Here is a 72,089-nt window from a genome sequence, read left to right as displayed (position 1 = left end):
TCAGTCTAATTCGAAAAGCTCCCTGCAAATAGGCAATTTCAATCTCTGCAGGAACCATCTGTCCTCTGCAGGAACATCTTTCTGGATAAAATGGAGCAATAGTGGGTGGGCAAAGAGAAAATAAGATGGATGAATTCAGGACCTTTTGGCTCTAGCGATTATCTACAACCATCTTCAGCTTTGCTAGCGGTTTGCACAAGGAAATGTAGCCTGTGACTGAAATGACACTACATACTGGCAAAAGAACAAGGCATTAGAAGAAGACAAAAGGGATGTTCCTCTTAGTTTTTCATTTGTTTTTCAGGTTTTTTAAAAGTGTTGGTAAAGCATTCCCCACTCCCTCCCCAGTCTTGACAGCCAAGTTGGGAAGCAAGATTTCGTTCATCCAGTAGTTTCAGTTATGGTCCTCCTAGGAACCAAAGGTGATTTGACCTGGAAACAGCCTGATGAGGTGTATGGGATTACTCAGCACATCTATGTGTACATTATGTGGTGTATACAAACAGCAGCAGCAGGCTGTTTCAACATCACTCTTCCAAGTGAGTTTATTATTTTTTTTAATGGCAAGTTATGTTGTGATGAAGCATATCCTGCCTCACACTTTTCTCAGATGCCAGCAAAATGGGCCTTTTAAATCCCACCGCTTGGCATCAATATGTGACATGGTGGCGGAGACATTCTCACTCAGGACCAGGAGCCTATGGTGATTCCTTCCTTATCTGATCCCACTGCTGCCACCAATATGTGACGGCTTGGCAACTACCTCACCACCTTCCACCACTATCTAAAGTGTCCTAAATAATAGAAGGTCTTTTTGCCTTTGTTAGCATTTTACTTGAGAACACCTTGTCTCTCACCAGGAACGACATCCGTCAAACTTCCTTCATCGAGTGTATTTACTTGACCCTGAAGGCCAGGGACAGTCTAGGGATTTTGTTGGTGTATCGGCCACCCCGTGCGCTAACAGACTCCCTTAACGAGCTGACACAGTTGGTCTCGGAGCTGATGCTGGAGACACCCAGGCTACTTGTCCTGGGTGACTTCAACATCCCCTTCGTGGCCAACTATATTCCACCCGGTGCGGCTCAGGAATTCATGGATACCATGGCGGCCATGGGCCTGTCCCAACTGGTCTCGGGACCGACGCATTTTGCGGGTAATACACTCGATCTGGTCTTTTGCATGGATGCGGAAAATCCGTGGGCGGAAATAACCAATATTTCCACCCTGTCATGGACGGATCATTTCCTGGTGGAGGCGAAAATCAAGGCTTCTACCCAGATCCCCCCCGGGGGTGGCGGACCTATTAGAATGGTCCACCCTCGAAGGCTGATGGAACCCAAAAGGTTCCAGGAAGCCTTAGAGGGCCACATGGTTGGAAATGACGGCGACTCTGTTGATGCCCTGACTGGTATCTGGGATACCGGTCTTTCCAGGGCTATACACAGTATTGCTCCCAAGCGCCCTCTCAGGCCTGCTTCCAAACGAAAGCCCTGGTACACGGAAGATCTCCGGGCGAGGAAGCGGGTCCTGCGACGGCTAGAGCACCGCTGGCGGAAACACCTACACTTAGCCGACAAGGCTCTCCTAGACCGCCTTTTGGAGGACTACGGAGAGGCGATACTAGCAGCTAAGAATTTGTTCTATGGTGCTCGTGTTGCGTCCGCGGAGTCGCGTCCAGCAGAGTTGTTCAGGGTGGTCAGGGAGCTAACTCAGCTCCCTCCCGCCCCGAACCAGATCCTTGAACCTTCTAAGGCCTGCTGCGACCAATTTAACAACTTCTTCACGGATAAAACCTCTCGGATAAGCGAAGGTCTTAACGCCGGCATTAGGGCAGAACCTGGAGTAGAGGTATCCAGAGCCTCCGTGGACTCTATTAAACTGGATCAGTTTGAGTCCGTCAGTACCGATGATGTGGACAAGATGATGTGGACAAGACAACCTGCTCTCTCGATCCCTGTCCCTCATGGCTAGCGGCTCAGGGGGGACCGGTGGTAACTTCATTGTTACACCGGATTATAAATACATCTTTGAGGGACGGGCAATTTCCATCAAGCTTAAAATTGGCCATAGTAAGACCGCTGCTTAAAAAGCCCTCCCTCGACCCCCTGATGCATAATAATTATCGGCCAGTTTCGCTACTGCCATTTTTGGGGAAGGTGATCGAGAGGGCGGTTGCAATCCAGCTTCAATCGATCTTGGATGAAACGGATTATCTGGACCCATTTCAAACCGGCTTTCGGGCGGGTTACGGGGTTGAGACGGCCATGGTCGCCTTGGTCGATGATCTCCGTCTGGGCATTGACAGGGGAAGCGTGTCCCTGCTGGTGCTCTTGGACATCTCAGCGGCTTTCGATACCATTGACCATGGTATCCTTCTGGAGCGCCTAACGGAGGTGGGAATCGGGGGCACTGCACTCCAGTGGTTCCGATCCTACCTCTCTGGGAGGTTCCAGATGGTGCAGCTGGGAGACGTGTGCTCCGATAAGAGGGCCCTTACATCAGGGGTCCCTCAAGGAGCCATTCTGTCTCCCATGCTTTTCAACATTTACATGAAACCGCTGGGAGAGATCATCCGGAGACATGGGGCACGGGGTTATCAGTACGCTGATGACACCCAAATAGTCTTCTCTATGTCTCTGACTGATGCAGTGACTGGGGATGGCATCTCTCCTCTCGTGGCCTGTCTGGAGTCGGTAATGGGCTGGATGAGGGAAAACCAACTCAGTCTGAATCCAGAGAAAACGGAGGTGCTCGTGATAGGTTCTCCTGGCCCGGGGATGGTGGTGATTCCACCTGTCCTGAACGGGGTCACGCTCCCTGTGAAGGACTCGGTACATAGTCTGGGGGTGCTCCTTGATTCGTCGCTACACCTTACATCACAGGTGGATGCGATGGTTAGGAGCACCTGTTATCAGCTTCGGCTGATACGCCAGCTGCGTCTCTACCTGGGCCAGAGGGACCTTGAAACGGTAGTACATGCTCTGGTAACCTCTCGCTTGGATTTCTGCAACGCGCTCTACATGGGGCAACCCTTGTACCATACCCGGAAGCTACAATTAGTGCAGAATATGGCAGCCCAACTGGTTACTGGCATACCCAGAGCCAGTCATATAACACCAGTGCTTAAAGACTTGCACTGGCTGCCTATTCGCTTCCGGGCGCAATACAAGGTGTTGGTTATTACCTATAAAGCCCTAAATGGCTTGGGCCCAGGATACCTCGAGGACCGCCTCTCCCCATACAATCCGCCCCGCACTCTCAGAACATCTGGGCAGCAGCTATTGAGGGTTCCAGGGGCCAGATTAGTCTCTACCTCTAAGAGGACTTTTACCATCTCGGCCCCTACCCTCTGGAATTCCCTGCCCACTGAGCTCCGCTCGGCCACCTCCCTGGCCCAGTTCAAAAAGGGGCTGAAGACCTTTTTATTTAAACAAGCTTTCCCTGACGCAAGCCCCGACTAATTTCCCCCTCTCGTCTACGTCAGCAGTGGCAAGCTGGCTGGAATGGTTTTAATGAATATGTTGTATGTATATGGTTTTTTATGAATGCTGTACACCACCCTGGTTTTATAGAAGGGCGGTATATAAATAAAATTATTATTATTATTATTATTATTATTATTATTACTTATATTTGGTAGTGTGGGTGGTGATGTCTGTAAGCACACTTCAGGCAACTACTTGTTGAAACAAAGGAACAAATTTCATTTACAAGCAAGGTTGAATACAGTATCTTTCTTGTAGGATGTTATTTAAGCCTGCTAGGATGTATAACTTGTTTCAGTAGTTACAAAGTTTAGCACTTTCTTTCTCTTGACTTTATAAACATTCCCTTATAGACTCAGCTCCCACAGAAACTTTATCTAGCCTCTGTATCTCTTAACCTGTATCTCTCTCTATTTATATCTGCTCCTGGGAGCTGCCCCCACCTTTTCTAGCATCCCTCCTTTTGGCTGTTCTCAACAGCTTAAACTACTTGTGTTCTCCATATATGTCTAAGGGAAAGATACTTAAACCTTGTTCCAGGCATTTGGTGGGTTTGCAGTATAACATATGTTTTACAAATTGGCCTTTCAATTGGTGCAAGATCCCACAAAAAGGATCCAGTGTTGAATTATTATTGCAATCACATAGAACTTATTCCATGAAAGAGAATGGAAATGTCAGCATTACTGTTGGTACAGAATGAGTCTTCCTTATCCAACATGTTTGGGACCAAAAATGTTTTGGATTTTGGATTTTTTCAGATTTTTTCAGATTTGCATGTAGGTTATGAGATCTCTTGGAGATGAGATACAAATCTAAATATGAAATTCTTTCATGTTTTATATACACCTTATACACATAGCCTGAACATAATTTTACACACAATATTTTAATAACTTTATGCATGAAGTTTGTTTACACTGAACCATCAGTTAGTGAAAGTGTTACTATCTCAGCCACCCTTATGGATAGTTTTGGATTTTGTAGGTTTATGGAATTTGGAATTCCAGATAAAAAAGAGTCAGCCTATATGGAGAATTACTCCACCAGATCACCTTTCAAATAGTTTCCCTCATCACAAACCTAATATAACAGTGAAGCCTGAATAGTTAGGAGCATATTCCCTGGCAGTAGTGCAAAGTTTGTGCAAACTTAGCTACTACCCCTTTCACTTCCCAGGCAGTGCCTTTGGACTAAGCAGCTGCCAGTCCCTACTCATCAGAAGTAGTTTATTTCAGTATTATCACATTTCTGTGAAAGATGTGAAACCTCTTTTTTTTCCCAGCACCAAACACCACTAAAAATGAGCCAAGGGTAATAGCTCAAAGAAAAACTTGATAAGGGAACTAGATACCATTTGAAAATTTTAGCAATACCCTTATTCAAAAGCCCTGCACTTCTTTAAAGAAGAAATACTAAAATGATTTCACTGACCTACAGATCATTTAAAGTCATATTTAAAGGGCAACAGCAGATGAATTTGAGATCCTTCCTAAAGGTATTGCCACAATATGGACTTTGGAAATAGTTTTATTCTGTAAAAGATAAAAGAAATGTGTAAAAAAAAGTGCATTACTATCTGAAAACTAGTTTTGTATTTATGGAAGTGCAGAGACCATCTGCTTGTTCTGAAAAACACCTGGAATACTTCTAAGCACAGTAATATTAATAATCATTGAACAACATATGATATATATTTACCACACAATATAATCCATCACCTTTACATTCAAATAATGTACCATCTCTGCCTAAAGCCAAAAAAAAAAAAAGCATTTATAATCTAAATGTTCAGGTAAAGGGTTGCTGAGAGTCCATGGCCTTTAATGTTCACCCCATATGTACAGAGTTGTTTTTAATTAAATCTGGATTTCTTCAAGTACTCCAGCATTTTCTTGTGTCACGTGCAGCCTCCCCGAATGGTCTGTAGTTATTGATTATTGTGTCGCTGCTCATTCACAAGACATAACTTATTGCAAACCTGCTTTCTTTCTCCTCTTTAAGGCATGCTCATAAACAGACTTTCTGTGATTGATGTGTTTTATGTATCACATAGTTTTCTTAACTTTCATATTACATTTAAATCTACCATTGGCTGCAAGCCATAGATATCTTAATCCACCTCCAGATGAATTTTAAAACCAGGGCTCATGCTCACCCTCTCTCTCTCTCTCTTTCTGTCTCTCTCTCTCTCTTTGTGCATCACAAACATCCTGGAATGGTCACTAAATCTGGTGCCATGTTCTTGAAACCATGAGTTCTCTTTTTTGAACACAGGTCACACTAATTATCCCTCACCCCTTAAATGTGGCCAATAGGTGTTGACTTGCTTGACAGTGACTTGCCTGACAATGGAGACATCTTCTGATTCTACAGACTGGTTGTGCTGACCCACAACTCAAACTGTCATCTTTGAAACGCAACCCTTTCCATTTCTCCTGTATATGTCAAAGGGAGCTATTCACCTCATTAGAAACAGTAACTATATCCCATTACACTAAGAGACTTTTCACCATAAAGCATAATTATTCATAACTGATGACTTGTAATAACATCATCCAGAACAATGCAGCAGAGCATGGAGCATAAAATATTGAATGTGTCCTGCATTCCTATGCCCCTCTGAGCCACCAGTGCTTTTGTTGCTGCTTTGCAGTAGAAAGGTGTTCTATGATGATGGTGTGTGTGTGTGTGGATGCGCCTTTCTTCCACAGCTGAAAGACAGGTTGGTTTTGGGAGACATGCAAAAGGGAAGAATTGTTTTATGTGCTGGGCTGCAACATTGTTCCTGCTTGCCATCACTTTCTGCACAACCTGACCAAGTCAATTTCCTGCCTCAGATCAATTTTCATGTAATTGTATCCCACAGTCCCATTGCTTTTGGCCTGGCTAGGCTGGGTTTGGGTGGGGGGAACCATTTTCATCTGCTGCCTGAAACTTTTGCATTTTTCATATTGCCCATTTTTGAAAATGGAGAGAGAAAGAAGGGGAGGAAGAAAGATCTGTCCAATAGTTTACTATACACCCCTAAAAGTACATTATTCCATATCCTTAATTCTGTGCAGTTAAACCATAAGAAAGATGAATGCTGGCCTGCCTAGAAAACAGAATTACAATGCAGGAGAATGCCGAAAGCATTTTCAGCTGTCTCTGGCTTTCCAATTCAATGTTATTGAATACTGCCATGCTTTGGGTACACTATGATGACTAATTAATGCACTGTTCTAAGTATCTAGAGTCTAGACAAAACTCCTAACCCACAAGAACTTTTCTTATCCCACCTCACCACCTGTAATGGCTGGCATTACAGTATGTTATAAAGGCACAGGTCCAGCTCACACCTGTGTAACTCATCTTTTTGGTTGTTACAAAAGTTGGAATTTTCTGCAGACCATGCAATGGTCAAAACTCTCTGTTTGGCTGCAGCAGCATCCTCCCAACACAATAATTTAGTGGTTGATAGACAGTAAACGGTTCCTATAGCTGAATGCACAGCAAGGAAATCATTTCCAGTATCTCAAGAGGAGTCCCAGAGAAAGTCAGTCAATATGTGCAGTGGCCTGTACTGTAGCCACTCACTCACAAACCACAAGGTTGCGCGTTCAATCCCAGCCAAGGGAGCCCAAGCTTAACTCAGGCTTGGATCCTTCCAAGGTCGCTAAAATGAGTACCCAGATTGTTGGGGGCAATTAGCTTACACTTTGTAAACCACTTAGGGAGTGCTTAAGTGCACTCATAAGCGGTATAGAAATGTACTTGCTATTGCTATGCGTCCAGCCTTAGGAATATAACAAGACATTTTTCTACCCACATTAACTCACCCTCCACCCTCCACCAGCCAATAAATGTCCATGAATGGCTGCCGCAGCTTAAAAAAGGGCTTGCGGGTGTGGGGAAGGCATGTCATTGTTCTGCCTGGTGGAATTTTATAATACCTCTCCTGATTCAGGATCTTGGTCACTCATTTTAAACAAACAAACAAACAGCTTCATTTATATACTGCTTCATACTGAACTAACAGTGTCTAAGTGTTTTAAGCATTTGAAGGAGATGAACAACCTTAAGAAAGTGGCTACCAACTACTTCATGCTCTTCCCAGTGGCTGCTCTTAGAGGTGACATTTAGCCCAGAAGCAAAATCCTTGTTTTATACACAGACAGTCCTGGTTCTCCTGCTTGTTCACTGCTATAGGATCCCTCTCAGCACAGCATTCTATACTGTGCAAATCTACAGTGCTAAATGAATGAATGAATGAATGAATGAATGAATGAATGAATGATACTTTGACTTGCAACCCATCTACGGCAGTCCTGCCCCTTCTAGTGACAATATGCAATACTAGACTAAATGAGCATTTTCAACTTACGAGTCCCACTCAGCTACAAGACTCCCTGGGTTGCCTTGAGCAAGTCTCCCTCTATCCTACTTTCTAGAATACACCAAAGGACTATTGTGAAGATGCAGGAAAGAATCATAAATGCAATAATTGAAAGGACCAAAATCTGATAAATTGATCAGCAGTCTGAATCTGTATATGGCAGTTTTGCATCTTTAACTTACAGAAATAGTTGCTTGCCTAAAATGTAAATCTCAATCACCAATTATAACCACATAGATGCATATTTGCAAACCTGGAATAATGCATTAAATATCAACAAATGTTGCTATGAATGGTGCAGTATCCTAGATATGTTTTCCCAGGATAAAAGAGGGAACACACCACAGTTTCATGCAATAACCGTGCATAAAGATATTCCATTGAACTTAAAGAAACATTCCAGTATGCCTGTTCTGTGCAGAATGGAGACACCCATTCACCCACACTCTATTATCATTATTATTAGTTATTATTATTATTATACTTTATTTATATGGTGCTGTAGATTTAATAACTGATGAAAGCTGCCATGTTGTGGATCAGTTTTGTCCTCAAGGAGTTACAATTCTGATGAAATCAGTGGTCACCAGGAAATTAATGTTTTGTTTTCTAGCCGTGTGAAACCCAATTTGAGTTTATGATTTGCCTTTGTTGCATTAAATCTTAGACAATATCTTGACATAGTAGATCCAACTGAACTGAAATCTAAAATTTAGCTTTGGAGATATTCATAGTGCAAATAATACACTCATCTAAGTGGAATACTGTCATACATTTAGTATAGGTTTAGTATCTCTTGTATGGAATTCGTTAATCCACACTGCTCCAGAATCCAAAACTTTTTCATGGAGGGCTGACAGTGTGCCACTTTTGCTTTCTGATGGTTCAGTGTACACAAACTTTGTTTCATGCATAAAACTATTTAAAATATGTATAAAAGTACCTTCAAGCTATGTCTCTAAGGTATATACAAAACAAATGAATTTTGTGATTAGATATGGTTCCCATCCACAAGATACCCCATTATGCATATGTAAATATTCCAAAATAAAAAACATCCAAAATACTTCTGGTTGTAAGCATTTCAGATAAGGGAGACTCAACCTGTAATGATGACCTGGACTAGTGCTGTATTTTACAGATCTAGACATTAACATCCCAGTCCAGGATTTATTAACAAAGTTATACTGTATTTTAGCTGTAATAAATTATCACTGATTCTTCTTACAGATTGAAAAGTTCTCTGGATATCATAATTACAACACAAAGCACAGTATATTATTGTAGCACAGGAACAGGGAGTATATATGTTTTTGAACCCATATCTTGAACTTTTTTAATATAGATATATATTTTCAATAACACAGATACAAAGAAGAGAAACAGATGTACTAATCAAAAATATTGTCACTGGGGATGGCTCATTGATTATACACAACCTGTTTTCTGGAAAAGTAACATTGAAGACTACAAAGGATTTTTTTTTTTAGGTCTACACAAGCACAATAAATAACTATAATAAAAAAGGTATTTCACAAAGCCCCAACTTTATTTCTCAGGAGTTTAAATGATGCAATATGCCAAGGCTTTTTTTTTTTGTGTGGTCTCCAAGGGGCCTGGAGAAGGTTGTGGCCTCTTAGGGACTATATGTTGTCAATCCTGGATTTATTTACATTGTCCTTAAAAAAACAAAATTTGTTCTTAATTTTTAACAAGAATGACACTGAGATGGCTGGGATTTGTGTATCTGATATAAAAGAGTTATGCTTCCATTGCAGATGTACATTCTAAAAGTATCTTGCAGCATGCAGTTGTCTTTTAAGACCCAGATGTAAGCTCTTAGTTTTCCATGTTAGAATAAACATACGTTGAGTGGTTGAAAAGCTGTGCAACACAGTCTACACTTGCTGTCCATATTTATTATGGACTGTTGCTTCCCTAGTGGTTGAATGATTTGCTTCAGAGATCATAATGGATTATTTAGACTGGATTATACAGTGAAAAGGCTACACCTAAAGTGTTCGAGGTAATGCTTTGGATGCAGGGAATCTTGAGCTCATTTCCAGGAAGAACTGGAAAGACCATTTGAAACCCTGCAGAGCCACTGTAGGGATCAACAGCCAAACCCAGTCTAGAAAGCAACTTTCTATATTCTTATGTTAAATGTTCAGCATAATAGCTGCCCAGCCAAATCACGTGAGCCTGTGCTAGTTTGTTTCCTAACCTGAATGAAATAAATCATATATACCACAGCCTCAAATAACTTTAGCTTGAACCGTGTGGATGTTAAGGAAAATGCAACATGGGATATACAGTGAATGAAATAAAACATGTATGTGAGAGTCAGGGTGACTCAGCAGAAGCAATTAGGAGCCACACAGGTGTAAAAGGTAATGTAATTAGCAAGTCCTAAATGCCAAGGACAGAAATGTAAAGTGGATAATTGAACACACCTGAGAATTGTTAAGTGGTCAAGGCTGAGATGATGAAATCATTAATTGTGGGTTGAACCAAGAGAACCAATGAGAGTGGATGTACACGCCCACTGGGTGGAAACAGACAACAGTGGGTGGTATTTTGCAATGACTATAATAATGGCTATGAATCCCAATGTATTTTGTGGGTAGTAGTAGTGGAGGAGTGTTGGATAGTTTTGGAGCTGTATATAGTAGAATAAAGTAGATTTTTTATATAAGACTACTGAGTTGTCTGGTGTCTTGAGTGAAGATACAAGAGCCAGCTGGATCCTGAAGAAGTGGGAAGACTTCTGTGGAAGCAAGAGTGAGAAGGCTTGGAGAGTTTGTCAGGGTCTTCAGCCTATTCTCTGTAACTCTGCTGCTTTAGAGCAAAGCTTTAACCACTGACCAAAACTGGTCAGCGCCGGTGCGTAACAAGGTGGTGAGTTCGAGCCAGAGGTGAAGAGCTACAACTCCCATCATCCCTGACAGTGGAGACTCACATTTGTACAGATGCTGATTACTGATGACAGAGTAATTTGGAAGTCTCTGTTCCTTGGGTCACCCTGCTGAAGTCTGACTTGACAGCAGTTAACAACTACTATAAATGACATACACAAAGATACATAACATCAGAGGAAGAACTGCACAGAAGACCCAAATCCTGTGTTCAGAGCTTAGCATTACTGGAATAGCAGTTACATTGTTTATTTGACTAGAAATAGCTCTAGGAACCAATGGTTTGAAGCGTGATATGAACATTTATAGGAGACACAAAGGGAATTGCACAAAATTGTACTGAACTGTTAAGAAAACACAGGACTGAACTACTGAAAAGAAGAATTTTGTCCTTAATAATGCACAATTCTACCCTAAGAGATATATCCAGGGATAGCCATGTTGACCATTGAACAAAATATGACCAACTCCCAAAAACATATTGTGGTTTAAAACACACTGCAGTGACTCCTTTATTCGTCAAACCAAAAGGTACAAAATACATTACACGTGCTTTCAAAGCTCACAGTGTTCTTCATCAAGCATGGATGCTAAGCCGTTTCAGGAGACAAAAATATGTCAATGGAGGATCACAGAGCCACATCTTTCTTGACTTTAAGATGGTGGGCAAAGGAGGCTGAATGCAGGTAAAGGCTACACCCCTTGATGATTATGAGCCATTTGGGACACAAAAGCCAGGAAAAGCAGTAAACATCGTTTTTAATTGTTCTGTGTTTTTAGACTGTAAGCCACTTTGAGTCCCAATTTTTTGGGGGGGAGAAGTGGGATAGGCAATTTCCACCCTAAGATACAAAGAATGCAGTCTTACAGATGTATAATTCAGAATTGAGAGTCAGCATGGTATAGTGGTTTGACCATTGGACTATGACTCCAGTCAAGGGTTCAAATCCCTGCTAGGCCATGGAAACCCATTGGGTGACCTTGGGCAAGTCACACTTTCTCAGCCTCAGAGGAAGACAAAGGCAACCCCCCTGTGAACAACCTCATGATAAGCCTTATGGTCACTATAAGATGAGAATGACTTGAAGGTACACAACAAAGGACATCCACAACTATTTACACCATGATTACACTTTAACTGCAAGCACAACATTCTATAGAATCAGTTTAGGGCATTTAAAATTCACAGCTACAGAGCTTATCTAGTGCCTCACCAAACTACAAAGGCTAGGTTTCCATAGAATGCCATCATAGCAGATAAAACGGAATCATAGATCTCAAACACACTGCAGAAATAATCCAGTTTGAGACCTTTTTAATTGCCCTCGCTCAATGCTAGGGAATTCCAGGAACTATAGTTTTGTGAGACATTTAACCTTTTCTTTCAGCGAGCTCTGGTGTCTCAATAAACTACAATTCCCAGGATTCCCTAGCAGTGAGCCAGGGCAGTTAAAGCGGTCTCAAACTGGATTATTTCTGCAGTGTGTTTTGGACCATAGTGGTATAATTCTATACCATGAAAAGGCCCAATGCCTCACTGTATTCCAGACTGATAAATACAAACATTTATGCTTGATGCGCTACCTACCTATTGCATGAATATGCCATTAGAAAGAGAAAATCTGTACATAACTGCATAACTTTCTCTGAGTCGTTTGAGTTCAATAGTCTCAGTTCACATATCTGCCATCTATGGATAACTTTGCTGCTGTATCTGCATACAATAGGAGTGTATGGGTCAATATAACCATATGACAGAGTGTTACTGAAGCATTAATGTGAAGGAAACAATAGTTTAGTGGAGAAGTGGGAGTAGATTACTACAGGGGAATCAAAGAAGTTTACAAAATGATACGTGATGTGAAAGAACTCAGAAGAATGAATTACTCCTCCTTGGCTTCAGAAGGATAGAAGAATCGAAGATCATCCAATGAAGCACAATAGCAAATAGTTCAGGCTAGGCAGATGGAAGTACTACTTGTCCAACATAGTAATAAAAAGCACTACAGTGACAAAAAGCATAGCAAACAATAAAAGTCACTGCTTCAAGAACTTGCTGTCGTGATCACCCATTTAGCTTTAAAAGGAGATTACATAAATTTGGAAAAGAAATCTCACCAGCTCCTAGTCATGATAGTTAGATTCAACCCCAGGCTTCAGTGCCAATTTAGAGATATGAACTATTGACTTCAGAGATCCACCTTTTAGGCCCCAGTGAGCAATGGAACTCACTGGATCACCTTAGACCAAGTGCCCTTAGCCTAACTTGCTTCTCACAGTTGTTGTGCTGATAAATGCAAAGTGGAGGAGAGTCACACACACCATCTTGAGGTTGTTAGAGGAAGAGAAAGGTAAATCTAGTCTTGTAATGGGAGGAGCATGGTGAATCACACATGCAGTAGTGTTCTATGTTTGGCCTTCCAGATGAAATGGATCACAACTATTGGTCACAATGGATGGAGATGAAAATGAGTTGCAGATTGAAACACCTGCAGGACAGAAAGCTGAAGAAGATTGACAGCCAACACATTAGTGAATCCTATTTGTTATATCAAGCAGGATTTTTTTTTAATGTCACACATATTCTTTGACATGGTACCTTTAATGTGTTGTGCTCCAATAGGAAAGACTTGCCTTGACGCAGCTCTCGCTGGAAGAACCCACCCAGAAAGACAGCTTGTTCCCCTTGCCTTCAGCAAAATGAGTGCCACACATGCAGTTCGAATTACCCTTCTAATGATATTTTGTAAGCTAATGGTTTTTTTGGCTGACCTGATGACTCGAATTCAAAGGCTCCAAATGTTGGCTGTGCAGATTTGATACAAAAGCTCATGCCTTTAAAGGCAACATTTTAATTTAAACCAGAAAAAAATACATTTCAGTCTTTGCTTTACATGCACGCCTCTCTTCCTTGTTCAAAGTTGATCTGGTAACAGAGTTTATCTGTAGGAGGGCTGGTGCATGAAGGGCTCTCCTCACCCACCCACTCACTTCCCTCCTCACTCACAGGGACAGTTGGAAAAATAATAATATTGGTGTGGGTTGCAAGCACAGCTGTTACAAGAAAGAGTTGTTGGAGGGTGTGTGGCTATAATGTTTTCCACTGAGACATTATAGGAAGATTTTAGGGTAGTTGTTTGTGTGTGTGTGTGTGTTTTTTTTAAACCACAGAATAGTTGTTGCTGACATGAGAAGAACTCTGCTAGAGGAGCAAGGAAGTGTCCAGGAAGAGGCCAAGAAAGCATCAGGTTGCCTCAGAACTCTGCGGTTTTTATACAGGGCATCTATAGAAAATGAGTAAGAATTTTAATTAAATATGTACGTTTAGATAAATATTAAATATGTTAGGCAGGGCAGTGGATTTTCTTTTTTCTTCTTCTTTATTTGACAGTTAAATTGTGGTTTTGTTAATTATTTGACCGTTGTTTTCTGGGTAGGCATTCAGCACCTCTCCTTTCCAAGATTCAATATAAGAAACAAACATATTATGGACAAGGGCAGGTAATCTTATAATGTTAATCACAGTTGAGGTAGGGGAACTGCTTAGGTCAACATGAGTTAACACTACACAAGCATGCACAATTTCCTCTGAAGTCTGATGCATAGAGCAAAATATGCAACTATCCTAAAGTTATAGAGCAAATTTGTAGGTATTAGAGCAGATTCAAACAATTTCCAGTTGGTATTCCTGATAGTAAGAGCTGAGAGTGGTGGAGTTTCCTCCTTTGGAGGTTTTTAAACAGAAGCTGGATGGCCATTTGTCAGGGGTGTGTGTTTTGACTGTAAGTTCCTGCATGGCAGGGGGATTGTACTGGATGGCCCTTGTGGTCTCTTTCAACTTTATGATTTTGTAAATCCTTTTCTGTTATAGAACTAGCTTAAGATCCTAGAATCTCTAACTTTTAAACATGGCTCCACTTCAGTGAGAAGAAAGACAGAAAAAAGTTGGTATATATCTTCCATACAATTACCTCACCAGATCTGAAAGAACTTAACTTTATAACTTTTTTAAAAAACTTACGGCGGGATACAGACAGGCAAAAAGGGGTGTATTCATGACGTCATGAAGGTAGAGCCTTCAGACGGGCCTTACCTGAATGCCGCCATGAACACGCCCTCCGCACGCCCCAAGCGGGAAGAGGCGGCATTAAAAAGGTGCTGCTTTTCTCCGCTTCTTTTCCATTTGATGCGCAGCTGCGCAGCTCCGTCTGTAAGCTGCTGCACCGGTACGCCAGAATTGCTACGCCGCTAATTTAAGTTGCCCATTTAAAAGCTCCGTATCTGCTGCGTCGCATAATGAGTCGGGGTCCTGGAACATGCGCAGTTTGCAGTCAGGCTTTAATTGCAGCGTCAGCTGCCATGCAGGTGTGGAAGCTGCAGCACAGCTGCAGCGCATTTTAAGGCTCGTAACCCTAACCCTAACCCTAACCCTAACGCTAGAGCAACATGTACGCATGCGCTGCTTGGAAAGTTTGGACTTTAAAGTGAACCCCTACACACATTCCTGTGCCATTTTCACCTAACAATAAAAAACGCTAAAACTGTAAATATTTACATATATACAAGGGAGGTGATGGGGGATGGCAGGGGGACAGTGGTGGCAGCAGAGACAGCTGTAGCTGTGCATTGCAGATTCAGCAGGAGCGCGGGGACCAAAGGAGAGGAGGCATCTATGATGCTGGTGACACTGGCAAAGTGCAAGCGGACAAGGATGCCAACACCAGCTGATCACCAGCTGGCAGGAGACCACCATTGTTCTTGGGCAGAGCGGGGGGAAAAGTTTTAAAGGGGCTTGGGCACTTTAAATGTGCCCATAGGCTTTCTGCCGCCGCTGCTTAGCGCTGCAGCTGCGCACCCGCCAGCCGGCAAAGGAAAAAAAAAAAGCCCCGTTTTTGGCCGCCCGTGAGGAAGCTGCCTCTCTCTTTGCAGCGTCCTCCGAGGCGGCAGTTTGAAAACTCCGGGTCTGAAACGGCCCCAGGTGAGGCGTCTTCACTGCCCCCGTGTGGAAGCCCCATCTCCTGAGCCACGCCCCCAGGGCGGGTGGTCTGGAGGCTCCGTATTCAGCAGAATACACCTCCAAGACGTCTTCCCCTGCCCGTCTGTATCCCGACTACCTTTCTTTTTAGTAAGGAAGGTATGAATAGAAAGTGCATGTGTGCTGAGGTTTTGCTTTTTTTTTTTTTTAGTACAGAAACCTCTTACCTATTGTGTAACTAGGTATGAGCAGAACCAAAGAGAGATATCATACTCAGTTAGCTGATGTATTTATTTCAATTATGGGTATGCACTTCTAATACACTTTGGAAAATTGAGTCACAGCACGGGTGAATGTACAGCAATAGTTTTTAATATGTTATGTCAGTTTTCACCATAGGGGTTTGGATGAGCCTAGAGACCACCCTCCTGTTATAATTCCAGTTTTTGTAAACCCCCGCAAGACGTCCTTTACCATGGAGCTTGGCTCTGCCTATCATATAAAGCAGCCAAGTTCATGTATGCAAGCAACTTCCCACGCTTATATTATTGTTTCATTCTGGCAAATCTGGAGGTGTATAGCGTGAGAGCACTGCTAATGCACCCTATGGGAAGTTGTGTTTTTTCTCCCCTGACTACTCATTTGGCCTAAACTATGACCAAGTGTGACATGCATGTAACAGCAAGTAAGATTAGTTGATGCTGGCTGGCCAGGAACCAGAACAAACCCTGTATTTAAACATACGGGGGCAACAGACTAAAGTTGACTTTTACATGTGAAAGTTAGTGATTGATCCACCCTTAATTGTTGCATATCTGTAGACAATGGCAAGGTGAAAGGAAATGATATGAAATGAACACAGAACAGTTTCAAAACACGGGAGAGAGTTTTGTAAGATTTCTTGCTCTCAAGACTTCAGCTTCTAAAATACAACTCATTTGCAATACTTAAGGCTACTTACAACCCCAAACTCTATTATGTCATCTGTAATCATTAGAAACAGACATCATTCCCTAAGTCTGCAAATCATTTTCTTTGAATGTGTGGTCTCCATGTACTTTTCCTACTTTTTAATACAAAACCCTCATTGATAGGACTTTGGAAAACACTATATATTTGTTATATACAGTTTCAACAGTGAATCATCTGAATGTTAAAAAAAAAAAAGAGGGAGGGAGAAGAAATAAATACTTTAGATATTTCCAACATTGTTCATCCTACATGCACTTTGTTTTTAAAGCTGTACACCTCTTGAGTCAGGATTGAGTCAGCATGCCTTCACTTCTGATTCAGCTCATAAGATACTGCATGACTGATGCAAAGACATTAAATATGCTATCAAGAAATCCTGGTTTTTTCCCTTTTGCCCCACTTTATTGCAACAGAATTCGATTGAATAAGGATCAAATTTGATTCCCAGTGGGAACCAAGGTTGTATTACCCGATTTGCGATTCGCTTTAAATTGTAGTGGGAATGACCCCGAAGACACACAACATATATTTAGATCACAACCATATGGTGAAATCTCATGGAAGACATCAGCTGTTCTAGAATGGTTTCTAAAGACGATACTTTCCACAGGCTTCACAGGAAATGTGTGGTATTGCAGATATTACATTTATTTTTAACATCCATGACACTCAATCTACATTTCCAGGAACAAGTGTCCAGTAGTCATTGCCAGAACAGAACTTAACCTGACTATTGGGAGAAATCTGTTCATTGGCATTTTTGTCTCCCAAATACCACTAAGCAGTCCAGGTCAGTTCTATAAGAACATGTGGTCAGCATTTAGAAGGAAACTTTAAATTCTGGGATATGACAAATGCCAGCTGTCAGCACAAGATGAGTACAGCTGTAAGGAATAACAATCACATCCCTGTAAGGAGATACATTAACTGAATTTTCCAGTGCTGCACTGTATCAAAAGCAAAAGGAGGAGTCTGGGTCTACAGAAGGCCCCAACATACTGATCTATAAACCAGCCCAATAACTGAAGATAAGTCTTGTATAAAAATGCTCCTATGTCTCTGTCTTTATGTTCATTTGTTTATAGAACACCTTTCAGGACACACTCTAAAGTTTATCCACCAGACAGAAAATGTCTGTTTCTAACATAAGATTTGTACATGAAGGGAGAATTAAATATGGGAAATCCTCATGCAGATGATGAAGTGTCTGCAGTGATTACTTAACTCCCTATGATCCCCTGACATTTGGTCTTGGGTCTGAGATGTAGCCATTTGCAATGCACTCCTCTATGTATCTACTGATCACAAATTTACAATGCAGCCCCATGTGTGTCTGTTCATTGTGTCCACTCAGTTCAACAGAGTTGGTACCTAGGTAAATATAACACCATAGCTTTTAACATCATCCAGGTAGCTATGCTTGGAGGGGACAAGTAGCTACAAGACCTTGTAACACATGAGATTATTGCACTGCCCTTTCCCATCCTTTCCTCCCAAGCTAGGTGCATGATGCAAACTTTAGTACATAGATTTTATTTCACACCTCTGTGCCCAGGCAGGAGGCATCTCATACCCACACATTTTGGAAGAATGGGATTTTCCTGTTCTGTGCAAGATGCAGGAGAAATCTGGACCAGGTACGGAATGCCATGATTAGGTACAGGATGCCTCCTATCTGGACACAGAGGTGTGCAATAAAATCCTTGTACTAAAGTTTACATCCTGTGCCTAGTTCAGGAGGAAAGGATGGGAAAGGGCGGTGCAATAATCTCCATAGAAAAATTCAAGAGATTCATGTTAGCATCCCAATTGGTCTTCTAGTCAGGGACTTAAATGAAAGCCTGTAGTTTATTCAGAGGGTATTATAAATAGATGTCACGGGGGGGGGGGGGGTACATGAAAAATACATACATAATAGTATACACCTTATATAACAAAGCCTCTGGCAAAGAAGCTCCTCTTTACAAAGTCTATTTATGCCCACCAACCCCCCTTTCCTGTTTGTCTGCTTGTCTAGCTGGAAGATTGTTGTTGTTAGCATCAGTATTTGCAGGATGGTGAAAGAGGGCTGCAGAAACACAGCCTTTCAGTATCCAGTTGAAGCAGTGTGTCTGCAGTAAACAATGTAATAAAGCTTGAGCTTGGAAAGAAAGGGATTCTACTCTAGCCAACCCTTGTGCATATGCCTGCCTATAAAAGGCAACTAATCTATACCTGCCTCCAAAACCCTATAAGGAGTATGTAGAAACAACAAAAGAGAGAGAGAAAAGGGGTAAGCAGATAAGTGTATTTAACCAGCTAGCCTCTGCATGCCACTCAAATAGAAATCATAAGAAAGCTGAAGCTTGGTGAAAGAAAGAAAAATATCTCAATGCATTATGGGAAAAGTCTTCAAGTGGTTTCCAGAAGGTTCAAAATGTTTTTGTTTACTTATCCAAGGCCTACCTGTCCTGTTTGTTTTTGGTTTTTCATTTCAGGCAAATATATTGTTAGTTCTGAATAAAATGTTTGCTGACATATTTAATTGCCCTTCATTTTTTTTTTATCCCAATCACCATATTATTTCTGCCTGTGTTACCAAATTTTCTGGAATAATGATATGCCCAGAAGCACTTCTACTTTGTTAAGATATAACTATACCTATACGCGAACTTTGTGAGATGCTTTTAGAAAGCAGAGTGCTCATTAAATCCACAAGTCCTGACTGTGGCTTTCCCCACTTTGGTGAAAACAATAAAATAATTGGTAAGGGTGGTGGTGGTCACTACAAACAGTTTGGGGATCAGCCAGGCTCCCACTGTAACCAGAAGGGAAATGAAGAGGGAGCAGCGAATATTAATCTCCTAATGCAAGCCTCATAACAATGTACTTTATCATCAAGTTATAATGATGCATATTGCTGAATATCTTCCTTGTCAAACTGGCAAAATTTCTGCCTATTAATCACAAGAATCTCAAGTGATTCAGATGTATGTGTAACTAAACTCATAAGAGAGATCTGTAAGGGCCTTGCTACTTTACTCGGTCTCTCCACCGTCACTTATTAATTCCACCACCAAATACATTTTATAGTCACAGAACACCCTGTTATTTTATCCCTGGAAAAATGGTGCTGTCAGTCACAGAAAATCAATTTCTTGCTTTTATGGTTGCTCAGTACAATCCTGTAAGCACCATTTGTAATGGAAAATAAGATAAATTGAATAAATAAAACTCAGTGTGCCTGGGAACATAGCTTGGAATATTAACTTTTAAAAAATAATTTGCTCAAGTTATCATTACAAAACTCCTGAAAGTTAGTAGACACTCTTACACCATAAATTTATTCCTTAATTCTTTTTATCTCTCTATTTCTCCAAAGTAAGATAAAAAAATTTTTTTTACTGCTGATACTTACTGATATTTTTTATTATTCAGCAGCACAAGCCAACACCTGAACCATGTATTATTTCTCCTCCACTATTTACTGGTGCAACACCCTCATGACTATGAAAGTTACTAGAAGGTTAACTGCTCCACAGAAAGGTATGATGCTATCCTTCAATGAATTACAATTGTTACACAATATACTTACACTTTAGCTATTGGAGACACCATTTAATTAAAAATAACTAGTTATTTTAACCAGTTAGTGACAGATTCTGGGAATTCCATTAGAACATAAATATTATACTGTTGTAGGGAGACATGAAGGTTATGATGTATTATATGGATTATGAATGGTGTATGTGTTTGTTTGTCTGTTTGTATTGTATTGCTGTAATGTAATTTAATAATTGATTTTTAAAAAACATAAATATTATACTGTTGGTGGTTAGTAGAATAGTTTCTTTCCTCAATATACTGTAACTAAAAACAAAAGTTTGGCTTTCCAGCTGAAAACCCTACACCTATAGCACTCAGGTGCTACTTATTAAAGAACATGAGTGAAATAAGCTGGTCTCCTTCTCCATATCCATTACATGAACAAGGCACTTTTAAAGGAGCCCTGAAAAGCAACAGCAAGATTATCAGTTTTAAAAAATCAAGCTGATAGACCTAGTGAGATGACATACAAAGATTTGTATACTGCAGTAACCATACTATGTGTACATATATTTGATTGTGTATCATCTTGATATTTTTATTTTAAGAAAAAAGAACCCCATAGAAAGAAATCCTATTTAAATGGACTATCTTATGGTTGTTGTTAATGGTTGTTGTGTGACTTCAATTTGTTTCTGACACAGGGTTTTCTTAGCAAGATCTGTACAAAATAGGAGTTGTCTTCTGTCTCCCTCTGAGGCTGAGAGAGTGTGACTTGCCCAAGGTCATTAGGTGGGGCTTTGAGCCCTGGTCTCCCAGAGTCCTAGTCCAACATTCAAACCACTACACTACACTGGATTGTTACAATACTATAAAATCAACCAGTTCACAAGGCACGTTCAAAAATAAATGTAACACATGCATGCAACAACATTTTTCTCATAAAACCTAAAGAAAATATCCTTTTCAGAAGTCATTTTAGAACAGCCAGTATTTCCATGGGAATTTACCATATAATTATGGTCTGAATACAAGCTGAATGTCTTGATTTGCTACCACGAAAAGGCAGAAATTACTTAATTTTAAGACCTATATTTTCTGTAAAATGTAAGAACCCAATACTACCTTTGGCCTATCCCAGAGTTGCAAGCCAATAGCACACTCCCACTCATGTTCCCCAGAAATTGGTATTAAAGGACATACTGTCGCAAAGACATGAGGTCATACATCTCATTCACAATTAGTAGTAACTGATGCCTTACACACACACTGGGGATTATTATTTAAGAACTCACCAAAAATGAGCATTGTTTTTGAAAAACCTGGAAAATATTACAATACTCAGACTGTGTGCAGACAAATTATGTGGATGAGCAGAAGCACTTTTCCCCCTTAGTACTACCATGGTATCTTGACCCAGCATCAGAAGCCTGTCAATTTTACAAGCATGAGGTAGAAAGAGAGACAAGCTACACTATAGAAGTAGCACTTTTTTGGGCAGTAATTGCAACAACATTTTCTAATAAACAAAGAGGAGCTTTATGAATACAGTGTTATCTTTTCAGTTACTAAAAAATAATACAAAAAAGAAAACCACTAACTTCAAAAGTTCTGCAAGCTGTCTATGAGATGGAAAAGTGTATTTGCTTACTGAAGTATGTCTTTTTAAGCTGACTTATGGCATAGTCATGAATTTCACAGAGTTTTCTTAGACAATAAATACTCAAAGGTGGTTTATTATTACCTTCTCCTGAGTATGGCCTTCAGATCCAGTAATTGCTTACAGTCTCCTATCCAAGTACTAACCAGGCCAGAGCTGCTTAGCTTCTGTGATCAGAGGGGATCTGGTGCCTTCAGGGTATTTAGGCAATTTGCCCAGTGGACACTAATAGCCAACTATGCCATTCAAACCAGCTTGCACAACCATCTAGTAAAGCAATACCATCCAGGCTTCCAAAAATTTGTTTCAGATTTTAAAGATCAAGTATAATACATTTCCAAAATACACCAGAAACTATGGCTGCACACAAAACAAACCTGAGTACTTTCAAGTTGGATGTAGGTTTATGGAAGCCTCAGCATTCAACAATTACTCAATTACTTAAGATGTACTATTGTGTACCATGGATAAACTGGTTTGGGAGTTTGTATGTTTGTTTTTTGAAAACTGACTATTAGAATGAAAAATAAAAATCCTTCCTCAGATTTTTATAAACAATATATGGAATATTAAATCCTGTAAACATTAGCCTTGACCAGTGGGTTAAAGAAAGTCTCCATCAATCATAGGAGTTTATATGATTTAATTTAATAGGCATATGAATAAAAACAATAATTCTGAAGCAAGAAGTATACTTCATTTTTTTTAGACAATGCATATCCATTAAAGTAAGGATCTTTTAAAAGGGCAAGTTTTTATTTTTCAGTGATTTTGAAACTCCTAACAAGGTTAGTTTCCAGACAAGTATTTAGCATGCTTTTCAATAAACCTGGCTTTGCAGTACCACTGGGGATGACAGTTTCAAATATAATCTTTGGGTTTAAGGCAATGAGACACAGTACTGAGATGACAAGAAGAACTACAGATTCTTAGGGTCAGCCATCGCATATGCAGCAAGTTTTATGATAAATCAAACCCTTTTTTCATTCCTGATTCACTAGCCATTAGCCTCCGTGTGTATCTCTGTGTGTAAATTGCTGCGGTGCCCTTCCTTCATCATCTATTGCTGTCCAGAGAGATGTGAATGTTGGTATGTGTATATATCCATGAAACCATTCTATAGCAAAGAAAGATATGCATCTGTTCAGGCTTCTGTGCTCAAGCTTTGCGGCACCAAGGTTTAAATTTAAAATAAATTTAAAATAAAATATTACATAACACATGTAATATATAATGGGAAAAGCCGAGCTTGTAGGAAACTAGAGTTCTTTTAAATAGCTCCAATAACCTGTTTTCCAGTCTTATAATGTGTGTCCTTGATGTTTCAACATCATTTATTGTTAAACAATTCCATGTCAGATGTCATAATCGTGAGTTCAGAGGTGGCTGCCAAACCATTTAACATTTATGTCAGTGCAGTGCTCTTTCCTTATAACTTCAGCTAGTAAAATCAGCTGGCCTTTGTTAACACCATAGTTATACCACTAACACAAGAACGTGTTTGTTTGGCATGCTACAACAGAAGGTTTTATTTATGTCATCTGGAGAAAGTTGGCAAAGGACGTTTTGCCAGTTCATGGGCATAAGCTTCAAAGTATAGGCGGCATGTAACTCAAATACAAGTAATACTTTAATAACAATAACTTACAGATACAAACTAATGATGAACTACAATTTCACAAAGAATTGTAAACATTTTGCACAATTGTCAGTCTTGTCTTTCAGGCAAAGTGCTCTTTCGATGATAAATAAATTAACAAACACATAGCTAGAATGGACTACTTCCAGACAATACAAAAAAAAGGTGTTCCTTTTTAATAAGTCTTGTAAACATATTTATGGAGAAAGCCATAAAAGTGTCTTGCAGGCCAACTATACTTACATACCTGGGCAACAAAATTGTCTTCAAAATGCTTTGGATGCTATTTAAGATTAAACTGATTTTCAATGACAGAATATAATAGGTGACTCAAGGGTACCTCCTTAGTCTCATGTCCCTGAAAGAAATGAATTAGCTGTGACTTATTGGCAGCTGTGTCATTGAATGGGGTAACAGAGGCTGGAGTCCAAGAGCAGAAGGTGAATGAGCTACAAAAATAGAAAGATTTGCTGGTCAGCCTGGCTGGAAGTAGAAAAATATTACTTGTGAATAAAAATCCAATTGCACTGATAGGGCTGGGACACCAGCAAGTGGCTCCCATGTCACCAACATCTGCAAGAGTCCTTTTTCTAAAACAACAAGGTTTTACAGCCTAGCCAGTACATGTTGTTCCCATATAAACACTTGCATATGTACAACTCTGCAAGCTGAGATGAAGGCATTTTATTACAGATATAGTTGATGTCCCATTTGCTACAATCCACAATTACAAAACCATTTTTGTGATCAAATGAAGCCCTTTAAAGCCTGCTTTGAAAGACGAAAGCTATTCAAGTCAGAGGTAATGACCACTGGTAATATTAGAACTGGGACTCCCATTTTGATCTGGAATAAGTGGCATAATTTGACATTGTCTTTCTTTTATTTGTGTAAAGGGGCAAGCTTGTGTGATGTGTGTTTTAAGTGCTATACAAATAATAACTTAAAAGTAGTACTGCATTTCTAATGTTCCTTTAAAACAATTCAGTTAGAATATGAACATTTAAAAATGTGGAGAGATACAACATGGTGAATAAATAGTGATTTAGCTGAAACATTAAGTCATTTCCTAGGGAGGAATGCTGATCAGATCCTCTGCTGCAATTAAGAATTCTAACTACTGGCAAATTCAAAGTTATGCCCAAATATGTTATAACCCAAGATGGTTAAGATTAATTTATGGAAGAATACTATCCTGCTTTGTCCTAGAAATGAAAGCATGCCCCCAGAAAGTGATTATCTCTTCATAGCCATAAATATTTATGAATACCCAAAAGGAATATACAGTAGGCCCTCTGTATCCAGGGTTTTTGCATCCAGGGATTCAATTGTCCATGGCTTGAAAATATTTTTTTTAATCCAAAAAGCAAATCTTGATTTTGCAATTTTATATAAGGGACACCATTTTACTGCATCACTGTATATAATGGAACTTGAGCATGCATGGATTTTGGTGTCCACAGGAGATCCAGGAACCAAACTGTAGCAGATACCAAGGGTCCACTGTAAATTCATAGTAGTAGTCAAATAAAGTTCTGTTGTCATCAGTGATATGTGTTAATGGCCATGAGGGCAGCAGTTTCACTATCTGTCTAGCTCTAATGGTAAGCCCTCATACATGCAAGCTGATAAGTCACATTTTCTTCCAGCAACCTGTGCACAACTCATGTTTACATCTAGCTGTTAGGGCAGCAAATTTATCTTCTACTGAGGATCCAGGATGAAAATAATAATAATAATGTACATTTATCAGAAAATTCTAAAACATAAACGGATGTGTGGAAATTTAATCTGGAATATTCTGAATCTAGAATTAAGATGAGGGCAGAGAATATTTCTCACACTAAGGAATCCAGGGTCCATTTCCCATGCCAGTCTGGTGACAAAGGAATGGTGGATCCACACTGGAAAAGCAATGATAGTGTACCTGTCATTCCAAATCTGTCTTCAGTGCTGGCATGGGTTCTTATATGTGATCACATTCCTCCCACAGAGATCCTCCACTGCCAAAGAAACACCATAAACTGCCACATAGGATAAGGGATAACAACTTCACACTTCCATAAGTGAGTCAGTAAGAAAATAATAATCTAGGGGGAAATACTGTATGTAAAGATTTTGCTGGCTTTTTGAGCTAGTAGCAGAAATCGCCATCAGTCTCAAGCATCTCTTTGCAACAGAGGTCTATAGACCTTTTTATAAACACCCCACTCCCCACAAAATTTAGGCTTTCTCAAGGACATCTTTTGGACACAAAATAAGTGTGTTGTTAGCTTCCCATGGGTTGCTTGGTGTCCCACCCTGAGCTAAAAGATGCATTTCACATTTTCTTCTCAAGTCCATAAAGTAGTTATAGCAAGCTACTGTACCTACCATCCATGTAACTATGCAGAGCAGTTAACATTGTCCCATCTTGGGGTACGTATGCTGAATATGCCATCTCTTCTAACATGGGTGGAGAAAGCCTGGAAGGCTGGACTGTTGTAACAGGAGTAGTAGATGAATGATTGGGGCTAACATGTTTCTTGTGGCGTGCTCTGCAGTTTTGAAACCACACCTGGAAAGTGGGAAGACACAAAACATGCCAGTTGCACTCATCATCAGACATTTTAATTTAATTTGACATGTTAAACAAACAATAGCTTTAGTGTGAGTTTACTAATGTTTTATGTGCTTTCATTGATGCCACGTAGACTTAAGTTAACTAGATGTACATGAAAAGGAGGAAGGGGGTAGGAGAAAAAAAGGAAGTGGTAACATCTTTAAGACGAACTGGTTTTTATTTTAGCATAAGATTACATAGATATAAACCCATGTCTTCAAATGTAGTACAAAGTGATGTTAAGGTTTCATGTATAAAGTATATGGACATGGACATGGACAATTGTAAAATCAAAAACAGGGAGATTTCTCTGTAAACATTTGGTCTTTATGTTTGCTATGGGCCATTATCACTCACATTGCTCCTGGAACATGTGAGGCAACCTTAAATTATGTTCCAGCAATGTAAAAGTATTTGAGGGAAGACGTTAGTTGTGGAATTCCCTCCTGAAAAATAACCAATGTTTTTGACTGCTCCAAGATTTTATGCAAGATCTGTTTCTAGCTAAAGAATATTATGGAGTAAGAAAACTGTCAGGAGTTTTATCAGCTGAAGAGCTTTGCTCACAGTACTTGTGAAGTAACTGTAGTACAGTTACCTGTATCACACGCCTGCTCAAGCCTGTTCTTTCTGCCAGTTTTTGAAGTGTTTGTGCATCTGGGTTGTTGTCCTGAGCAAACTGTGCTTGCATTACCTGGAAAATGCAAGAAGTATACATATATTTTTTTAAATTTTAAAATGGTGCTAGCAAAGACTGCATAACTATCAAGATGCGGTCATGCTTCAACCATCAGTAACAGTTTTAAGGTATTTCAAGCAATATGGTCACAGACCAGCATAGTGCATTTTTCCACATAAAAGAACTGCATTTAATTGCAATGAAACAGGCTTAGCCTACTTAATGACCAGATGTCTAGGCCAAGCAGGAGATATATTAACTCATAAAAAACAATGCTAGATGCTTCTTATTTCTCAATGAAAAATTAATATGAAGTTATCATCCAAACATTAAGCTTTTAAAGTATATATTAAATGAAAAATCCTTCATGTGACAAGAACTATTTTTTGCCTTACATGCATGAGAAACATCATCCACAGTATCTGCATATACATGAACAAATATTAAGGGGAAAAAAGAGGATGGGGAAAAGCCATGAAAATAGCTACATTAGCTATACAGTTGGCCCTTCTTATACATGGATTTTTTTATACACGGATTCAAGCATCCACGGTTTGAAAATGTTAAAAAAAGTGTAGATTTCAAATATCAAATCTTGATTTTCCATTTTTTATAAAGGACACCATTTTGCTATATCATTATATTTAATGGGACTTGAGCATCCACAGATTTTGTTATACACGGGGGATCTTGGCACCAAACTCCAGTGTATAACAAGGGTCCACTGTATTATAACAGCTATGCAATTACAACTTGGTGAGATTTTATGTGAGTGTGTGTATCTTGTGCGCCTTCATGGCACCTGTCAATTTATGGCAATCTCATGAATTTCATAGGGTTTTCTGAGTTGGTTTTGCCAGTTCCTTCCTCTGAAATATAGATTAGAACACCTAGTATTAACTGGTAGCCTCCCATGCGAGTACTAACCAGAGCTGACTCTGTTTCACTTCCAAGATCAGATGGGATCTGGTGATTTTAGGATATTTAGACATGTCAAAAAAGGTAAAGAGAGACCCCCTGTTATGGAAGAATTTTCACCAAACAACTTGTTCTTTCTCTCTTTCTTACTGCTTTCAGCTTTAATTAACTTCTGAATGTGTTAATGGAGCCCTGGTGGCGCAGTGGTTAAATGCCTGTACTGCAACCATTCACTCAAAACCACAAGGTTGCGAGTTCAAGACCAGCAAAAGGGCCCAAACTCGACTCAGGCTTGCATCCTTCCGAGGTCACTAAAATGAGTACCCAGACTGTTGGGGGCAAATTAGCTTACTTGCTAATTAGCTTATTTGCTGTTCACCACTATGATCTTTGGAATAGCAGTATATAAATAAAACAAATTATTATTATTGCTCATCTTTTCTTTAATAGCTCAATTAATAATTCAGGTAGACATAAACAATTTAAAACCTTTTCAAATTAAATTAATGGATGGCTATGAATGTGGTTTACACTTCTTCATTGAAGGTTTCAAAGAGAGGTTGTATGCCCATCTGTCGGTGAAAGATTAGCTATGGATGCCTGCACTGGTACTGGGTTGGACAAGGTGACCACTGGAGGAAACTTTTTTAAAAATGTAAAAAGCTTATTGGTTATACAATGGATTAAAAACTTCATTTGAATATTATCTCAAAATATACCATTGCATCCCACCATAAATTTAGAACACTGAACTTTTGTGTCAGCTACATACTTCCCATCTCCTAAGTTACATGCAAATTTCTTGGGACCTAGACTAATACCACAATTCTATGTGTATTTACCTAATAACAGGCCCAACTGAACCCAATGGATTTGCTTTTGCATAAATATGTATAGGATTACATAGGACTGACTTTCCTGATTAAATTACTAGGCCCTTGTTAATATGGACCCCTGTATAACATCCCCGGATTCCCATCGTCTTATTGTTATTTTATCATTGGACATTATTTATTATTATGATTATTAACTGGGAATTTTAAGTGTTGTGTTGGAGGGAGGGATAATGGATTTTATTTGGTATTTTATTGTGCTCTGTATTGTATTTTATTCTCATTGGAAGTCACCTCGATCCAACCAGAGAGGCAGGGTATAAATAATAATAATAATAATAATAATAATAATAATAATAATGAGTTTGTGGCATCCTAAATATCCTAAAAGTGGCTTAAATACCCTATAGGCACCAGATCCCATCTGATCTTGGAAGCCAAGCAAGTTGAGCTCTGGTTAGTACTTGGATGGGAAATTGCCAATTAATATCAGGCATTGTAAGTTATACAGCAGGATCTTCGTATATGCTGGGGCTTGGTTCCAGGATCCCTACCCCCCGTGGATACAAAAATCCATGGATGCTCAAGTCCCATTATATACAATGGTGTAGAATCATGGTGTCCCCTATACAAAATGGCAAAATCAAGCTTTGCTTTTTGGAATTTATATTTTTTAAAATATTTTCAAGCTCTGGATGCTTGAATCTGTGGATAATGAATTTGTGGATATGGAGGACCAACTGTATTTTAGAGGAAGAGTCTTTCAGAGCCTCTGAGTATTCATTGCTTAAGAAAGCCCTAAGAGATTCATCGAGTCACTACAAGTCAACAGACGACTTAAAGGCACATACACATCAAAAAAACACACCCTAAGAAATTTATTTAGCAAAAGCATTTGGGGCCTACAACCCACTTCTTCAGCATAGGAAATATATAGCATTGAGCTTTAAGTTGGTCACAGTTTGTCTTCATTGAAGTCAATATGAAAAGACAATCATGACTGCTTTCGGTCCTATTGATTTCAGTAGGACCTATGTGTGACAAACAGACTGGATTCAACCCAACAATATTGATTGTTGCAAAGTAAATTTCCTTCAACATGTTAAGAAATCTTTTGAATGTCTGTCTCCATGATTTCCATTTTCTTTTATTATTTGTTCAATTCTTAAACTTTATCTAGTAAATATGGACTCTTTCACTTTTTCTGCAGAAACTGTTGCTCAGTTTATTGTAGACTTAACTTAGGTTTTTTAAAAATAATTTCTTATGTTTTCTTTTTTAAAAAGTTGTCAGGATCCAATAGGATTATTAGAATTGCTTCTTTCAGAAGAACAACCAAGGGAATGAATCCTCTTTCCCCAGACTCACTGCTATCCTTAAAGTCTGCTCTGAAGGACTGGGAAACCATCCAGGAAAGCTTTTTGTGAGGAAAAGAGGGCTAAATTAACTTATGAATTTAGTTAATTTTCCTCATTTTTATCTGTTTTTGCATTCCATCACTTTTAATTTGTTTTTAAAAAAAACATTGCTGATTTATTGACTTGATTATACTTTTTCTTTCTTTATAACCAGCCTGAGCAGATATTTTGCTCACAGCACTGGGTATATATTTTAATGTAAATTAAATCATTTTATTACTACGTTGACTAATTGTATATGTTATCTATATAGAAGCAGCTACCACTAAGCTCAATGGTGCTTGCTCCCAAATAAAGATGCCCAAAATTTCAGCCTTAAATGTATTTGTTAAGGCAGGTAAAAGAGGTATGAGAAAAGTACTAAACTGGTGTCATACAGGCTGTATCCACACTTCAAAAATAATCCCCCTTGACATCACTTTAACTGCTATAGCTCAGTGCTGTGGAATTCTGGCAACTGTAGTTTTGTGAAATATTTAGCCGCCTCTGATGCCACAATAAACTACAAATTCCAGAATTCCATAACATTGAGCCATGGCAGTTAAAGTGGTGTCAAACTTGATTATTTCTGCAATGTTGTTGCAACCATATACTGATAGCACTTAAGGCAGAGATGGAAAACCTGTCGTAATCCCAAAATTGCTAGATTACAACACCATCAGCCCCATTCTCATAGTCACTGAATGGGGTGATAGTGATTGTAGTCAAACATCAGGTAGCTACCAGATTTCCCATTCTTGACCTCAGTGATTAAAAAGAGTAAGGAAGTTGCCCAGATGAAAATGAGGACAGGGTTTCTTCACCTTTGACAGTTGTCTAGTTGCTCGCCTGATTCAACAGGTGTCATGTGAACTACATCTGCTAATATCCTCCTTTCTACACAACTGTTAGACAGTCATGCCCCTTTCCCATTTGTTTACCTTAGAGGTCTCCCCCTCCCCAATTGAAAATGCATGCTAAAATAACTATGTACTATTGATTCATATTTAATGTTCAGCAAATCCTCAACTAAAAAGTGTATCCAGGTCAAGGAGCCATAGTCAGTTTCCAATTTTGAATTTATATAAAGACAAAACACCCACCTTGGTTTAAAGATTATTCAAGTAAATAAGAGTAATTTACTCAACAGATAACATGCATGGTGCAAAGGGAAATTTCACGTTATCTAGCATCTAACTGAGGGCCAGGCAGCAGTGGCTTTCCAGATATTTTTGGCCTACAACTTCTATCACTCCCAGCAAATCTAGCCAATTGTGACTGGTTATGAGAATTGCTGTCCAAATGTTTCTGATGGGTCACAGTGATCTATCTATGATCTAGATCAGTGGTCCCTAAACTGTGCTCTTTAAGGGATTTAGGACTTCAGCTCCCAGAATCCCAGACTATTGGCCAAGATGGCTGAGGCTTCTGGGAGATGAAACCCAAAATCTGTTAAAGGGTAGAGTCTGGGGACCACTGATCTAAATCAAGTCTAGGGCATCTTTTGTGCTTTCGACAATCAACCCCCAAATCCACTAGCATTAGCCATGCATGCTGGAGCCTAAGCCTCTGGGGGACCCAAAGTTCCCCAGTTCTGATCTAAGCCATACTGCTGCTCCATATATTTGCTTACGTTTCAAGGGAAACACCCTAACTTTATATTTAATTCATGCATTCTTTTCTTTTGACAGTAGCCACCAAGTTCTTCAAGAAAACAGAACCAGCTAACAGCTAATGTGCTTTAAAATGTCAAGCACATTAAATAAATAAAGTTAGGCTCAAATGGTGCTGGTGAGGTGACTAGTTTTGCCATTGGAAAAAATTATGAAAATGAAACAAAATATATACAACTAAAAAGTGTTGCTCAAAAGTGAAGAAAATACTACTAGTGCCTTTCTTTGCAATGACTGCTTGCAAGATGGCACTATAAAGGAGAAAATAGAGATACATACTAAAAATTAGCAATAAATGCCCGTCCTATCTATCACAGGATGAAGCAAGAAAGTAGTTAGGGGCCAAAACAAAACAAAACTTGCTGCAGAAAAGTGTCCATGTGTGTGTTTGTGTTTGTTTTGCTGCAACAAGGTCTATTAAGAAACCTTTTCAGCAACACTAGACCACAAGGCTTAGAGTGCATAGTCAAGACAGTATTGTCCCATCATAACTTCAGCTCCAGTGTATGCCAGTGGAAACATGACACTGCCTTTCTCTCTTAAGAGCCACAATTTTTGATTGCCACTTGCTGTGGCATCTATAGTGAAATTTAAGACACTCAGAACCTTACATTTCCTGTAAAGCTATATTCTGCAGATTTCCAAATGTCTCTCTTCATATTACATAGGACTGAAACTATTTAGTCTCCTATTGTAATTATGTGTAGTGATGTAAATGTCTGACTTAATGAATTTCATCAAGTAGTCAAAACAGATCAGCATTTACATTTCCACTGTACAGAATTACCAGCTGCCTTCAGGGAAAAAAGAAAATCTTGAAGAGTAACTGTTTCATATGAAAGAGCTAATGCTCACAAAATATCCCAGGAACATGCTGTGTCTTGGTAGTCTGCAATAGGGAGAATGCTTCCCACCCCCATATCCATCAAGTTGTAGCAGCATTGCTCAGTTATGCACAGCATAAAATTGCTAAGTTCTCCCCTGCTTCCCATGCCAAGCACCCGACAGCTGACTTTGATTACAGCATTCTACCAAGCCTGGGCTCTACCTGCAGCTGATCTGCTGTGAAACTGGTCCGAGCTCTCTTTGCTGGTTTTGGATGATTAACATCTTGTTCTGTTAATAACGCACCTTCTACACTAATACCATTCCCTGAAATCAAAAAAGAAGACAATAAAAGTACAAGGACTGCTCCCACTGATAGTAGCCAATAATTACAAACATTACAGCAGAATTAATTATAGTATTTGCGACAGACTTGCATAATGGAATATCAAATTGGCATTATTATGAAGCTGTCTTAATCTTGGGCTTGAGTACTCATATCTAAAGTTTTGCATTTTTTAAAAAGAAAATGAATAGAATTTGGTTTCTTGTGAAGCAACATCTCCAACTTTATTGGGAAACAATCAATGAGCTATCAGATAGCAATATGGCATGTGCTGGACCAAAAACCAGTTTTATTTTGCAACTAAGGAAAAATAAATGGCAACAAATGTTACATAAATGTGTACAGTCAGGCTTCAGTACAAATAGCATTTGTCAAGGGCTCAGTTCAGACAATCTCGCCTAACCTACCCAGTGATAAAGGTGGATTTTGCCACTGTTTTTTAACTGCATGGAACAGGATTCCCTGGGAAGGACATACACAGTGGACTGGGGTTACCATGCTTTTTAAAAGTTGCAACGATCCTTTTAAAAGCGGCAAGCAATAGTAATAATGGTGTCTCTTTTTTTAACATGAATCCTTTCAGAAAACGTATTTACATTCAGTAGAACGCAAACATTGAGGATATGAATACAAGCAAAAATTTATTGTGATGCATTTACATGAGGACCTGGTAATCTGAAGCATCCTTGTGGCAAGGATATGAAGACATTTTAAAATTTTCCTTAGCAGCCAAGAGAAAGCTACAGATGTCCAACTTCTCATGAGTCTACATACATACTAGATAGTTACTGTGTCAAGTTTCAAGAATCACCTCAGAAGGAAACCATGGAACTATAAAGAAGAACCTAACAACAAAAAGAAGAGTTACCATTTTCCACCTCTCTTTTCAGATTATCCAACATGCAGTCATAATGTACCCTACAGAGGACTTTTTCTTCAACCAAAGCAAACTCCTCCCCTGTGGAAAGCTGCCTTTTGCAGGAGAAGCAGGCAAAGCATGCCAAGTGATACACATTTCCCTTAGCTCTTCGGACCCAGTCAGTAGAATGGATGTGCCTGCCACAACGGGAACAACGAGTTCCATACCGTCTACAATGACAAAAAAAGAGGATGGTAGAACAAATGTCACAGAAGCCTCTCATATCTTAATTCCCACCAAGGTTAGGTGCACTGACGTTTCTTTTATGGTTTATTTTGCCTGAAGTTCCTATGAAATGCTATTGTTCTTACTGAAAACTGGGATTTAAATTGCTTAATTTCCATCAATTTTCTCCAATGAAAAGGAAAAATTGCTTGTATACCTTTGAGGCTATTCCCTCGTGTCTACCAAAGCTTCTTGAGAGAACATAAGGGAGATCATGTAAGGGCAGGCAGCTTGCTTTGTGGTGTCAGCTGAGTAGCCATGTTATCCCATACTCACGGTATTATCTTGGACTTTATTTTGATATACTTGGGATTACAAACAATTTTTGTCTTATAGTTCTGTACCTCACATCCAGTTTAGGAACATGTTTATCAGATAAATAACAATAATAATAATACTTTTATTTCCCCCCCGCTTTTCTATGACGAGACAATGAAAGTGGCTCACAACACATTAAAAACCACATTCACAACAATGTGTCCCAAATTCCCCCTCAGGTAGATAGTACCTCATATACAAAGCACTGTACTGCTTTCTAAAAAGTCAAACAAGAACACCTCAAGAACTGAGACTAATATTCTAAGTACAGAAGAAAAATGTCTTGGCTCAGCACCAGTGGACAAAAACAAAAAACTGCTAGTGAACCCCAGGGAATGTTCTGCTGACACTCGTATTTTAAATATCCCAGAAGGAAGCAGTGTCATTGGAAGAGAAGACTCTCCCTGGGTAAAAAGATCTAAAGGCCAAACTGCACATTACTTTAAAGACGTTGATTACTTTGGGACAATATAAGTTGCAAAAACGTCTCATCCACAATAGAACCACAGCAGAGATCAAAAGATTCCCAATCTAGATGTGGCTCTCAATTTAGATCAGTTTATCTATGCTTGCTTTAAATTAAAAATAAATCAAAACAAAAATATAGCACCTATTTATGTCTTTAAAATCAAGATTGAGCCTAGTAAGTGCAACAACTTAGAAGGGCTTGCTCTGGGTCCTTACGGATAACATCAATGGAAATGATGGGCCATTAATGGTCCTATGAAGTTATTTTTTTCCAATGTATTTTTCAAGAACCTGCACACATATCACAGACTCATAAGTGTCACTAAAAGTTGTATTTAACCCTGTTATCAGGGCTAAATATGATTTCGGAGTTCTTTACTTTGAATTTTCAACACAATCATTTAGGCTTTCTTTAGCATGAAGGGCCACATTTTGACTTTAGTGTCATAAATCCAAAGCTCTGAGTAGTTTCATGCTGTATCTCAGTTAGGTGTGAATGCACTGAAAAGACTGTGGGAATAGTTTTGTTTTGTTGCTAGTGCAACAAAAACACTTTAATACTGGAGAAAATAAATGTAATTTGAAAGCAGAGTATAAACAGAAAACTGAAAGTGAAATGTAAAGCAAAATACTTTTATGGCTACCATGGCCTAAATTAATTATTAATTCCAGCTCGGATAGACTCACAGACTGAATGGGAACTTGTTAAATAGCTCTTATGCAAATTCAGTTTACTGAATGGTCTGCCCTAAAGGGGAGTAAATTAGATTTAATTTATAGATCACTATTTTGGATTACAATGTTCAGTCAACCTTGCTCTACTCAAATCAGCAAGAATATTGTCAGAGTGTTTATTTACACCAGCAAAAAGACCTACAACCACAACAAAGTAAGTTCAACTGACTGTTACTAGGACCAGTGAATATGATCTCATGACATTAAGCACTGCCTTTGTTGGCTCTTGTTGACTTCAGGAGGACAGTTAGGCCAACTGAACTATATGGGACTCATAGGTACACATGTATAGGATTGTCATATTAAGAACCTAAGCATCTTCCCATTACATTGTTGACAAGTTTTTTTTTCTTTCAACAAGATCCAGCCAACAACCACATTATGGTATATAATCTTTTGAACTACATAATCCTCAAATCAAGGAGCAGGAAAACAAGACAAATAAAGAAAAACATTCAGAAGCAGAGCTTTCTTCATATCCAGCTGTGAAGAAAGCAGTCTGCTCTCTTTTGTCTTTACCAGCAAAGCTTGCAGTTCTTGATTCACACTGTGAAAAGTCAGGATTTTGGCTTTTTACTTCCACAAACACTAATTATTTTGCACAGTAGGAAAAGGATAAAAAATGAGAACACGTATTTGAAACCGGTCATATGCTACCCTAAACAACTAAGGTTTCAGCATCAACAAAAAGGCAAATAAAACATTAGTGTTTGCTTACTATTTGCAGTACACAGTATTACTTTTCCTATTAGGATGTGGGCATCTTATGTAGAGGGCAGGAAACCTGGGGAGAGTCTGAACAGGTGGCATTTCCTTGCATAATACAAGAGGAAGAACCTGATGTATTCAGGAAAATCCTACTATACCTCTCAAATCCCACAAAAATCACAAAGGCCAAGACATCCAGGGATGTGTTCTCTTCAAGATGGCAGTGAATATTGGTCACTACAATTGCCATGCACGCAAGAAAATAAACTCATTTGAGATGTGGTGCTGGAGAAGAGGGCTGAGGACACTGTGGATGGGCAAAAAGACAAACAAAGGAATCCTAGAAGAGATCAAACCTGAACTCTCCCTGGAAGCCAAAATGACAAAATTGAGGCTGTAGTATTTTGACCACACTGTAAGAGGGCATGACTCATTACAAAAAACAATTATGCCGGGGAAGACAGAAGGAAGTAGAAAAAGAGGAAAACTATATGCCAGATGGCTAGACTCAAGTAGGGAGGACATAGGCTTGAATCTGCAGGACCTAAGCAGAGTAGTGCAAGATAGGGGTCTTGGAGATGTTTCATCCACTGTGTCACCATGAGTCTGGGCTGGCCCAAAGGCAGTTAACAGCAACAACATTAAACTCACAGCTGGGGGGGGGGGGGGGGGGAGGCCAGAAGAGAACACATCAACTTGTAACTTCCTTTCCTAGTACCCAAAGGAGGGCAGGACATACACGCCGCTTTTAAACTCATATTCCTTCCCATGGGGTCATTTAAACTGAAAGGAAGGAGAGATGAAAAGACATTGGTTATGACCCTCTGATGACTAAGGCTAAGTAGGCACAGGACCAAAAATGGTCCTATTCCACTCTAGGGGAGAAGATAATGTGGTTCTTAAGATATGGTTGGATTCCAGCTCCCATAGTTAGCAAGGTTTATTGTCAGGGATGAGAGGAAATAAGAGACTGAACAGACAGGCCAAAATAAAGCTGTTTTGGGTCACTTGGGAGGTATGGTGTTTAAATGATGCATGTGTCCTAAGAGGCCAGAAGCCACGATAAAGCCACATTCCAGTCCTAAGGACTGGAGTACAGCTTTGGCACAGCTTCTGGCCTCTTAAGATGCATGTGTCTTTTAAACAGCATACCTCCAAAGTGACCTGAAGCAGCTTTATTTTGGCTTGTCTGTTCGGGCCCATAGTTCAACAGCAGCTGATGGAGAACCTTGCCTGACAGCTAAAAAGAGTCTCTTTTAACTAGTATGCACATATAAACTCATATGGCATGACTGCTGCCAGAGCTCTTTTGTCTACTGGTTCCAGAAAACTACAAAACAAAAGAACAAATTATATTGTGGCCAATTCTTGTTGTGAGAAAGATAAAAGAACAACCAGCCTGGTTAAATGGGTTCCTAAAATGCAAACAGAAAAACATTGCCCAATTTATGAAACCAGTTTTCGAGGTCCAACTTTTCTACTCCACCTGAAATCCTTTAGACTACTAGTTTAATCACCCTTCCCAGGTTAAAGAAAAAAAGTAATGGATTGCTATGCCAAATGCACAAATGTGACAGAGATAATCTAGTTGTATTGCATTTCAGTGTACAGCAGGATATTCATTCTAGTTAAAAGCAATGAACTGCAGGTAGATTGTCTGCGCTGGGGTGTGAGTGTATGTGTGTGTATGTATAAAACCAACATTTGACAGGTCTATTTTCACCAATCCAAAATATCAAAATATATAATATATTTACCTGAAATAGTCAAGTTTGCAGAAAATATCTTTGTCTTTGATATAACAGCTGGTGTGCCTTCCTAAGGAGGTCCTGCACACGCTGCAGGAGAGGCAGCGGACATGCCAACACAAATCATTTACCTGCAAATGTAGGGAAAAATGCACATGTAGTTCCAGTGATTTCAGTAACCAATATAAAGAGAGCTTTAGGAAAATAGAAAACACAGTAAACCTGAATTATGTCAGACTTCACAGGTTTTGTAGGAAACCACAAATAACATTCACAATAATAATAGTGCAGTCATAACAAAATATTCACAAGGAGCACAGAATTTGATCTATTCTCCACTATCAGCCCCAGTGAGTAACATTAGATGTAATGTTCAAAGAAGAATATATAGTATGGCTGTGTAAATTTACAGCGCTTCATAAATAAACGTTAATAATAATAATAATAATAATAATAATAAATAGATTAAATATATAGAAGTCCAGAAACCGTTTGTTTCCCCAAGGGAACTGACTGCTTCTTATGGTAACTCAGAAGTGCATCACATAATTTCTCTGTCCTTCCCCCACTCCTAAAAAGGCATCTGTACAGAAACGTATTAGATGGATGGCGTTGGATGTGGGATATCACATGAAATTTGACTAAATAAAGAATTCAGAAGTTAGCACCACAATTTCATGGAAAAGAAATAACAAATAGATGAAGTATGGTAAATGACAATCTGAAAGTATGCCCAGGCCACTTCACACTCCACAATTATAGTTTTAATTGCATTTTAACTACCATGGCTGCACCTTATGGAATCCTGGACTTTGTAGTTTGGTGAGAGAGTAGAGCTCTCTGGCTGAAAATTCCAAGTACCCCTCTCTAAACTGCAGATCCCACAATTCCATAGGATGTTGCCACCAGAGTTAAAGTGGAATTATAGTGCCACAACTGTATAATGTGAAAGCCCCCCCCCCCGTCCTTAAGTGATCTATAGTCACAGATCATACAAATCAGCTGGAGCAGACATGTCTCAGTCCAGAAAGTAATTAGAAGTTTCGGAAAAAATATATATATATATATTGCACGAACAGAGACTGTTAGTTGACACTCACACATGGTGGCCTTTTTTTACTAGTTATTTCCAGAGTAAATATATATTAAATGAAATTTTAACACATATGATGATGCTACAAGACAAGCCTGGAATGAGACAGGAAAGTAAAGGGAGAGTAAAGAACACTGAAGAATCTGTACAAACTGTGCTGCCAGGCTAGAATGCAACTTGCTGCTCCTATTGACAGTTGCCAATGGCAACTGGACAAATGTACTTCCATGCTGTTAATTAAGTTACAATATAGTGCCACTACTACCCCTCTCCAGTGTAGCCTTCCCCAATTGGCACCCTCCAGATATCTTTGACTATGACTCCCACTATCTCTGGCCAAAGACAGTACTTGTGGGCCTAAGGTGCTATCATGTTTCTTCAATAATCAGAAAGGGAAACACATATCTACATGGCTTTCCTAAACTGAGGCCAAAGTCATTTAACTAAACAATAACAAACATCTCATATGCAGTGAAGAAAATTTTTGCAGACATTTCCTACAGTGCTAGGAGCAGCCCAGGACAGAAAGAAATGAACATTTGAGCGCTAACTATATATTGCTACTTTATGATTCTCTGATCACTCATTTAGTAGAAATATGCACTAAATCCTATATAAGAACTGACAATAAACTACATGACTATTTATTATTGTATGATGCAAGTGCAGAAATACAATGTCCTTCCATATATCTTTCAAAAGGTTCGACTATAAGATACACATCAAATTAAATATCATATTGACTTCATCTATCAGCACCTCAAAAGAGTGGAGAAAGCTGTGCAATTGGCTACAACTACAACTATCATTAATCCACAGATGTTTGGGCTGCACCATATTTATATGCAAGCAAAAATGTTTTCCTTCAGCTGAATTTTTAGCCTTTCAAGCGGAACAATAATATTATACATTCAAGAATGCTGCAAAACAGAGCCACTGTGTAAGTCAGAATTATGTCTTGGTAATTTTGTCATGTTTGTACCACTGCTATGTTCAAATAAAGTTCTCTGCACAGCCTGTGAACTCCATGCATGTGTTGTGTTATGGTTTAGTAGCCACTAATCTAAACTGAAACTTGGTTTTGTTGTTAAAAGCCCCATAATTTGGATTTCACAGTCATCAGGCTGTTACGTTTGGCAATCACTTCCTACAAGAAATTCAACATTTGGACTGTGCCCAATCTAGGAAAATAGTATTTTTTCTATTCTTACTTGAAATGTTTTGAGTCTCGTTTTAGGAACGTTAATTTGCTTTATTCCTTTTCAGATCCTTGACTTAATGTGGATAATCTGAAAATGGCAAGTTGAATGTAAACAAAACAAACAAGTGATTATAATATAAGGACATTATCTTATTTTCGTGCTCCCTGTCTTTATCAAGCTTTTTGATCCCTCAGAACTGTTCACTAGTGAAAGTTGGAGGTGTGTCTCAGTGACAACACAGAGGCAAACGTCAAGGACCTGACTCAGACTGTCATAAAATAGGATCCAAGTGAGATCAGTGTAGGTCCTGCTGAAAATATGTGCCTCGATCTAGATCTAAATAGTATTTAGATTCCATCTCCTTTACTGTGATCATCATCCTTTGGAAATGTTGTTATGGTTGCTTCCCTTCAAGCCTTGGACTTATGGTGACCTTGAAGGGGAAGTATCATGAGGGTTTCTTGGCAATATTTGTCCAGAGGGGGTTGCCCTTGCTTTCCTCTGAGGCTGAGAGAGTGTGACTTTGTCCATAGCCAAGGGAAGGTAGTCCATAGTAGAACAGGGATTCTGCCAGGGTCCTTGTCCAACACTCAAACCACTACACCACACTGGCTCTATTTGGAAAAGCACTTTAGAGCTAAGAATCAGGTTTTTAAACTTCCATGCCACGTGCCTTAACTTTTTAATCCCCACACACTAGAAAAGCAACCTCCCTTTGTCCTAAAATGCAATTGTTGTTGTTGTTGTATGCCTTCAAGTCGTTTCCAATTTATGGCAACCCTAAGGCAAATCTGTCACAGGATTTCCTAGAGGCTGAGAAAGTGTGACTTGCCCAAGGTCTCCCAGTGGGTTTCCATGGTCAAGGCATCACTCGGTTTTCCCCCCTGAATAAATTAGAACCTAATTGCTCAGTATAGATGTGCATGTTTATATATATATATATATATATATATATACTGAATTAAAAGCTTTTTTAAAGTTCTATTTATATGTACATGTAGCTCAATTTGTATTGTATGTAGTTCAATTTGAGGTTCAGAAATTATACATTAGACATTCTTCATTTTCAAGTGTGGTATGGCTTTTGTAGAGGTTGAGAACATTAATTCCAGTATTTCCTAGAGGTGTGGGGCTTAGAAAAAGGTTGTAAACAGGGTGACCAGACACCCTCCTTTTCCAGGACATGTCCTACATTTCAGCCTTCTATCCAGGAGGGATTCCAAAATGTCCTCCATTTTGAGCATGACTAAGCAACCCATTGAGTAACAAACACCACATTTGCTGAGAAATTCTTCTACTTGGCAGCCTGTCTTCGCTGCAAATAAGGGAAGAGGATGAAACCTTCTCAGGTGCTTTTTTTTCCCTAGGAGCAGCAGCAGAGAAAACTTGCACCCAGAGTGCATTTGTTTCTCAGAATAGAAAAAGACAGCAAACCTGTCAGGCAATGAGCTGCTTGAGGACACAGTGCAAATGTTGAGAGGTTCCCCCCCCCCCTGCTTAATTTCAGCACAATGGACAAATGAAAGGAATAATTAAAATGTAGCTTCAGTCAAGGGTTTATAGCTAGTAAAGTACAATTTTAAGCATTTGTCTTGCTCAGAGTTCAAGAAGCATATTGCAACCCAGCAAATTAAGTTCATCAAAAAAAAATATGGCTGAGTACATAACAAAATACAGGATAGGTACTATAGCTATAAATAAACCATATGGAATGAATTCAGTCAAGGGTTTGTAGCTAGTAAAGTGCACTTTTAAGCATTGGCCTTGCTCAGAGTTCAGTAAGTATATTGCAAACCAACTAAGTAAGTTCATCAGAAAACTCTGACTGGGTACATAACAAAATACAGGACATGTCACATAGCTATAAACCATAATGCTAAAGAATTCAGTCAAGGTTTTGTAGCTAGTAAATTGCCATTTTAAGCATTTGCCTTGCAAACCAACAAGATAAATTCATCATAGTTATATTTTATATTTATATGAGTGTTATTGGCTTTTATTTGGTAATGTCGCACATTTTGGGGGAGGGGTGGTGGTCCTAAACACACTACAGTAATAATTTGGTTTGACACAGCTTTCACTGGCCTGGCTCAATGACAGGGAATCCTGGGAAGAGTAGTTTTGGGATACATTTAGCCTTCTATCTGTCAGAGAGCTCTGCTGCCACAATGAACTTCAATTCCCACGATTGCCTAGCACTGTTAAAGTGGTCTTGAAGTGGGTTGTTTCTGCAATGTGTTTTGGACCAAAGGTCTCAAATTTTGTGTTGCTTTTTGTGGGTTTTTCGGGCTATATGGCTGTGTTCTGGAAGAGTTTATTCCTGACGTTTCACCAGCATCTGTGGCTGGAATCTTCAGGGAATGCTGGCATGGAAGTGGGTGGGGTTTGTGTATATGTATATGTATGTGTGTATATACACACACTGTGACTCTTGATTGAGAGGAAGTTATTTACATGTTAATGTGTGTGTTGTCTGTTGTTGAATGGCAAGGCCTCAGGGTGTCATTTATTCAGTGATCCACTGTCTGCAAGGGAAATGCTTCCAGAACACGGTTACATAGCCTGAAAAGCCCAGACAGGCCAAAATAAAGCTGCTTTGGGTCACTTTGGAGGTATGCTGTTTAAATGATGCATGCATGCGTCCTAAGAGTCCAAGAAGCTGTGCCAAAGCTATGCTCCAGTTCTAAGGGCTGGAGTGTGGCTTTGGTGTGGCTTCTGGAATCTTAGGATGCATGCATCATTTAAACAGCATACCTCCAAAGTGACCCAAAGCAGCTTTATTTTGGCCTGTCTGTATGGGCCCCGTGAAAGCATTGCCTTTCTCCTTTGTGTTTTTTATGGCATCTGCAGGTCACCCTGAGATTTGAGTCTATGGGAGGGTTGAGACCTGGGTCTCTGGGAGGGTGCTGAGTCCCAGTGTCTTCCCAGGCCTCTGGCCCAAGGCAGGGCCAGGAGCGAAGCCCAGCGGATGCTGCTCACCTTGAGAAGGTACTTGTCGATGATCTCCAGGCCGCAGCTGTTGCAGAGGCACTTGCTGGGGGCGCAGCCGCCGGAGCCCGAGGCCAGCGATCGGGGCGAAGAGGAGGGCGAGAGCGGGGCCGAGGAAGAGCAGGAGTCCTCGTCTCCGGCCGCCTCCGGACTCACCTGTCGGACAACGGGGCTGTTAGCGAGCCCTAGGCACCGCTCTCCAGCTCCCCCTTCCCTTCCCTTCCCTTCCCTTCTCCCTTGAGGAAGCGAGCTGCTAGACTGGCGAGCAGAGAAAACCCACCCTTTGGTCCTTCCCAGGGCGGCCCAGGAGGCATCCCAAGACGCCCTCCACTTGGAGCATGGCCAGGCTGAGCAGAGCTCTTCCTTTCCCCAGGAGCCTTCCCTCCAGGAGGACATTCCCAAACTCCTTCCGCTTTGGGAGCAGGATTCAGAAGCATGGGTTTTACAGATGCTGGCCAAAGCTCAGGAAGAAACTCTGCTAGAGCATCATGGCCCCACAGCCCCCCGAAAAACCCACGAAAACTATGCAAGCCTTCGACTCCACCAGGAATTGGACAGTCCTAGCGCTGCTGCTGTTGTTGTTGTTGTTGGGGGGGGATCTAGACTAGACTAGACTAGACTAGCAAAGCAGGAGAAGCATCTGCGCAAAATCGGCGCGTAACTCCAAAGGGGGACCAAAATGTGGGACGTTCCCGAAAAATGTAGGACCCGACAAAACGAAAGCTGAGAAGAGTCCGAGAAATCGAAAGCCCTGCTTCCTGAGGGAGAAGGCTTTGAAATTCCTCCCGGACAGAAGGTGGAAAAGGAGGACAGATCTGGTCATGCTTCAAGTGGAGGAGGCCCTTTGAGAACTCCTCCTGGACAGCAGAGGGGGGAAATGGAGGGCAGGTCCTGGAAAAGGAGGACTTCCGGTCCAGTTGGGGGCCAAACCCCATCCAGTTTTGGGCGGGAAACCCCCCCCCCCGGTCACGCGGAGCCCCTCAGCCAGCCCTTGCCCCTTGGCCCCTTTCTCTCAGAAGCCCCGCGCTTCCCTTCCTGACAGCCCTCCTTCCCTTGAAGAAACCCAGGCTGCTTTCTTTCCTTCCTTCCAAAGCCGGCTCCTCCTGGACTCACCAGCCCGCTCTCTCCGGCGCTTTTCCGCCTCCTTCCCGCCGGGGCCACCGCCGCCGTGGCTGCCACTCGCCCGCACTCCTCAGCCATGAACCTCGGGAGCTGCAGAAGGGGAGCAGAGCAGAGCAGAGGGAGCTGAGGGCGCCCGGGAAAAAGAAAGCCTGGGGAGGGAAGGGGGCCCCCTCTGCCACTCCGCCAGGGCAATTCGGGCTCTGAATGGGGGCCCCTGAGGGCTAATTGCAGCCCCCGGGCTTGGAGTGCAAAGGAGGCGCCATTAGGGCTCGCCCGAGGCTGAAATTGCCTCTTCAGACTCTGGCCAGGCCAAGGCAGCCCCAGGCCCAGCAAAGGATTAGGGCTCCGCGTTTTAAAAGCACCCCCTCCCCCCCCCAGCAGCCCCAAAGACCCCCCCCCTCCCCAAAGAACAGGAACAGTTGGGGGCAAAGAGAGAGGCCCCGAAACCAGCCAGCTGAGTTTAATTGAGGAGTCAGTCATTCAAGCCCAATGGCTCTTCTCTGGTCAAACTGGAGGGAAAAAGGAATGGGGGGCATTGAAGGGGAGGCTGAGGGGGAAAGCGGGGCCCTTTCCTCAGGACAAAGGCGAGATTGTTACTCCTGGAGTTCACCTGTGTCCAGCCTCGGCGCCTCCCTTGCTTTCCTTACCTGGGAAGAGAGGCAACACCTGCCTCGAGGTCCCTCCCTCTCCGCCTCAGACCCCGGCTATTTAAAGAGAGAGCGGAGGGGGGGGTTACTCTGTGGTTGTTGTTTTATTGGTTTTGTTTATTCCATTTTAAGCCCCTTTCTCTCCCATAAGGGACCCAAGGCGGCTCACAAGAGAATTTTAAAAAAATAATAATTAAAATGCCCTATTTAATTATCTTATTTTATTATTATTATTATTTACGGTATTTCAGAGCGGCTTTATAATTATTCAGACAGTTCCCTGCCCAGTATAAGAGTGAAAACAACAAAAAGTGTTGCCGACTGATGGCAGACCCTGAGGCGAAGCTATGGTTCAGGCGTCTTCGGAAAAGATTCGCCACGGCCGACCCCGGAGGCTGAGAGAGTGTCACTCGCCCAGTCTGGGTTCCCATGGCTGAGCAGGAATTGGAACCCAGCTCCCCAGAGTCCTAGTCCTGCATTCAAACCACTGCAGTTTGTCACCTCTTTTAACTGCCAGGGCTCCGTGTTATGGAAGCCTGGGATTTGCAGTTTGTTGTGGCACCAGGACTCTCAGAGGAGGTTAAATATTTCACAAAACACGGTTTCAAAAATTAATCCTAGAGTAGTGCCGGGGCAGCCAGGGAAGGACTGGGTCCCTGCAGGCCAGTCGCGTTGCTCCGAATTAAACACACTGCAGAAAGAGCCCAGAAAACGTGCAGGCGGAGCTGGCCCTTTAACAGATGCAAACAGAAATCCATCACTCATACCATAGCAACCAAACTGGATCATTTCTGAACCAAAACCCATCAATGGTACCATTCGGGATCACTGATGGATTTCTGTTCAGAAATAATTTCGTTTGAGACCGATTTAACTGCCCTGGCTCAGTGCTAGGGAATCCTGGGAGTTTATTGCGGCACTCAGGAAGGCTCAACGTCTCCCAAAACTACATCTCTCAGGATTCCCTAGCATTGAGCCAGGGCAGTTCAAGCCGTCTCAAACTGGATTATTATTATTATTATTATTATTATTATTATTATTATTATTTCTGCAGGGTGTTTTGGATCCTTCAACTTGCCCCCGGAGCCACAGAATCCTTAATAACTTCCCCGAAGCCCTTCCGACTGCGACTGGCTTTGGCGGGTCTAAACCAGGAGCAAACCTCCAAATAGTTCAGGGAGCCTTTCTCCCGATTCCCAGCCCCGAAACCCCATGAGCTTCTCGGGTGGAAAAAAGTTAAACCACCCGTGGCCCCATCCCGAAGCCACTTGAGGAGGTTTCCTTCCTCGCTCTTTTTCCAAAAGCCGATCCTTTCTGTCAGTTGGAGAACCGAATTGCCTCGGACTCTTTCACGGCTTCGGGTGACAATTTGGGCACAAAGTACAGTGGGGTTTTATTTTATTCTTTAATTTCCTGCCGGGGGGGGGAAAGAACCCCAAGCGAAAAAGCACTTTGGCCCTTCTCTGGAGGAGTCCCATCGAAGCCAAAGAGCCAACGTTGGAGGATTTCTCTTTTTGGCTTTGGCTTGATCGCCAACTTAAAAACCCGGCGCCCTCGAAGTTATTTCATTCCAAAATGCGACGCAAAACCAGAGCAATCAAAATCATCATCACCACCATCATCATCCTCAAGTTAGGGACGGGGCTACTCCAGAGTAAGAGGCTGAAGGGGCGCCTAGCTTCCACGCCCGAAACACTCGATTTATCTTAAGATAAATGCCACTAACCAATATTGTCAACTCATAATAATAATAATAATAATAATAATAATAATAATAATAATAATAACAATCAGATTTGTGTGTGTTTTAAGTCAAAATATAAACGCTCGTTGGCGCAAATCTCGGCCCGCTGGTGGAACGCCTTCCGACGTGAAGCGAACCCGTGCTTTTAGGAAGGTTTTAGGAAGACAAACACTTTCCATCGCTCAAAGGCTAACAAAGATGGGAGAAGGGAAGAGAGGAGGGTCTTTGGACATTATTCCTGCGGGGAGGGGGTTCCTTAAAATATATTTCTAGGGGTTCCTTATAAATTATTCCTGGCAGGTTATTTAGAGATTCTCATTCCTGGGGGTCCCCTAGAAATCGTCATTCCAGAAATTATTAATCCTGGGCTTTCTTTAGAAATTATTCCTGGGGGTTCCTTAGAAATTTTTCTTGGGTGTTTTTTTTTCTTTTTTGAAAGAAATTATTTATTATTCCTGGAGTTTCTTTTAAAAAATTATTATTCTTGAAGGTTCCTGAGCAATTATTCCTGGGGAGTTTCTTAGAAATTATTATTCCTGGAGCTTCCTTAAAAATACTGATGCTTTGAAAGGGGGGGGGGGGTCCTTAGAAAGTCTTATTCCTTGCGGGTCCTTAGTAATTATTATTCCTGGGGAATTCATTAGAAAAAATCCTGGGGGGGGGGGTGTTCCTTAGAAATAATTATTCCCTAAACTGCGACCCCCCCCCCCCGAAGCCGCACAAAAGAAACCCGGACTCCTTTGGCGCCAGGGGCGTTGCGGCGGTCAGCGGCGCTGCAGATGCGAATCCATTCCGTTGAGCCCTCAACCCCGGTGCCTTTCCTCCGGGAGTGGGCTCACCTTTTCGGGGGCGAGGCTGAGCAGCGCCGGCCGGTCCTTGTCGTCCAGCTTACAGCCCAACCTCTGGCTGCTCTTCCAATACATGGCCCTCCGGGGGAAGGGCGCCTCGCATCCCAGCGCCCCCAAAAAGAGGAGGGAGGGGGGGAGAGAGAGGGAGAAGAAGCCAGATCCCCCAGTCCTTCAAAGCGGAGAACACAGGAAAAGAAAGAAGGGTGGGGGCACCCAAAGGCCCCTCCCCAAGTGGGCCCCCTCCTTGGTCAGCCTTTCTGCCTGTCCTGCTTCCTTCTTTCCAGGCCCCTGAGCAGCAGCTTCTCCTCCTCCTCCTCCTCCTGCTCTTCTTCCTTCTTCTTGGCTGCTCTGCTCCACTGATGTCAGACCCTGGAGGGGGAAAAGTTTTGTTTTCCAGGGGGTGGCTCCCAGAAAGCTCCTCGGCTGCCTCTGGGAAAGGCCTCCCCTCCCCGGGTTCAAAAACAAAACCAAACCCTCCTTCTTCTGGACATGGCCAGAGCTTGCTCGCCTCCTTCTTTGGTTTATGCCGGAGTTTTCCTCTCTCTCTCTCTTTTTTTTTTTTTTGAAAAAGAGGAGGGGGAAAGACCTTCAGCTAACTTCACTGCCCCCCTCCTCCGATCTCCTTGCTTTTCTCTCCTCCTTCTCTTCTCTTCTTCCTCCCTAACAACAGTCCCTTCCTACTTCCTTCCTCCCTTTTTCCTTAACGCCTTCCCTTCTTCCCCAAAGAGGCGCCCGGGGCTTCTTTCTGCTTGGCTTGCCTTGCTATAAAACTTCCCTCGTTAAGGGGGAAAGAGGGAACATCTGAGTCTTTCATCTCCCCCCAATAATAATAATAATAACAATAATAACAACAACCATCATCTTCATCCTCCGTGATCCCCCCGAGTCCGGCCCGCTGAGTGCCTGGTTCCTCTGGGGCTGCCCAAGGGAGGGATGATGCCCCCGTCTTGGGTCCCCTCCCTCCAGCAGGTGACGGGGATCCCAGGCAGAGGCTGCAGGCAATTGGAGCCATGTGTCCCGCATCAGTCGCCTCCTCCTCCTCCTCCTCCATCCCTCCATCTCTCGGCTTTTCCCAAGCGCCAAGGACCAGCGATCGCGACGTCGGAAACAAGCCGGCCTTTGATTTTTCCCCCTCTACGGCCTCGGTGAGTTGCTTTCTCTGTTTTTCTTGGGGGTCGTAATGGAAAGGCCTGCGAGCTAGGAAGGCCAAAGGACCTCGGAGCACCTTGGAAGCCCACGGAGAGAAAGAAAACCGGGCTGCATCTACACTGGAAAATTAACCCGGTTTGGCATCGCTTCCAGGGTCCAGCGGGAAACTAATCCTTGGATCTCCAGCGCTCAAACCACGACACGGGGGACACCATTCCCACATTAAGAGCGTTTTAGGTTGCATCCGCACTGGAGCAACAATCCGGTTTGGCACCCCTTCAACTACCGTGGTTCAGTGCCATGGGTTTTTGGGAAGAGTAATTTCGTGAGAGAGTGAGCCTTCTCTGTCAGGGCCCCGCAACAAACTACAGTTCCCCGAATTCCATAGCCCGGAGGAATGGCGGGGTGAAACCGGATTATTTCTGCAGTGCGGATGCAGCTTTACTCCCAGGCGATCTGGTGCATGAAAGAACCCTCGAAATCTAGCCCTTGGAAGAGAGTTCACGGGTCAGGAAAGGAACCTCGCTTGCATGCCTCCTGCAGCCGCCCTCGACAGGGAAGAAGCTGTGAGTGTCGCTGTGTGGTTGTCTATGCAAGCGAAGAGAGAGCTGTCTAAAACGGGGGTCGGGGGTGAGGCCTACCCCCCGAAAGGAATCCTGCCCCTCAAGTGACACTTCCCTTCACTACATTTCTAACTGTGCAAAGAATGAGATATTGAGAACCCCCCACAACTCTTCTTTCTAGATGCTGCACTGAACTCCTGAGTTGCAGCAAGTCTGGCAATTTGGGGCAGAATTCAAAGGGAGGGCAATGCTTTCAGCCACACACACACCTCGAACTACACTCCGGAATGAAGCTGTGCTGTGGTTGCCGTTGTGACGAGTTTGCTTGGCAACTTTCTTCCGAGGGGTGTGTGTGTGTGTGTGTGTGTGTGTTGCCATTGCTTTCCTCTGAGGCTGAGAGAGTGTGACTTGCCCAAGGTTACTCCGTGGCTTTCCATGGCTGAGCGGGGATTGGATCATCTGCTCCAGAGTCGTAGTCCAATGCTCAAACCATTGAATGAAGCTTAGCGTTTATTTATCCATGTTAAGCCGGTGTTGGGTATTCTTTTAAAACTGTCTAAAGTGCATAGGGTTTGTGGGGGGTGGGGGTTTCGGGCTCTGTGGTCAATGTTCTAGAAGAGTTTATTCCTGACGTTTCTCCTGCGTCTGTGGATGGTATCTTCATATGCAGACGAAACATCAGGAATAAACTCTTCTTGAACATGGCCGCATAGTCCGAAAAAACCACCCAGAAAACTATGGATGCCGGCCATGAAAGCCGCCGACTTCTCCTTGTCTAAAGTGCTTTGGGTCCCCTGTGTGCTCTGCTTGCCTTTCTCCTTTCCCCAGGGAACAACAAAAAGCCTTAGGTCCCATTTCGGCGGGGGGGGGGGGGAGTCTGGACCAAGAAGGGAGAAAGACCAGATCCTCTCTAGATGTTGAAGTTCCCTTCTACACTAGCTATCAAGGCATGGTGAAGAATAATGGGACTTGCAGTTCAAAATCTATAGGGCCCCCTCTGGCTTAATCTGTCAATCTGCTTTTTCTGGTTCTGAAGACTTCTTGCTTCCTTTCTGTCCGCTTCCTGTCCAGCACTTTCTCCTATTTGAAGCTCCATTCTTCTCCCTGAAAGTTCTTCTTCTTCTTGAGTGCCTTCAAGTCCTTTCCGACTTACGGTGACCACTGTCTATCACAGTTTTTTCTTGGGAATGATGGTTGCTTTGACTCTTAGAGAGGGCAGTGGGGACCTTTTAGGCCAGTGGTTCCCAAACTTTGTTCCCCCAGGTGCATCGCCATCCTCTGAGGCTGAGAGAGTGTGGCTTGTCCAAAGTCCCTCAGTGAGGTTTTTCAAAGCCGAGTTGGTTTTGACCCCGAAATTAGTCTTTGCCATCCTCTCCTTCTTCCACCGAAGTAATCCCTCTACTTCCGGGGGGGGGGGCGGGACATAAAAGTGGAATTTGACATCAACACACTCTGCATCTTTTGTGTGTGAGTGTGAGATAGAAAGAGAAAATGTCCCTATAGGATGTGTATCAACTTTTAAGTCCTTTTAAGACTTGCAGCAACCCATAAATTTCATAGGCAAGGACTACTCAGAGGTGGCTTTGCCAGTTCCTTCCTCTGAAGTATAGTCTACAGCACCTGGTAGTCATTGGAGGTTTCTCATCCAAGTACTAACCAGAGCTGACCCTGCTTAGCTTCCAAGATTATACAGGTACCTTGAGGGTATTTAGAGCATTTCACCAAGACCCTCAGTGATTCCGAAACTTTGGTCCTTCAGCTTCAATTGGCCAACCTGACCGAGGCTTCTGGGAGCTGAAGTCCAAAAACATGTGGAGGACCAAAGTCTGGGGGCTACTATCATCCAGCAGCTGAGCTCTATTGCTTCTTTTCCCCTGCTGCCCCTCTGAGGAAATGGCTCCAGACCCTGCAAAGCTGTGGCTTAACTTCACTATTTTAGCATCCTTGTGGGAACCGAGAATCTTTGTCCCTTCAGATATTGTCAACTAGTATTGATATTGTCAATAGTTCAGATATTGTCAACTATTGTCCATCCCCTCAGTATTTTGGCCGTGCTAATGGCGTTGTACAACCCAACGACTTCCCAAGACTCGAGGCGGGGCACAACATGTCAAAATACAAAACACAAACAAGGGAAAAAAGAAAGGATCCTAAAATGGAAATCTGTGTTGGAAAGAAAAAGGTGAAACTATACAAAATAAAAGGAGCCAAACGACCCAGCGATGCAACCCAGGACAGATCCATTTGGAAGCGGACCAATTCAGAATCATGATCCAAAACACACTGCAGAAATAATCCGGGTTGAGGCTGCTTTAACTGCCCTGGCTCAATGCTAGGGAATACTGGGAACTGTAGTGTTTGTGAGACATTGAGCTCTGGGGCCACAATAAACTACAACCCCCAGGATTCCCTAGCATTGAGCCAGGGCAAGTTAAAGCAGTCTCAAACTGGATTATTTCTGCAGTGTGTTTCTGGATTTCCAAAGGGGTGGCCTTCCCCTTCCCTCCCTCAATCGACAGGGAGCTTCTCTTTCTGCCACTTTGCAAAAGTGGGGAAACAACAACCCCAAATCTGGTCCTTTTTCACCTGAAAAGTGGAAGCAATTACGGAGGGGCTTTTGCGAATCCAGAGCATCGCAAGCCCCCTTTACTGGGAGGTCTTTCTTGGCCTCCTTTAATCTCTGGAAAGGGGAGGTCTAATGCCTGGGGGAGAAGAGAAGGAGATCGGAAATGAGATCCAATCGGGGGGAATGATGTGGACCCCAGGAAGCGGCCTAAAGGGGAGTGGGGCTTCCAATCCCCCCCCCCGAGGCCTTTCTGGGGGCACCCTTAACCCGGGAAATGCCAGATCGGGGTCAGGTTTTCTTGGAGGAAACACAAACATCAAGCCTTGACACAAGGCAAAGGGCAAGGCTCCGACCTCGCCTTGTATTGGGAAACAGCTGGGGCCGACAGAGAACAAAACACGTGTTTTAGATACAGTACTTGCATGCTATCTATCTATCTATCTATCTATCTATCTATCTATCTATCTATCTATCTATCATCATCATCATCTATCTATTTTTATATGTGTGTTTTATATATTTATAGCAGTTGGCACGGTTAAAATTAGTCCAATTTATTGACAAGAAAGGCTGCATCCACATTGGAGAAATAGCCCAGTTTGGCACCGCTTTTTGTCTGGCTCAAGGCTGTGGAATTCTGGGAGTTGGAGTTTGTTGTGAGGCCCAGAGAGGAGCATGCAACTACTATACTATAGAGTTTACATGGCATGAAGCTGCAACGAAGCTTAAGACCCCCAAAACCATTTTAGCCGGAAGTAAGACCTCTAGATTTTAAGATTTTAAATTCTGTTTTACTGAGGGAGACTTCGCGTTTTCCCCAATGTCGCCCCAAATTATTTCGGTGTAAAACCTGAGGACATGCTTGCCATAAAAATTTTGCACAGATTTGGGGGTGCTGCCTCTTAAATATGTCCTTTTGTCCTCTCTGCCCTGGGCTTACCCTTTCTTATCAGGAGCTGCCAAAGGCTCCTGGTCTGCCAAAGCGAAGGAGGGTGGTTTCCTCGAAGGTCAAGAAGTCTGTCTTTGGGATCCGACGACAACAACAACAACAACAACAACAGCCGGTGGCCAAAAGTCCCAGCCTTCTTGGGGGAGAAGAACAAGAAGAGGCAGGATCTGAAAGAGAGGGAAAGGATTTCATCCAGAAGCTGCTCCACGCCATGGCAGTTAAAGTGGCCAAAATGCATTGCTTTTGCAGTGCGGATGCAGCCTAAGATTCTGGCAGACAAGGGTCTGAATCTTCGCGGCGTTATCTGTCCATCCATCCATCCATCCATCCATCCGTCCATCATCTATCTAATTCGCCCCACCGTGGAAACCCACTGGATGACTTTGGGCAAGTCACACCCTCTCAGCCTAAATCATACAGAGGTAGCTGTGTCAGCCATTTAACAAATACAAACAAAAATCCACCCGTGATACTTAAGAAGACGACCTCCTCGGAATAAATCTTGCCGAGGAAATCCTGAAAGAGGTTCCTCCTGGCCTTGGAGAACTTCCAGAGTTGCTCTTTAAGGGAAGCCGAAAATGACTTGGAGATAGCCAATAGGATTGGATTCCATGGGACTTTAAATTGGAATGGATGGGATTGTAAGGTGTTCCGACACACAGGCTTACTTCTGAGGAAGCCCCGCTAAATTCAGTAGCGCCTGCTATGGGTCTTCAAGTCAGCTCTGAGGAATGGTGACCCTCTCTTAGGGTCCTGCAAAGATTTATTCTTTGCACTGCCGTCCTCTGAGGCTGTGAGAGAGTGCCTTGCCAGTGGTTTTTTCCTGGATCTGAACCTTGCTTTCCAAAGTCCTCGTCCGACGCTTAAACCATTGCATCCTTTGAAGCTCATAGATATGAGAGGTGGTGAAGCATCCTGGTGTGCTATTCAACAAGAAAGTGAAACAATAGGAGAACCTGTTAAATTGTTTGGGGATTTATAGTTTGGAGACTGAAATGGTTGGCAGACTAATAATGTTGGTCAAATAGTCTGGGATTCTGGGAGCTGAAGTCCAAAATCCCTTAAAGAGCACTATCTGGAGACCTCTGAGTTTTCTTGGCAAGATTTGTTCCGAGGAGGCGGCGTTGCCTTTGCCTTCCTCTGAAGACTGAGAGAAGGTGACTTTCCCAAGATGGGTTTCCATAGGATTTGAACCCAGGTCTCCATAAGTCAGAAACGACTTGAAGGACCACAACAACAGAGTCCTGGTCAAACCAAACTTGCTCAAACAACTACACCGCGCTGACTTTCTAGCTCAGGAGTAAACACCATAAAGCCACCAGATAGATACCCCTGATCTTGGAAGCTCCCTTGTTAGTACTTGTATGGGAGACCTCCAATGAATCCTGTAGTAGGCTATATGTATTTCAGAGGAAGGAATGAGCAAAACCAGCTCCTGCATAAGAAAACCCTCTGAAATCCATAGGCGACTTGAAGGCACCTCCAAATCTCTCCAGACCCTTAAGTAGAAAAGAAGGATGTCAGCTGAAATAGTCAACTTCGGGCCGGGAAAAGTGACATGAGAGGCAAGGTCGAGAAGCACATTGCCAAACGTGTTGAAAACCCGACGGGATCCGGCTGGGAAGCGGAGCTGAAAGCTTGCCTGGTCCTTTCTAAACAAAAAAGCCTTCTTTGCTTTGGTCGTCTTGGGCTTTTCTCACGACAGCAGAGCTTTTCCCGGGGAAGTTTCCTATCCCCAGAAGGCCTCGGAAATCTAAAAGGGGGAGGCAAGGGATTCTCCAAAGCGGGCCTGCAGAAAGACATGAAAGAATTAAGAACTTGCCTTGAAATGCCTTTAGAGGACAATAAGAATGACGGTGCGTCGGGTTGGAGGCAAAAAAAAAGGGATCTTGATCCCAACGATTGGACTTCTTCGGACTTAAACATGGGGTTTATCAGATTGTTTGCAGTTGGACCCAGCCTCAAACATCCCCGAAGTTAGTGAAATGCATCTCGTGGGAGGGAGAAAGCAAGGATGTTAGGAAAAAATCTCCCACCGCCATCATTCAGAATCCAATTTATCCAGGAATTGGCAGGAGGAAAAGAGTCCCATAACTACCTCCAGCAACGATGATTGGAAACGAAATGATCCAGAGCAGTTTTCTTTCTCCTGGCCTCGGCTTTTAATACATTCACACGCGATGTTTTTGGCCGTATGTGTCCGCTCCCAATTTCGATAAAACCCACTGAAACCCGACGAAAAGTTTTTGGAGCACGAAGGAAAATACTCCTCGCTTGATCACTGTGAAGCCGGGAGGGGAAAAGCGGGATACAAATACATATAATAATAGCAATAATAACTCTAGGGATTTTGTAAATTGTATACGTATATATTTTAAAATATACGGACAAAATTGATCCCGATGCAAAGAAATTAGAATGGAAATTTCAATATAATTTATTATTATTATTATTATTATTAACGGGCTTTTGTGAGATAGGAGGCTTTACTCGCATGTCTTGCCCTCCCTCCGAAATACTGTATAAACTCTGAAAAAATCAGACCAAGCAAGAAAAGTTACAGACGGTTAAAAGCGAAGTCGGGGAAAAGGCTGAATTACGATAGCAGCGTTAGAACGTTATTTGATTTAATCTTATTTGGAATTAGCAAGTGCCGATATATTTTAATCTACCGTCGGAGTTTCAGGAGCTTTAGGATCAGGACTAATCCTGCATAGCGGAACAGGGAAAGAACTTGGTCCAAAACGCACTTCAGAAATAACCCAATCTGAGACCGCTTTAACTGCCCTGGCTCAATGCTAGGAAATTCTGGGAACTGTGACTTTTGTGCGACACTGAGGCTCCTCTTGTCAGAGAGCTCTGTGGTGCCACAACAAACTACATTTTGTTAAAGTGATGTCAAACCTGGTTGTTTCTGTAGTCTGGGTGCAGCCCAGAGTTCAAATCCTGACTTGGCCATGTAAACTCACTGGCCTTAGGCAAGTCACACTCTCTCAGCCTCAGAGGACTGCAATAGCAAACTCCTACTGAACAAATCTTGCCCCAAAAAACCTATGATAGGGTCGCCTTAGGATCGCCACAGGTTTAAAAAAACGACTTGAAGAAGGCACACAACAACAACAAGAAGAAAGGCTAAAAGACTCAGAAGTAAACCCACTGGCTTTCAAAAAGGTAGGCTTTTTTCCTATAGGACCAGAATCTTTTTTTCCAGTGCCTTTCCAAACCCGCCACGTTGGCATTAAATTGAGAAGAAGGAATCGAGGGAGGCAATTTGTGCGGAAAAGCCCGGTTTGGCCTTTCTAGCAAAGGACATGTTTTAAAATAGTTATTTTTCTTTTAATTCAGAGGAGATTCTTCTCCTAAACTACAGAAGATTAGGCAGCAGCACATGCAGCTTAAACGTAACCAAAAGTAAGTTCTTCTGAGTTTAAACGCGTCCGGATTGAATTCTTCTGAGGCATCCGCACTGCGGCCGCAACAAACTACACCATTCCCAGAATCCCACAGCCTTGAGCCATGGCAGTTAAAGCGGTGTCGGACCGGGTTATTGCTGCGGTGCGGATGCGGATGCAGCCTTCCTTTCGGCTTCAAGTTTCTGGTTGCAACCCTGAACTCTTTTCAAGATGGGAAGGGGTTCAACTTTAGTGGTGTGTCACTTGTCGACTTATGGCCACCCCATTAATTTTTTCATAAGGTATTTAAAAAAACAAAACAGGAATACTCAGAGGTGGTTTTACCAGTTCCTTCCTCAGAAATAGAACTTGGTGGTGTCCCATCCAAGTACTAATCAGGGCTGCCCTGCTTAGCTTCCAAGATCAGAGGGAATCTGGTGCCTTTAGGGTATGAAGTACATGGGCTTTTTATTTTGCCTATTGGAGACCCTTGCAGGAGGAAGGCAAATATCTTTCCTCCATCAGTTACCACTGAACCATCCTTATATATGAAGATAAACACAGTGTATACCAACTGGTCAGTGACTTTGAGTAGACATGCTTACTGTGACATTGTAAAACGCAAAGCATTCCTAAACTTAAGGTTTATGTGGAATCTAATTCTATTATTATTATTATTATTATTATTATTATCATCATCATTATTATATTACCTGGGAGTGAAAAATCTTCAAACACTGCATTCAAGGTCCATGCAAAAGAAGAATGTAGAAGAAGGCTGGCAGCTGCCTTAGGTCCCTGTCCTATATAAATAAAGCAAATAAATACTAGCACTATCCTATGTATATGAACTTGGAAGTTAGTCCCACTGACCCATTTAACTCTGGGTAAATGCACATCAGGGATTTCAGCCTGAGTAATGCCTGCCTTAGATAAGGCTGTGAAAGAGAAGGGAATGGGAACTGGCAGGAAAAACAATATATTTGCAGTTGGCAAGTAGAGGATTGTAGCTGGAGAGTGACACAAGAAAGCTATTTTAACTGTATTGATTTGTTCATTGCCTTGGGGCCCTTGTGAGCTAGGAGGTGATGCAGAAATATCTTAAACAAATGAACAAGAAAATGATTAATATCAAAATGCCTAAACAAGCCAGGGATTTCTGGAACAAAGTCCTCCACTTATATTTTCTGCGTAATTGGATCACAGCATCTCATTCCTTGTATCCAACATGATACCCTCAGTACAGTCAGTGCAACAATAACAATGCCAACCGATGTGTACTGTCTTGTGGATATTAATGTTTACTCACAAGCAAGTCCCATGAATTCAAGGGAGTTTATTTCTTACTCCATTGACAGCCTAAGTGTCCTTGTCTCTCTGCCGTAGGATGTGTTTCCCTGGCTTGGCTTGTACTTCTCCTTACTTGGATTTCACCTGGTGGTGTAGTGATAAAATGGGATGTACAGGTGCTCTTAACAACGGTCTCCACAACCATGGCCCCTGGGGAACCCAAAACTGCCTGGACCTGTGTTTGTCCGCATCAACAAACCAGTTCCAGCAGTTTTCACCTTCACCAGGAGTGGGCCTTTTGTAAAGCTCATGGTTCATAATTGGCCACTGAAGACCAAAGCTGCAAAAAAGAAAAAGAAAAAAGGGTAACTCCTGATATATTTTTACTAGGAAACTGTCCTCTCATTACTACTGTGAGGACTACAGCTAAACTCATAGGGAGCAAGGAACAGTAAGCAGGATGAGGTAGCAGATGAGATCACTGCCCTTATGAATCAAAAAGTGTCTTGAGCAGTCTCTGTCCAAGGTTGACCCAGCTTAACTTCCAGGATTAGGTTCTGGTGCTTTTGGAGTATTTATAAGGGTACCTTCCTCACAGAAAGGCAATCTTTCCTTCACCACTGAGCAACCACAGTCAGGACAGAGAGCACGAGTCTCCCATTCATCAGTATTGGTCTTCATAAGAGTGAGCAGATATAGAGTAGTGATGTGAGTGTTGGACTAGCTAAGGAGTGCAGGATTTGAATCCCAACTCAGCCACTGGAAGCCCATTGAGCGGCCTTGGCCAAGCCATACTCTTTCATCCTTAGAGGAAAGCAGTGACAAACCCTCTGAATATATCTCAACTAGAAACAGGGATACTGTAAACCAGGGCCAAGTGGAAAGCACAGGCTGTGGTGCATGAGCTCCATACTCCAGGCACCCATCCATTGCCCAAATCCCCCCTTTATTCCTACTCCCCATTTCACACAGATTGTTCTTAGCTGCTGCTGGCAGCAGGGAAGGAACTGTATGCACTTGCATTACTGGGGAAAGTAACTGAGAAAGTTCTCTACTCTGTTCCATCAAGGAAAGAGGACTGTTGGGGCATGTGTGCACATGTGAATGCTTTGTGGGACATCTGTGCATTGGTTCCCAAAGGTAACCACTGAGCTCTACCTCATGTAGGCCTCAGGGCCAAAATGGTTGTGCAACCTTCTTTCATAGGATGCCGAAGTCCCCCTCTTCCATCACTATGTGTATGCCAGGAGCCTACCCCATTTTTTTGGTCTTATAGAAGCCAGATGAAATCCTCCAGCTGACCAGGTTGTGGAAGAAGTAAGCACTTTAAGAATGCAGGAATACAGCTATTGTCTAAACTAAAACATATTTGATGGATGGCCTAAATGAGACTTCTTCTGGCAAAAGTATGCCTGTGAGCAGAAGGGGGGAATGGTTTGCACTGTTATTCTGAAACAGGCAATGGAAAAACACTGCTTCAGAGACCCCTTTGAAGTATTTTAATGTGGGGTTTTAAAATTGGTTTAAAGTGTTTTGTTTTTTGTAAATGTTTTAAATTTGTCCTTTTGGAAGCTGCCTTGGGTCCTAGCCTGAGAGAAAGGCAAAGTAAGCAAATAAATAAATAAATAGATTAAGTAAGTAAATAAATAGATAGTACACCTAACTAGTCTTCATTTTGTTTCATTTTTTTTTGAAAGATGAGTTTGGGATGGAAGATGCTTTTGGGGGAGAAGAGAGACAGGTTGGTATTGCAGAGGCCTTAGACTGTATTTTGAAGCGGATGCAATATGATCAGAAAGGTTGGCTCACTCCGAAAAAGGTCAATTTTTGCTTTTGCTGGCGCAGTTTATTATGAAGCCAAGAGTTTTTAAAGTATTATGGGACACTGCCAGAACAAGAGGGAAGGCACATTGTGCCCATTTATCCTAATATGTTTTATTTCTAATTGGAGAATTTTGGAAGAACTGCTGTATTTTAGCCCTGCCTTTCTACAAAATAATACACCCCAAACAACAACGCACAAAAACAAAACAATATATGTGTATCTCTTAGCATTTTGCATCTCTTCCCCAGGCCTCCTTCAATCCAGTAGGACTAGGCTGGGATGGCAAAGAGCAGCTCAAATGATATCAATATGAGAACAGCTTGAAATGTCTTCACTCCCTCTGCTATACCTCCAGTATGAAAGCAGTGCTTCTTGCCTCACCCATGATGACATCAGTACCAATGGTATGACTAGTGTAGCTGCAAGGTGTGTTTTCCACATGCATCACTGATGGGCATCATCAGTCCTACTCCTTATCTCTGTCTGGCAAATGAGAGACTAGGAGAGTGTGTAACAGGATTTGAGAGACCAGCAGTGTTTTTACATCCACATACAGTATCTCTCCATATGGTGCAGCAGCTACAGTCCTTCTCAAATAAAGAGGGAAAGGAGGAGGGAAGGGCAATCTGCAGGGCAGCCCCAGACCACAAACCAGCCAAATCTTAGAAATGAGCTGATAGTGGATTTATGTCTGGTAGGGAATGTGTGGCAGTTCAGGTTTTGTTGGATGGTCATTCTCACCATCAGATCCCAATGGCCAAAGATGAGGAACATATGTCTCTCCAGATGTTGTTGGATTAGAGCTCCCAGAATTCCTGGTGCTGGGAGCTGTAGTCCAATAACACCTGGAGAGCCATATGTTCCCTATCTTTGATTTAGAATGACACCTTCAGAGGAAGTATGCTTTGTATGGAACACAGGAGCTGAGAACCTGTATCGTCTCAGTTTATCACAGGCTGTGTTAGCACTAGGCAACCCCTATATTGAATATATATGTGTATGTGTGTATGTGTATGTACTGTATATGTATATGTGCCTTCAAGTCTCCTGTCCACTTATGGCGACCCGTTGAATTTTATAGGGTTTTCTTGAGCAAACAAATAAATAAATACAGATCCAGAGGTGGTTTTGCCAGTTTCTTCCTCTGAAATATACCCTACAGCACCTGGTGTTTCCTTGGTCTCCTATCCAAGTACTCACCAGAGCTGACCCAGCTTAGCTTCCAAGATCAGACAGGATCTGATGCTACATTTTATTTAATGGGGAGAAATAAGCTTTAATACAGAGAAGCAACATCTGAATAAGAGTCTGGAGGGAGTGAGGAGGCTATTTCCCTAGATCCCTGCCGGGAGGAAGGTGTCTGTAAATAGGGCTGCTTCCTCACTGCAGCAATAATCCAGTTTGGCACCATTTTCACTTCTGTGGCACCATGCCATGGAATTCTGGGAATTGTAGTTTGTTCTGACAGCAACGTAAAAGTTAAGGAAGGGTTCAGCCTAAGCACCAGGTCAAAGTTGCTCCCTCGTTCCTGATTTGTGCAAATTTTCAGAGCAAGATTTAAACTCTCCCAGCTGTATTAGAACAAGCATAGACCACACTACAAATCCTTCTTTTTGGTCCATGCCAAATCTCCCATGAGGGCAAGCTTGGTTTGAGTGTTGGGCTAGGACCCTGGAGACCAAGGTTTGAATCCTCCCTTGGTCATGGAAACCCACTGGGTGACCTTGGGCATCTCACTCTCTCCCAGGGAGTATCTGCATTGTAGAGATGCAGTTTGACACCACTTTGCTGGAGGTCCATCCCCATGGCATCTTGGGATTTGTAGTTTTAGGGTCTACATAAGTCGGAAACAACTTGAAGACACACAACCAGCATCTTTTCCCACCATTCATATATAAAAAAGGAACGAGGAGATCGCCTGATCTTCCCCGAGGAAGGAACTTTTCTGTCTGCTTCCTCACCTCCAGGACCTTAAAACAAGCCAGCTTTCAAAGCAAGGTATCATTGCTGACCCAAAAGGCCCCCATCCGAGGAAAGGATTTTTGTATTAAAAAGAAAAGAGAAATACTGGAGCAGCTGCATTGGGAAGGAAGGGACCAGAGGGGAGGAATCCTCTTGCAGAAGGAGGTTTTTGTGGGTGTGAGTGAAAAGAGCCAGAGTACCTCTCAAGGCCTCCATCCTGGACCAGGGAGAGGCTGCAGGGCTTCAGGCAGCTCCAGAAAGAGGGACGGCAGCAGACCCTTTTCGTTCCTGCAAAGTGCAGCCCCGACTTGCTCTGATCGGTTTCCAAAAGTCGGGAGCCTTGCGAAGAAAGAAGGAGTGCGTTTTAAGAAGAGAGCAGCTGGGAAGACTTGGGTCTTCTGGTTTGCCTTATTTCAAAAGTTCTTATCTATTTCCATAAAGCATCTCACTTATAAAAGCTGCAGTAACACCTTCCTTTTAAAAACAATGTTTGCTTGCTGTCAAGATGATGATGATGATGATGATGATGATGATGATTATGATTGAGAACCAGTGTGATGCAGTGGTTTTAGCGCTGGGCTGTGACTCTGGAGACCATGGTTCAAAGCCAAGCATGGCCATTTAAACCCACTGGCTGGCCTTTAGGAAGTCACACTCTCTCAGCCTCAGAGGATGGCAATGGCAACCCCCCTGTAAAGAATTCAAAGTCATAGCCATGTTAGTCTGTAGAATCAGTATGCAGAGAGATCTTGTAGCACCTTTGAGAGTGAGTCCAAAACACACTGCAGAAATAATCCAGTTTGAGACCGCTTTAATTGCTTTGGCTCAATGCTAGTGAATCCTGGGAATTGTAGTTTTGTGAGACATTTAGCCTTCTCTGTCAGAGGGCTCTGGGGCCACAATAAACTACAATTCCCAGGATTTCCTAGCACTGAGCCAGGGCAGTTAAAGCGGTCTCAAATTGGATTATTATTTCTGCATTGTGTTTTGGACCTAACTGAAAGAAAGAAGTTGGCAGCATGAGCTTTCTTAGCTGAAGAAACTTGCCAAGGAAACCCTATGATAGGGTCTCCAGAAGTTGGAAACTTGAAGACACACCAACTATTATTATTATTATTATTATTATTGGAGTTGGAAGCTCTCAGTAGAAAAATAAATGTGTGTGTGTGTGTGTGTATATATATATATATATATATATAACATCCCAGGTGGGCCAGTTTGGATGGGACCCCCATGCTTTTTGCTTAGGAGGCTTGTGAAATCTCCCTGGCTCTCCCTGAGTTTTGCAGATTTTTGCAAGAACAAAAAGCATTTTTAAAAAAGAGGAGAAACCCTTCATTTTTCCCACTTTGTACAAACGAAGCTTGATTTCCGCCCAACACAAACAATAGTGATTGTAATTTCAGGTTTCCCCTCCACTGCCTGCTTGCAAGAGAATAGACTGTCTATTGAACAGGGGTTTTTATTTTTGAAAGGAACTATAGTTTATTTCTGTCCTCCCCTTTTTTGGGGGGGAGAGGAATTTGGGGGGAGGAGGGCGTCTCTGTGGTTGAATGAACCCTACAATTTCCCCCGGAGAGGCTGTATGGGGAATTTAATGCAATGATTCTACCTTGCCCTGATGCCACCAGCCAAGATGGGTGGACTGTTTTCCTTCCAAAGCTAGCAAAAGAAACTTAAGTCCTATTGACAGGCACATACCTATATACACACACTTCCCTTTCCATTGCAATAAATCTATCCTTTTTCAGGTAGCAGTTGCCAGCTAGGCAGTTCTTGAAGGAGAACTGAAGAAATGCAGACAGGAGGGAAACCCTTGAGAGCCATGCAAGCCTCCAAGACACTGAGAACAAGGCAGAAGAAGAGTCCCACAAAACAGGTGTCAGGGGATTATGATCACATTATGATTATGATCCAATTCCAAGATCCTGGTACAACGTACCATTAACTTTAGTGTCCTGCATCTACTAGTCCACTGTGATACATGTAACAGTGATACATTTCCTGTTACAGTTCATTTGCATGAAGTGACAAGAGTTCTAATAATCATTCTAATGCCAACAAAATGAATATCCAGTTGTGCTACAGAAATAACATTTGCTGCGGAAAACCAATACCCTTCCAGCTTGTGGCCTCATCTTTTGTGTATCATACAAGCATATGCTATAATGAAAGATGTCACAAGACTGTGGTTTGATCATAATCCTCTCTCTTACACAACTGTTCAAGGCAGTCTTTCCCAGAGTTTGGTCCTCCAGGTGTTTTGGACCTCAACTCCCAGAAGCCATAGCCAGTTTGGCCAATCATCGGGAATTCTGGGAGCTGTTGGGGATGCTTTGATTGTGAGTTCCTGCATGGCCCTTGTGGTCTCTTCCAACTGTATGATTCTTAGTGAAGATGGTATGCTGGGGAGGATATCTTTTACAGGCAAGCTCTTGGGTCATTCACTATCACATACTAGCCTGTCTTACAGGATTGTTGTGATGATAAAATAGGAAAGCAGAATGTCACAGCTTGCCTTGAATTCCTTGGTGGAAACACAGGAGTAACGCCTAATACATACACTCCATCCATCCCAATTTGGCATGGATAGTCTTGATTAATCCTGTCTTCCCACTTTTCCTGCAGCTTTTAAAATATCCCCGTTTCTTTCTGCTCCTGCCACTTCCTCCCTTGTCCTCAGCTTGCTTCAACAGTGCAAAATGAGTTTGAAGTACAAAAGGTGTTTTCTCTCAGTTAAGGGGAAAGGAGAAGAGAGAATCTTGCCCTTCCCTGTAGGACCAGACAAAAGCAAACTGCTGAGCATCTCCTAATTGATTTGTTCTTCCTCATTAATATCTTTTGCTATCTTGAACACATTCTGATGTCCCTCCTTGGCCACACATCTCCAGGTTTTCATATGCAAAATGTTGGGAAGTATGGGAGTGCAGAGCCCTGCAGATATTTCTGGATTGCAACTCCCATCAATTGAGAAAACATGAATTTGTTTCGTGTTTCATGTAAGTCAGCATAGCTAAAGATGAGGAGTGCTGGGAGTTGCAGTCTGACAACATCTGGAGAACTGCATGTTTTCCACCCAGTATTAAGTAAACAAATTCATCTTTTTTCCCTTGAGTTCAAAGGGACTTGCAGGTAAAACACTAATTTTTTTTTGCACGAATGAAATAAATCCCATAGATATTTTTCAAGGATGGGCTTGTGACTGAATAACTTTAGGGTCAGGCTGCTTTTCTAGTTTATGTACATGTTTCTCCTCTGATTCTCACTCGGACCTACGTTCAAGTACAGTCTGAGCATCTTAAGAATGGCAGTGCTAATAAATCTGAGAAATCAGATACACTATTTCAAATAATGCAAAAGAACTGAATTCATTTATTCTTTCCATCATGGTTATTTTTTTCCAGCACCCCACCCCACTCCTGCCCTTCTTGTCTATTTATTCCATTCTTACTCCCCCACCTTTGGCATTGGGAATATTTGTAACATACATCCAGTGTTTATTACAATTGTTGGATCCTTTCGAAGCACATATGTTTCTGATCTGGATTCTGTGCACAGCAGTGCTTTCCTGCTCTCCTAGGAACATTTTTACACCCCTCCCCTGGTAAAGATTATCTGTTGCCCAGTTGGACTTTGGCCCAAATTGTTACATTTTACATCCCACAACATATCTCCCTGACCCCAGTCTATAGAATAAGATTAATCATGTACCTTTTGTTCTCCTTGAAGGCTATCAGAAGTGTCTTCCCTTTTCCCAGAGACGTTTACTGGCAAGAAGAAACAATGCTGCAAGGATCAGGAAGTCTCAGTTATTTAGAAGCAATGTTGTGAAGGTGGAATAAGTCCTGTTCTGATATGTAGATGTACAGTAAGAATGGATGAAAGAACGGATATGCACCCAAGTTGGAGATGTTGACATTCATGGGTTTGGAGCTATGGCAGAGAAACATGTATGTTCTCTCGCCTCACATATGGATATATATTGAAAGATAGGACCAGGCATCTGACTGAAAATGTTGTTAGAAATGATACATTTGTAATACATTGAAAATGTTTTCACTTAGTGCATGATCCTAAACCTGTTTTTTCCTTGATTTGGTGGGGCTAAGCACAAACAATGCTAACTTTGTAGAGAGATCTTGTAGCACCTTTGAGACTAACTGAAAGAAGTTGGCAGCATGAGCTTTCATAGCTGCGGCCAACTCCTTCCTTTCAGTTAGTCTCAAAGATACTACAAGATCCCTCTACATACTGATTCCACAAACTAACACGGCTATATCTTTGAATTCTTTGCTAACTGTGGTGCATTGCTCCGCGAGGGAGCTGCAGCTTCCGTACTGCGCAGCTCCCTCGTGGAGCAAAAAGAAGCCCAAAAATGGTGCGTCTTTTTGTGCCCCGGATGTGACGCCACGAGGTGTTAGTCGCACACTTGTGGTGTCACATCCGGGGCATGACATGCGGATGTTATGCGTCCACTATGTCAAGATGGCGGCACCCATGCGGAACGGTCGCTGCCATTTTGTACGTATCCAGTACGTACTAGGGTTAGGGGCGTCAGGATGTGACGCCCCTTCCTAACCCTAGTACGTACTGGATACGTACTTTACGCCCGTCCGGAACGGGCCAGTGTTTTGCATGCATGCTTCAAACTGATGTTCACTTTATCTTTTTCCCCTCTTGAAAGAGAGTCCTATGCAAGTCAAATGTTTGCACGCTGTTAGTAAAAAAAAAAAAAAGAAAAGAAAAAAGAAAAAGATCCCCCATAAAAATTTAGCTAAATTAATTGGTCATTTAACCAATGATACGATTTAGTTCTAGAGAACTAAAATCCTATGGCCTCTGTGTGCGCGTGCCTTTTTCTGTCAATTTATGGCAATCCTATTAATTTCATAGGGTTCTCTTAGGCAAGGAATACTCAGAATTGGTTTTATCTGTTCCTTCCTCTGAAATATAACCTACAGCACCTCAAGTATGGGTTTTTTTTTCACGTACAGGTTGAGTCTCCTTTATCCAAGATGTTTGGTACCAAAAGTGTTTGAAATTTCAGCTTTTTTGGATTTGGAATATATGTATTTGCATATATGTACATGATGAGCTATCTTGGAGACGAGATCCAAGTCTAAACGCAAAAGTAATTTATGTTTCTTATACACCTCATACACATACCTTAATGGTTATTTTATACAAAATTTTAAATCATTTTGTGGATAATTTAAATCATTTTGTGTGACTGCTTCAGCCATGCAAGTGGATATTTTTGCATTTTGGAATATTTCAGATTTCAGAAATTCAGATAAGGAAGGCTTAATTTGTATGTCCATAGGCTTCTTTTCAAGCACAGTGACTCTAGGCACCACCTTGGTGAGAATAATCTGGATTTATCCCTCAACATATCAAAGTGCTCACTACCTAAAGTTTCTATGAAGTGTGAGTTTCTCAATACATAACCAAGAGGATTCCAAAATATCAATATCTCCATACCTCCACTGGAACCTGTGAATACAGGGATGATATTATGCAGCTTTGTTACTACATCCCTCTATTCAATAGGGCTCCTGGAGTATTTACTGGGATATAATTTGTCTAAACCAGTTGCTATCCCACTGTCTTTCTAGTAGCTATATTAATTTTTTTGCAATCAAAACAAGTTTTGTGGCATAAAATTTGGTACAAGCCTTTGCCTACATCAGGTGCATGCCTATGGAAAGAGCTGCAGCCTGCTTTTTTTTACTTCTGCTTGACATACATCTTGGTGGATAGACCAAGGTAAAAAAGAAAAGAAAAAATGAAAAAGTACAAGACGTCAAGACACACTCATTGCCATTTATTCCATTAAAGCACATCCTTTTTTCAAAGTCAGCCGTTAATTTATTGTTTTGGAAAAGTAATGCTTATCTGCATCCAAGTTATGCAAATCCGCACGCGGGTGGGAGATGTACAAGATCTTTTAGTACATACATTTGGATTCAGCAACATGTTTACGATTGTGGCTGGCATGGAGCTGAGAGATGTGTGCGGTCTCTAAACTTGTGGCTTTTAACTCGGAAGTCTGAAAGCAAATGTTCTTTTGCTGCTGCTCTGGAATAGTATAGGGAGACAGAGGGATCTGCTAGCATTTGAAAAAACACAAGTGTTTGCTTTCAGCTTGCTTTTAAATAAATATTTAGAAAGACTAGTGAGCTCTGCTTCATGATCACTGCCAACCATTAGACTTTATTTGAGGCTGTTTCTTACTTTCTTTTTTCTGCCTTTTAGGTTTTCCTGTTGCTCAATCCCACAGGATGCTGATAACAAGACTAGACAACAATACTTGCCAAGAAGATTGATGGTCCTAAATGGATAAAATGAAGTCTTTGAATATCTAGTGTGTATTTGTTTCTCTTGCTCGCCTAGCTATTTGTATCACATCCAAATGTGCCATGATGGATTTGATGTGCAGTGGTCCACATCCAATATAAATAAACAAGGCACATTAATAAATAAATAAAAGTACAGAAATACAAACTTGGCAGTTTGTCCATATCCATACAATCTTTTATAATGTCTGAGAAGACAAGCTTCTCATAAGACTTTCTCATACTTCCTAGGTTTTGCTTCATATCAAAATGTTCATAAATGACATATCCAAGATCTGGAATCATTACATATTAGCCTCAATAGGCTCAAAATCCTGGAGAGTCTGCCTTTATAAAAAATGTAAAGCCAAAGGCATTTTGATTAACCATGCATATACATTTATTTATGCCTAAATACCCTTAAGGCACCAGATCCCATCTGATCTTGGAAGCTAAGCAGGATCAGCCCTGGTTAGTTCTTGGATGAGAGACTGCCAATGCATTCAAGGTGCTGTAGGTTATATTTCAGAGGAAGGAACTGACAGAGCTACCTCTGAGTACCCCTTGCCTACAAAAACCCAATGAAATTCATCGGGTTTCCATAAATTAACAGGCAACGTGAAGACACATACACTGACCCCTGTTTAATACATTTAATATACTTCTAATTAAGAGGTGTTTTAAATATCAATTAAGAATACATTGAGCCTGAGAGTCTCTTAGGTTGACTGGTTTATAAATCAGCATATATAAAAGTAGCAGTGCAGCTCATATATTGGACCCTAACCCTAACCTCTACCTCATGAACATCTACATCAATGGATGAGAATGACAACTGAAGCTTACTTTAGCACTGGCGATACGTCCTATTTAGTGTCCATCTGAAGTAGCAGTCTTTTTTTATGAGATTCAGGGCAGTTCACTTGGCATGCTCAGCTCTTTCTTCCAAGAGAACTCAACATCTGGGGAGTTCAAGAGCAGCCAGGAAGCTACCATTGCTGCCTCACAACATCTACTACCCTAAATGGTTGCCTCATTCTCTCTCTCAAGATAGGGCTGGCCCTGGAAAATGTATCAGTTTGTTTCACGTTATTGGGTAAATTTTGCACTTGGAAAACTGTATTCAGTTCAGTGAATCATAGCTCAAGAAGGATATGGACAAGCTGGAGCATGTTCAGAGAAGGGCAACCAAGATGATCAAAGGTTTACAAAAATAAAGCTCCACGAGGAATGCTGCCCAGTAGTTGTTTCACACATTTAGCCTGTCTGATGTGGGGGCCCCAACCAGCCGCACTGTTGTTGTCAGCATAGTCTCTTGGCTCAGTCCCACCACCACGGAAAGGTAGTGCCATTGCCTTGATATCCCCTGAAATTAGGTTTGTGTATTTTTACATTGCCCTCTTATTCTGGGAAATTGCATCTTTTTGTCAGATGAATTAATGTGAGTTTTAAAAGAAAAGATCTATTAATCTTTCCTTTAACTGAAATCAGTCTACTGCCAACATATTCAGATGCTGAGAGACAGAGACAATCCTTTCTATTGCTAGAAACTGGACTAATACATGCTAGTTTTTTAAAAAATCCATGAATGTTAATGTGCCATGGGACATTTGAGGGCCCAGAATCTGCATCATGCTGGAGTACTTGAGTCCAATCTCTTTCAAGGCACTGGGAGAGGCAGAACATAAAGAAACTATTTAGGAATGGAAGCTATGCAAAGTATTATTTAGCTGTGGAGCCTGTGACTAGACATCAAGGCAGGGCAAAAGAATGAGGCCTGACCACACAACTATTAAACCTAAAGACCAGCAAGGGTGTCATTATAACTAAACAGTTGTTCCAATTATGAGTGAGTGATTTCAGTTGGCTTGTCAAATGACTGCTTACTCTACAAACAAATACATATATTCTGTTTGCTGGAATATAAGAGACACCAAAGAGTAACTCTTGAGGATGGATTGTGACTGAATTGACTCCGCTATATCCATATCCATATATGTATGTGTGTGCATGTGTCCTCATATTGCCTGTCAACTTATGGAGATAGAATTAATTTTGCAGGGTTTTCTTAGGCAAGGAATACTCAGAGGAGGTTTGACCTCACCCTTTTCTGAAATGTAGCCTACCACAGATGGTATTCCTTGGTGGTTTTCCATCCAAATACTAACCAGGGCTGACCCTGACTAGTTTGCAAGAGTAGACAGAATCTGGTGCCTTCAAGTATTTGATCTGAATATCTATATCCTTATCCATATTCTTATCCATATCCATATCCTTTCCATCTGTCTATCTATCCTTGGAGTCAAGTCAAAAGCAGTCTCTAGTTTTTTGGAAGTCTTTGAACAGATGCTGGATGTGGCTGTGTATTCCTGCATGGAAGAGGGTTCTGCTAGATGTTGCTTGCAATCCCTTCCAGCCCTGTAAATCAGTGGTTCTGTGAACTTTTACAGAACACTTCTACTGAAGTGGTATCAAAAATGTTAAAATGTGAGAATGTTGAAAACAAGCAGGAAAAACATAAGAATGAAGACCAAGGCAGAAATACACAGAATGTGTTACCGTATATACTCAACTATAAGACGACCTCATTTATAAGCCAAGGGCAAGTTTTGGGGGCAAAATTAAGGATTTTGATATGACCCATGGATAAGTTGAGGGTAAAACCTAGGACCATATAGCACAGGATCTAAAAGAAGAAGCAAAGCAAAACTATGTCAAACAACTTACAACATTCCAGCAGACATAACTCTTTGTGCTTACTCTTAAGGCTGGATGGATGAGAGAGTAGTGGGGATTGGTGCTTCCAGGGCAGATTATACTCTTGCTTTTCACCAGGGGATGGTTCCTTCTTATAAATAAGAGTTACGATACAGTACTTACATTGACCCATGGATAAGTTGACTTAGGTTTTTTGGGTCAATTTTTTGACTTAAATTTCTAGACTTATACATGAGTATATACAGTATGTCAGAAGGACAGGAAGATTGTAGCCTAGTGTCTAAACGCTACTAAAGAGGATGCCAGATAGTTCTCTCCTGGGGATTCATTTCATAGACAACCAGGGTATGGTGGTACTGCCTATGGGGAAACTTCTTTCTCTGGTAGCTTATTTGTCATGCCATCGTGGACAGCACCACCCAGAGAGCCACCTTCCAAAAGACCACCATGGTAATAGCAACCAGGAATGTATAGGAGCAGACCAGAGGTTTAGTTACAGGGGGACACAAAAGGAGGATTTTGCCCCTATAAATAAGAATTCTGCCTCCACAGTGAAATTTTCCTTCAGTCCCCAAACTTTTGGCATCGCACAGAGTAAGACACTGGAAATTGTTCACACCTGGAGCTGTTATGTTTGCTACATTTGTGTTCCTTGTTTTTTTCACCTGTCCCTTTTCTTCAGATGCCTGCATGGTATTTCCACATTGTGAACTGAAATACTGAAAAATTTGAAATTTGGGGAGTGAAGAAAATTTTCACAGAGATGAGAATTCTTACTGGGGCAATGCCCTTATTTTGTCTCTCTGCAGCTATGATCCTGGAGCAGACATTCCTTCAAGTAGACTGGTCCTAGACTGTTTAGAGATTTAAAAGTTGGCACCAATAATTTGATCTGAGTCTTGAAACTGACCGGTAAACAGTGCTGTTAATGTAGTACATTGTTAATTTGTTCCAAACAGCATCTCTCCTTTTCCTTTGCCTACATGTACACATGCATACAGTCTCCAGGTAAACATCAAGACTTATCTGGTACCTGGTCAATACCTCTCATACTCTGCGGTTAATTCACCACCAGATATCCTTTCCTTCTGGATCCATTTTCACGATTATCTTTTCATAGATAAGCCAGTATTTCTCCATGCATTTGCTTAGCCCCTTTTCATCACACATTTGCTTAGCCTCTGTCTATTACTATTTCCCATAAGGAATGGTAATAGTATAATATTGCTGCATGAGTGGTATGTCCAGAAGGATTTCCTTGTGTCAGCTTCAGTTAAAAGAAAAATAGAAAAATAATAGAAAAGAAGAGAGAACCTTTTCTTGGTGGTGCTGGTGGGGAATAATTTCTGAATTTGTGCCAAGGCTTCATTCTCCTTGTGGTCCAGCACTCACTGTGTGTTAACCAGTGTTGCTTCAGCACATGCCTACTTCAGGAGAATAATGTGTCTGTGGTTATTCTGACATGTTGGTTATTATAGTAGCATGCAGACTCCTTATCACAAGTGTAATCCAGTAAGGTGTTAGGAATGCCACAGTTTCACTGACAGGAAAAGGACATGTGGCCTAAATACCCTAAAGGCACCAGATCCTGTTTGATCTTTGAAGCTAAGCAGGGTTAGTACTTGGATGGGAGACCACCAATGAATATCAGGTGCTGTGGGCTAAATTTTAGAGGAAGAAACTAGCAAAACCACTTCCTTCCTAAGAAAATCCTATGAAATTCATTGGTCTGCCATAAGTCAACAGACGA

At 41.7% G+C, this 72,089-nt stretch overlaps 1 protein-coding gene across 1 annotated transcript; it reads right to left on the bottom strand.

Annotated features, from left to right (window-relative positions):
• Positions 1 to 23,683: 23,683 nt before the first annotated feature.
• LHX8 (LIM homeobox 8) lies at positions 23,684 to 47,665 on the bottom strand. Its single transcript, XM_089518695.1, has 9 exons — positions 47,582 to 47,665; positions 44,343 to 44,441; positions 43,221 to 43,385; positions 37,956 to 38,077; positions 33,694 to 33,914; positions 32,703 to 32,806; positions 26,753 to 26,848; positions 25,926 to 26,109; positions 23,684 to 24,001 (listed from the first exon to the last, which is right to left on the bottom strand). Exons 1-9 carry the CDS (start codon positions 47,663 to 47,665, stop codon positions 23,925 to 23,927), a joined length of 1,152 nt encoding a protein of 383 aa, XP_089374821.1. The 3' UTR covers positions 23,684 to 23,924.
• Positions 47,666 to 72,089: the final 24,424 nt, after the last annotated feature.

The sequence above is a fragment of the Sceloporus occidentalis genome, unplaced genomic scaffold (assembly GCF_023333645.1).
Source record: "Sceloporus occidentalis isolate IW3139 unplaced genomic scaffold, rSceOcc1.0.p SCAF_3, whole genome shotgun sequence".
NCBI classification, from domain to species: domain Eukaryota; kingdom Metazoa; phylum Chordata; class Lepidosauria; order Squamata; family Phrynosomatidae; genus Sceloporus; species Sceloporus occidentalis.
This window is presented reverse-complemented; position numbering and strand designations above follow the sequence as displayed.

Bases quoted from the DNA above. Each gene is read 5' to 3' on its own strand.
- LHX8 (XM_089518695.1), bottom strand. From the start codon at position 47,665: ATGTATTGGAAGAGCAGCCAGAGGTTGGGCTGTAAGCTGGACGACAAG. The intron at 44,442-47,581 runs GTGAGCCCACTC...CCCCTTCTGCAG, and splicing joins TCAGCCTCGCCCCCGAAAAG to CTCCCGAGGTTCATGGCTGA. The intron at 43,386-44,342 runs GTGAGTCCAGGA...GTTGTCCGACAG, and splicing joins GCGCCGGAGAGAGCGGGCTG to GTGAGTCCGGAGGCGGCCGG.